Consider the following 72,089-nt stretch of genomic DNA (forward strand, 5'->3'; position numbering starts at 1 on the left):
ACTTCCCAAATAATTGATTTGGAGGCTTAACATTACCTATCAGTGGAAGGTTGATAGCTCAGGCTTGTTACTAGCTAACTCTTATATTTAAATTAACCCATACTTCTATCTCTACATTGCTATGCGACTTGTTAATTTTATTAGCATGGCATGATTATCTCCTGCTTCCTCTGGGTCCGATTGTAAATTATTGACTCCAGGCTTCTCTATCTCATCATTCTTAGTTTGGTCACCTAGACAAACTATTTCCTGCCTGGCTTCTGACCAACCAGCATTTTATTAAAATGAGTGACAAATCTATACAGTGTAAAAGATGATTATTTCAGAACAATACTTCTTGAGACTCAACATCAATATTGAAAAGTTTACAATCTCCAACTCCAGTGCCAGGGTGCCAGGCATCATCTACCTTCCTTTACATCTGCATGAGAGCAATCACACAAACACATGCAGAGACATACATGTAAATTTAATTAAAATAAACCTTCAATTGCAAATAGGAATTAATAAAAAATTATTCATTTACAAAATTAATAGTGTCAATGAAGAGGAAATTGAAGCTGTTTCACAATAAAATATCCCTTTAAACAGACAGAATTGCACGTTTGAAAATGAATCTCTTACATGTATCAATCACCACAGCTTATCAAAGGTTAGCTATATAGATCACCTACAAGCAGTGGCTCTATAATAACACCAGTATCTTGAAAATTGGTATGTAGCATGGCTCTGGATATAAAAATGGCTAAAATTCATTTTTAGAATTATAGCTTATATGGATTATATGTTACATTTACACACTGTAAATTAGAAATAAATTTAAATCCATCATAAATCATGGAGCATTTGTATTTTACACCTATGTAAAGAATGTTTTTCCTTCATCTGTATAGGAATCTCCAACATCATCATAATTAATATCAGTCAAATTATCAATTAAAATGCTAACATAAGAAAAGTGTCATTTAATCTTTGCAAAACATCTGAACTTGTTATGTTATAAAGTGATGATGTCAGCAAGACCATACTCCTTTACCATGTTCTGGAAATCTGTTTCCTTGTTAATTCTAGATTCTGAAAATCACTGTAGTTATAACAGAATCACTTTATCCATTGCCAAACCCAACAATATTATAGTAATTCAATATTTTGTCCCTTAGTCACATCTCTAGAAATTTATTCTCCTTGAGAACTCACATGAAATATATTCAAATGAATGTGAATATTCAAGATGAAATGGTTATATTCAAGAAATATTGAAAAGTCTTACCAATACAACTTTCTTTAATTTAATCACATCAAAAGACTTGACTTTCCATGAAAGGTATATAGCCACATAATTCAGAAAAGGAATAAAAGATTTTTGAAGTTGAGTAGTATTGAATATCTACTATTAAATAATGTGTTATTTTATGGGTAGGACATCATATGCTTTACACTGCATTTTTACAACAACTAATTAACCCTGATCTAGAAGTAGTTTCAGGAAAAGGACGTTGAGTTATTATGGAAAATATTTATGTACAAACACATTTATAAATTACTTTTAAAATGTCAGCCTCTGTATTCAGCATTGATTTTTGTTGGATAGTGTCAAAAGCAGAACTCTTTTTATGATAATTAGAGAGAGAGAGTGTGTGTGAAAAAAAATGTTTAATAGAAATCCCACACTAGCTCAGAACTGAGTATAATAGAGGGTTAGTTATTTAGGGGTAGACTCACAGATCACAATCTTCTGCTGGAATGGGGAGAAACACTTGAAGCCCACAGCCAGAAAAGAGGTTGGACTCATGCTTTATGTGGACATATATAGTATAAGAGGTCACGTCCAAGTGGGAGGGTAACTTAAAGGCTACTAGTGGAAGAAATTCATACAGCAGGGAAACTCTGTACTGTGTCTGAAAAAAAGAAGAGATTTGCTTTTTCAATTTATTGCCCACATTACATTTGAAACAATTATACATTATACATGCATAATGACTCCAAGATAATCTTAAAATATTTCTGTATATAGATGACCTTTGGGTACAGATAATAGTAGATATTCATGTATATTCCTTTGTATTATTTCTCCATTTTCTTTGTGTATTTATGGGTGCAGAGACTTGTCAATTAACACTAAAAGAAAGTCATCATCACTTTCCTTAGGCTTAAGAAATACATTATCCCACCAAGCTCTATAGCCTGACAATGCCTGGCAATCATATTTACAAAGTTACACAGTCCTATGAGAAAAGACCTTCCTAGAAAACCCCTGAAGTTTACAGGTTGTTTAGCACCATTATTCTAGGTTCCCAGAACATGAAGTGGAATGTTGTAAGATGAATGGGATACCAGATTCCTTCATTAACTTCTTTCTTCCAAAAAATCATTAGATGCTGAACCCTACCTCCATGACTATTAGATACTGCTACTGTCTTCGTAACAAAAAAGGGAGAAACTAACAAACCAGTGAGCATTATACAGATGTTACTTTAAAGGTATTGTAGAAAATTCTCATGTATTGAGTACTGTATACATAAGTATAAGCTAGGGCATGGGGGATTAGAATACAGTCAAAGTACATACAAAGCAAATTTTAGGTTTTTGAGCAATATCTCAGATCCTTGAATTTTTTCTTTATCTGAAAAGAATCATAGGATATAAATAGATGAGGAGTTGAGGTATTATTTCTCTTTTTTGTGAAGTACAGTATGCCTAGATACTATAGCAGTTACAATAAATAGTCAAATTCTACTTGTTGAATTAGCAGTGAAATTGAGTAATTTTATGGTATTTGTTTTTAAGCATGTGATAGTGTTTATTTGTATTTCAACTGAGTAAATTATAATTGGAGACTGCTTGTTCATTTCCCAGATTCCCAGATCCAAATAATTGCACAGAAATAATATTAATTAGAACACTGCGTGGATAATGGCTCAAACATATTCCTAGCTATCATGAATGTCATAAATTGGCTCATTTCTATGAATCTGCATATTGCCTAGAGACTGTGATTTACCGTAAAGTTTCCAGTGTTCTTTTTCAACAGCCACAAGGCTCACTTTGACTCTTCCTACTCTCCCTCCCCGCCCCCCGCTCTCTGTTCTGATTTTCTGATCGACTTTTCTCTGTTAAGCTATTGGCCAAAACAGCTTTATTCATCCACCAATAAAGCAACACATATACAGAAGGACATTCCATATCAGAAAATTTTAACACATATCTTAGAATATTATTGAGTGTATGTGCTTGAATATGTATGGGTGCAGTTGTTCATGCATGCATGGAGGAAGGACAAACGTTCTTATGGAAAGTGTATTCATTGAATGTCTCTCCATGCTTTTTTGGAGAGGGTATTTTATTGAATTTGATAGTCACTATTTGAGCTAGACTAGCTTCCAGTTCAGCACCCTGAAAACATTTGTCTCCATCCACATAAGCCAGGGTTACAGGCCCAAATCACAATGCCCCAATTTTAGTTTGGTACCAGCAACCAAAATAATCAGATTTTATTACTTGAATGCAGGTGCTTTGCCAATTAACCCATTTCTCCAGCCTATAGAAGATATTTATAGAGAGAATTTCCATTTATCTCTGAATAGGAATTTTAGTGTGATTTTTGACGCGTTCTGATGCTCCAGAGACTGGCAATAAAGTTTATTTTGAATCATAGATTGTATATAGCTAATAAAGCTGAACAAAATTAACCATAGAGGTTTTAGAGAACTGAGAACAGATAGAAATAGGAAAAAAAACCCAGCAGGGCTTAAAGAAGGTCTCAACTCCTTGGATGGAGGAACAAAAGAAAGAGGAGGTGACTGGTAATTATTCAGTTGCTTCTTTGATCCCTCAGGTTCTTACACTGATATATAATTTCTGAGATCTTATTGATAAAGAATAATTACATTAAGGCATCAGGGATTATTAACATTTGAGACAAATGCATTCCATTTAGAATCCCTGCTTGAATCACATAGAGTCACATATAGCTTCAAAGTCATATGACTACTAAGAACTCTAAGAATTTTCAGAAATAAAGTATGATTTTATATTAAAAACAACAAGAATATGCTTTCTCTATATTTTTATTAGATTTTTAAAAATATTACCTACCCAAATTCCCATTCCCTCCCCTCCTCCTATTACCTTCACATACCCTCCCACCCCATCCCCCTCTAATCCTAAAAGAGAATAAGGCACTTTGCTTTGTGGAAGGTCCAAAGCCCTCCCATCTACATCTAGGCAGAGCAAGATATACATTAAAAAAGAATAGAATCCCCAAAACAGCCAGAAAAGACAAATCCCAGTGCCACTATCAGTGTTCCCTCCATCTGCTCCAGCCATACAACTGTCAACCACATTCAGAGGGACTATTTTAATCCTATGCTTGTTCCTTCCCAGTCCAGTTGGAGTTGGTGAGGTCCCATTAGTTCAGGTAAACTGTTTCAGTGGATAAACCCTTCATGGTCTTTACCTCTTTGCTTATATTCTCATTCCTTCTACTCTTCAACTGGAGGTTGGGAACTCCGATGTGGGTCTCTGCCTCTGTTTCCATCTGTTATTGGACAAAGATTCTATGGTGATATTAAATAAAATCATCAGTCTGACTACAGGGCAAGGCCAGTTCAGGCACACTCTCCTCTATTGCTTAGGGTTTTAGCTGGGGTCATCCTTGTGGATTCTTGGGATATTTTCTAAAGTCAGGTTTCTTGCTAATCCTATAATGGCTTCTTCAATTAAGATATCTCTTTTCTTGTTCTCATATCTGTCCTTCCTTCATCTTGACTTTCCTAGTCCCTCAAGTTCTCCCGAAACCCCCCTTATTCCTTCTTCTTTCCCTTCTCCCTTTCCTGCTATCCCCCACCAACATGCTCCCAATTTTGTCAGGTGATATTGTCTGTTTCCAATTTCCAGGTATGTTCTTCTTTGGGTTCACCTTATTACTTAGCTTCTCTAGGATCTTGTACTATAGGTTCAATGTCCTTTGTTTATAGCTAATATTCACTTATGAATGAGTACATACCATATTCACTTATGGAGGTCTGGGTTACCTCACTCAGTTTTTTTCTAATTTTCTAATTCCATCTATTTGCATGCAAAATTCAAGATGCCATTGTTTTTTACTACTGAGTAGTACACTAACGTATAAATATGCCACACTTTTTTTATCCATTTTTTTAGTTGAGGGGCATCTAGTTTTTTTCCACATTCTGGCTATTACAAATAATGCTGCTGTGAACATAGTTGAACAAATGCTTTTGTAGCATGATTGAGCATCTTTTGGGTATATTCCCAAGAGTGGTATTGCTGGATCCTGAGCTAGGTTGATTCCCAATTTTCTGTGAAACCAACAAACTGATTTCCAAAGTGGTTGTACAAGTTTGCATTCCCACCAGCCATGGCTGAGTGTTTCCCTTAATCCACATCCTCTCCAGTATAAGCTATCATTGGTGCTTTTGATCTTAACTATTCTTGCTGGTGTAAGATAATTTCTCAGAGCTGTTTTGATTTGTATTTCCCTGATAGCTTAGGAAGTTGAAATTTCATGATGATAACTAATTAACCATTAGCAGTCAAATGAAATGTGAAATACCATTACTATTTAATATGACAAAATTTTATTTAATACTATCAATATTTGACTCTCAATTATCCATTGAAAAAAATTATCCATTGAAAAAAAAATTAGTGTTTTATGCTGGAAATGTCCTGAATCCTCTTATCTCATAGCTTTTCAGAATAAATTTCAAACCTTTTTTACTTATAAATTTCTTCAAGAACAGGCACAACTTATTTATTATTTTTATACTCTAGAATAAACCTACTTTTCATTTGCAATAGTAGCAACATTTTTACCATAAATATGTATCAAAAATATTTGTAAGGAAAATAAAGAAAATATTATCTGCATTATTTTTGGTAATTCTAGAGTTCCAATTGCAGAGAAAATAAAGAATTCCAGAAGCATGCTGTGAAAATTGTGAGAGACTGTTTATATTAAATAGAGTATATAATTCTCCTGCCAATTATAAGAAATCAATAAATAAAGGACTGAAATATGTTTTACAATGTTTATATTTAAGATAACTTCTGCTAAAAATATACAATCCACTATTATTTTATTGGCATATTGTGCTCTAAGATATGACTAAAATAATGTTAATATACGTTTATTCCCACAAATTTATATTTTTCTTAAGATTTTAGTGTGAACAACATAAGCCAACAAAACAATTTAAGAAATTTAAATTGCAAAATCCTACCAGAAATATTTCTAAATGAAATAATTTAAATACCTCCAAATACTTGTCTTATTTGTAGTAACATGTTCCATTACCTATTCACTAATTTTCTCTGAATCAAGGGTACTAGTTTTTAATCTTACATAATAAAATAGATGGTAATAATCAAATTAATAAATGAGAAAATTAACTACTATGAAACAAACCAAAGTAATATTTAAGTTGTGGTCATTTCTTTTTAGTGGATTGCCAACAAGTAATACTCACCCTCCTTATCTCAATATCACTTTCTCAGTGCTTCTAGATCATTCTTTCTTCATCTTTTCTGTGTTACTCTTTATTTTCAAGCAAAATTTTAAATAAAAATAAAAACAGAAACACAAACAAGAATCTTATTTTAAAGTTGCTGAGATTTTTATCTCTACAATATAAAACTGAATTACATATTAAAACACTTTAAATAAATATTTTAGATGCTATTGATACTAAATTATATTATAAAAAGGAAACAATTTGCTATAAAACTAATTTAGAATGAAAACAGATCTTTATATAAAATGCTTTAATAATTATTGTTGATGATAACTTGTTTCAAGTTTAAGAACAGAATTACCAAAACTTTCACTTTGCCATTGATCTAAACAATTATATTTAATGAAAAGTATTTACTAATACCAAACCTGATTTAACTTTGTTATAGTTACCGTATTCCCAATGGAATCATCCATTTTTGAATTCATTTATATAAAATGTAATTCATATATATATGAATTCATATATATAAAATTTTGAATTCATATATATCAAATTCATACACTTAAAAAAAGTGTATGAATGCTTTCCTTGAAGCATTGAGGACCTGGGTTTGATTCACTGAGTCCTTGAAAATACTGTCACTATCAACAACCAATTAAAATCAATTCTGGTTATACTCTTTAGTATCCACGTGCTGTTGAATTGAAGACTTGTGGCTACTTTAGGTCAGAGGTCATCCAGCCTAGACAAGTAGGAGATAGCAGTTGATTGTGAGACACTGTGTTAAAAAATAATATGACAGATGTGACCTGCATAATGTCAATAAAAGCTCTTTTCTTCCAAAGACACTTAGACACATGCACACATAAACATATGAACAACTGAAGAATGTGCAAAACACACTGGCATACATAATGATATATTGGTAGATAGATATTTTTGATAAATTCCATAACAATTCTTGAAAAAAATATAATCTTGAAAATGTTTTTGTTTAAAAGATTTTATTGTCAAGATAAGAAAGTGCTGAGTAATCATGTGGAATTTGTTAAGTATGCTGCTGCTGCTTCTAATCATGGCTCCAATGGTAGCAGATCCATCCTCTGATGAACAACAACAACAACAAAAATCAACTGACATTAATTCCAGTTTCCAAAACCCTTTAGCCATACATTATATTAAATACACTTAAGGATATCTCAATAGATATTTAAATGAACAACTATCACTTTGAGGAGATGAATATTGAGTATAAATGAACTGTGTAAATATACAAAACTTATAAGTGATAGGCAAAATTACAAAAATCTGAGGTTTACTACATTTATTTTATGTACAATGCACTGTGGGTGATTGAAACATTCAGTGTAACTACCACATAGATCAGTTCACACTGTTACTGTTTATATTTTATGTACTCTTTAGCCTAATAAGAAATATTTGCAATTCATCTTCTGTGATTTTAATGTATACACACAATGCTTCTAATATAACACTTAATAAACTCACAAATCCCAATTATCAAATAATAGGAATGGAATTTTTTAGTGTTTTTTTCTTAAACTTTTTTATTTGCTCTTTTTAAGTTTCTTGCATGCATACAGCATATCTTGATCACATCAACTCTTTTCTCCTCTCCTCCAATTTGATCCATTCCCTTTTATAAAAGGTCATTGGGAAAATTTGTGATATGAAATAACAGTAGAAAATACAGGGTATTCGTGTGTTAAATGGGAATAGAGCAAAGAAGTTAGTACAAAGAAACAAAGAAACGAGTATGGGGGGCTGGAGAGATGGCTCAGAGGTTAAGAACACTGATTGTTCTTCCAGAGGTCCTGAGTTCAATTCCCAGCAACCACATGGTGGCTCACAACCATCTGTAAAGAAATCTGGTGCCCTCTTCCGGCCTGCAGGCACACATGCAGACAGAACACTGTAAAGAAAGTAAATAAATAGTCTTTAAATAAAAAAAAAAAAAAAACGAGTATGGGTGAGTGAAACAAAACTAAAGATATCAAAAGAAAGCATGACGAAACAATGTTAGTTTGTATGGCAATTAGTATATTTGATTACAAAGGCAAGAAGTTTGTAGAGAGGTTCTCTGTGTGAGTAGACAGTGATGTCCCATGAAGACATGCTCATTAAATGGAATTATCTAATTCTTCTGCAATGTGAACCATGCAACATACTAAGTAGTAGTTTTAGTAGATTAAATACAGATACTTATTTACTTCCAAAAATGATCATAGTCTCTGGTAAATAGGTAAATTTATGGAAGTATTTCTCCATAGAATATCAATGTCCTCCCCAGGAGAATAATGCAATTGCCAGGTCCAGACAATAACAGAACATGTAAAAATTTAAGAAAGACCAGACATTGCTTTTGAGGCACTAAACTGTCTGTGGTATCTTCAACTTACTAGTTGATAGCTGTGTGGACAAGGGAAAGAATAGATAAACCATCAAAAAATACAGTTTTGGGAGATGTTTGAACTTATTTGTTACTAGCTATAATACTGAAAGCCATGGAAGACTTTTTTTTGAAACATTAAATTGAAGCAATATTTTTTCTTTATTGTCAACTTTAGTAAGTCTATTGAGAAACCTGATGGGAAATTCAGGAAGATGAAGTCAATGTATAGGCAAAAATTAAAATAAAAGATATTTAGAGGGAAAACGTTTAAGTTAGAAAGAAACTTAAAAGCCATGAGGTGGTGGCTAACATCTTTAATCCCAGCACTTGTGAGGTAAAGTCACGTGGATCTCTATGATTTCAAGGCCAGTCTGGTCTATGATTTACTAGCTCAGGAAAGGCTCCAAAACAACAGCAAAATGCTGTCCTGGAAAACAAAACAAACAAAAAACAAACAAACAAAAAATAGCAGAAAGTGAAAAAGATGTTTAAAATGATCTTGACCACCTTGGCTTCCTTGATCTCTAAGACTTGATCACTATTTCATTGATACTACTGTGCATTATGTCTATCACAGCTACTTAATACCAGAGAGTGAGAACTACTATACAATTTAAAAAGATATTATAAATTAATTCTCAGGCAACATTATGCAAAGAAAATAAGAAACAAGCAATAACTACTCTTTCTGAGTCAGTTTATTTTTCCTGATTTTTATTGTGCTCACTGCTCTGTAGGGTTCTGTAATGTTCATTTCCATACCAACCAAACTTTTATTGATTCAGTTGAGCTTCATGAGTTTGCACTGAAGTATTACTTACCCTAAAAGGATGTTAATCAAGTAATTCTATGACATCTATATAACCTTGCAGTAAAAGACACGACAGAGTAAAGGTGAGTGAATTACAGCCTATGTGATGCTTGATTTACTCTACAGCTGTCTCAAATAGTGAGATACAGCAGCCAGCAACTTAAGCATCAGTGATTTTCAGAGATGAAGAATTATTTCATGAATGACATAGGCCCATTGGGAAAATATAGGAAAGTAATTATTTAAAATAGACAATTTTTATTTAATCTGTGCAATAGTTTGTGTTTTCTTCTCACAAATGTAAGTTAGAAACTTACCTAATCACACTTATTTGATCTGTTTTTGCTAGTTCAGTTACTGTCTTAGCGAGAATTATTCAATCAACACTGCTATACCCAAATAAAAATAAAAATGTCTTTATATGAAATTCTGGAGTTTTAATAATAAAATTTATAAAATTTAAAGGAAACTACCGTACAAAAGTTTAAATGAACAAAACTATTGTAAAAGTTAGGAGGATAAAAATGGGGTAGGGAGGCTCTTTCTGGACCTGCTACTTCAAGTAAGCACACGCGCTTTGCCAAAACCTGTTTCAACTTTTACAGTTTTCTAAGAGCAGGAGGAGGACAATATTCTTCTGCAAGAATATAAATATCAGGTTATTGGAATTGTTTGGCCTAGAGAGATGTCTCAGTGCTTAAAAACACACAATCAGCTCTGGGTTTGAGTCCAAGTATTCACATTTGGTGGCTCATTACTACCATTAACACAAGCTTCCAGGGATGCAAGACCGCTGGCATTCACAGGTCTTATATTGAGTGCTGCTTGTTTGTTTCCCGGCCTCCTGGCTTCTCAGCCTCAAAATAACCACACAGAAACTATATTAATTAAGTCACTGCTTGACCCGTTAGCTCTAACTTCTTATTGGATAACTCTTACATCTTAATTTAACCCATTTCTATTAATCTGTGTATCATCACGTGGCTGTGGCCTACCAGCTTAAGTTCTGGAATCTGTCTCTGGCGACACTACATGGCTTTTCCCTAACTCTGCCTTCCTTCTCTCTGCATTCAGTTTAGTTTTCTCTGCCTACATAAGTTCATCCCTATCAACAGGCCAAGGCAGTTTCTATATTAGGTAACGGTATTCACGGCATACAGAAGGGAATCCCACATCACATTGGCACCTGCACATACATGTACACACACACACACACACATAAATGCATACACACATCACAATTTAAAATTAATTCTTAGAAAGAAGGATTATTACTTCTCAGCTTTCTTCATCTAAAGTGTAGAAACATAGATATTTCAGATGTAATTTAAGAAAAAAATGTTTCTATAACATGTCTAAAGTAAAATTCTGCTACATGAATAGTGTTATTGAAATAACCAACCTCCAAATTAAGATGTATGAGTATTTTAATTAATAACTTCAAGATACAATTTAATATTTTTGAGAGAAAATTTACCCTAACATTCATAAATATATGACTAATATAATAACACAGTAAGTATGTCTAAAGTATTCTTATTCAGCAAAGAATTATGGTGGGTCATATTCCTTAAATATTAAATGGAATGAAATAATAAAAAATATATATAGAACAATAAGGCAATGTAGTTGAAGTGATTTTATCATGCAAGAAAATAATTTCATGAATAACATAATCTCAAATCAGGAAAAAATCTGTTTCTCAGAATAATGAATTCATAATTGAAAACTCATTATTATGTAAACTCTAAATCCAAATTCTTTTTAAAATTATGATGATATGAAATCAATAAATATGTTATTCACTTTTCTACTATGTGATAAAGCCTTGTGATTAATGGGAACTTATAGAATAAGAATAAGTTGTCTGAATTTGCAGTACTAAAGGTTAAGAGCTGAGAAGCATCATGGGAAAGAAGCAGACTGTGAGCTAAAACAGGAAACTGGAAGCTCCCATCTTAAATATCAAGCAGGATGAAGAGAAAAACTTGGACTGACTGTTTGGTCAAAAGCATCACCTAAGCTCCCTGTCACCCCTTTATTTGGAGGCTTCACCCCAGCTCTTGGAATAAGCTTCCTCCCCAGGGAATTGCCTCATTTCAAACTCCACCTCTGAGAAAGCCCACCAAATGGTGACCACTCTCCAAGGAGGATTAAGAAAACCTGTCAAACGGTAACCCTTCTCCAGGGAAGATCTAGACCAGTCCCAAAGCCAATTTAACTGCCCCTCAGAGAATGAACGCATAATCTCCTGGTTCCTCCTGGTCTCCCCTTTTCCCTCTTTCCCTCTCCATGTATTGCCATCCATTACTATCCATTAAATCTGGGCATCTTTTAATTCGGTTTGACTTGATCGGATTGGAATTATTTGCATTGGAAGAGAGGTTCATTGGTCAGAAAATATTTAACACCTACGTGAGGCTTTAAACTCTGAAAATTTTCTTACAGTGATGTAACACTTCCAGCAAGACCACCCATTGTAAATCTGTTCAAACAACTTCACCAACTGGGAGCCAATATTCAATATACTAGTCTAAGGGACATTTTATTAAACCACTGGAGTAACACACAATATAAAATTTTTAATGTATATAGCACATGTAAAAGTTAGGCATGTTTAAAACTAAGTAAATAAATAATAAAAGGAAATATATAATTCATTATACAATTTAACATAACATATATTTCATGCTTGCTAAAACATGTTGTTTATTAAATATTTGAATAATTATACTATGTGTCTTTCTAACACTTATAATGTGGATCTGAACTCTTTCAATAATTTCACATTACCACTTCATTCACATCATAAAAAATTGAATTGATTAATTAATTGATGTATACAAGTATAGTGTGCCAAAGAAAACATTTATTCACAGTTTTCAAGAAAAAATTTCAAATGTCCTTTATTATTAAACATATTTTATTCTAACTTATAAAACATTTCTTCATGTAGGTAAATGAATTATAACCCTAAAAATTTCAAGCTTCTCTGGCTCTCTTCAGAATACCCAGATTAAAAAATCTCCAAAGTATCACTTGAGGAAAATGATGAGCTTACAAATGACACAGAGGTGGAAACTAATTGAGCTGTGGCATAGCAATACTGTCCAGGATCCAAAGACATTTATAGGAGTTCTGTTCATATGGATATTGGGGATGGGCAGGTTTTATTTACTTAAACGTGTCCTCATACAAACCGGAAAGAGGACTCTCTTACTGATTTCCTGATTTTGAGCATTCACACCGTTTATTAGTCAGCTTTATGTATTGCTATTTGGCAGTTATTTCTGATGTGATGATTGCATTACGTCACAAATGTCTCATGAAATAAATTACTTCGTTTCTTCTCTAGAATTTCACTCAGAGAGAGAGAGAGAGAGAGAGAGAGAGAGAGAGAAGCAAATCTTCAATGAAAACAAAACAAAAACCTTCAGAGGTGGCAACACAGACTTAGGAATTGAGTTCAATGCCTAGAACCTGGAGAAATGACACAGCAAAAACATGACTTTGTGTGAACTACAGTGCTGAAGAGATGAAGATAGCCGGGTGGAGGGCATTCAGCAAAAGTGAAAAAAAAAGATATCACAATAAAAGATCCTGTCACACACACACACACAAAAGAATGACATTCAGAGTTTACAGGATTAACTTCTGACTTCAATGGAGAGGTACACACACACACACACACACACACACACACACACACACACACACACACACACACACACATTATTTCTCTGCAGGGCAGGGAACCCTGACTGCTCTTAGGACTGGAGAGGGAGGGGGAAGGGAAGTGGGGGAAGTGGGAGGGAAATGGGAGGAGGGGAGAAGGTAGAAAATTTTAATAAATAAAATAAAATCACAAGTAATAAAAGATTTCTAAAATACTGAAAAAAAAATTTTAATGGGGAAACATATATAAATAAATGAATCAAATAAATAACATTTATTCAACATGAACTTAATTTTTAATTTAAAGATACAAATAAAACAGTCAAATGTATAAAGACATAATAATAATTTGTAGCATGAAAATGACTTATGTCCAATAGTAGAGTAATTCGAATATTAGTGTCTTTTACATGTTTTCAAAAACATTTATATGTTGCTTACTTAAAGAGAGCTGATTTTTCTATGCTTGTCTTGCATTAAAGCAACCAGTATTGAGCTCTCATGAAAATTTATCAACACAAAAGAATGAAAAAGAGAAAAATAATTAAATGCTATTCTAGCTTTTTAGTAAATGAAATTATGATCCATAAACTCCATGAATGGATGGAACAGAAAGAGGAAGAAAACCACACATTTAGAGCAACTTTTCAAATTCATTTACTTTGCTTTCTTATATTTGGGAAATAAATTAATAATAAAGTTAATGGATAATTATAAATTCATATTATTTCACATATTTCAAAAAATTTACCAATTATAAAAAAATTTATTAATGTATATTTTTCTTTGGGTCAATAATAAAAACTTATATTCTTATTTATTTTGTTTTTTGACATTAATAACTAATTTTATTTATATTAATGATGGGAAAACACATAGTTGCATTCTAGTCTCTTTATTTTGCAATTTACAATGAGATCTAAAAGAAAATTATCTTCTTCTCAAGCAGCAGAAGTGTCACAAGTTTGTTATAATTCGCTGTGACTTCAAAATGGATTCCATTTATATGGAAAGTTTTTACTGTGCTCTATGAGATGGTGACATGCTTTATTATATTTTAAATCATCATCATTGTTATTAGTGTTCTTACTATTTCATTTCATTGTCAGAAATAAAATGCTGCTGTACAGATTTCACGTCATTCTATACTTGTCTACTACTCTAATTTTTAATTATTGTTAACTTGATAAATCTTAGAACAAAAATATAAATGAAATCTGATTTTATATTTTAACCACAATAGACTATGCCTGTGCAGTACAAGAAATATGAACAAAATTAATTTTCTAGTTTTCTGTTCATGTATCACAATCTGCTTTTGTTATTCTTGTGATTGTTCCTCACAGTTCTGAAGCATTCTTCTTAAAAAGAAAGGTTACTTTATTAAACTTTTAAACCTTATTCTATAAATCTTGTACAGTGAAGATAAAAGTCTGTATTATAGTATCTTCAACATTTAAGAAATCAGAAGATTTTTGAAGATCACTATCAAATTTCATTCAGAACAGGGACTGCCCTTGTGTTACAAGCTTACAAATATTCTAAGTGTTAATAGATTTCCTATCACATATGATACGAATTTATTTTCTTTTATTATATCCACAATTTCCATTTTAAGGAAAATTATTAAATATATTATACATTTTTAAATAAAAATACTTAAATCCATTTCTTCATGTCTTCACAACTGATTTTTATACCCTATTTTAGTATGGAAAAAACTAAGTCATTCTTGTTCTGCAAAACCAAATAATAATCTAAATAAATTTCATACAGTAAAAATATAATACTTGGTACATAATTTTACTGATTGATAGAATCCCAACATATTACTAATATTAGAAAGAATTATATAAAATGCCTCCAAAAACTTATGAGAAAACTGAAGGGATCATTATATAAGCATCTATCTAAATAACATACATGATAAACTGGGCAGATATTGAAGAAATTTAGCAAATATTCACCCTGACTATTTTTTATTGAAACACTCAGAATTGCTTATATTCCTATTTAAAAGTTATTTGTTTAGGTTTGGTCAACAAGTTTCAAAATAATGAGGTAGTAAAATAAAATTATGAAAGTCAATTTAAGAAAATTTTTTAAAATTGTCTGAAACAAATTCACTAAAATTGTCTGATTTTTTGTTAAACTGCAAATATTCTGTTAAAAATTTGCATTTAAAGGAAAAATTTATTGTCAATTTTAAATATAACTTTAATTAGCATAGCATAGAATTTCTCCTAATTAAAAGTGAAGAAATTTATGCTCCATTTGTCACATTAGCAGAGACAATCTTGCTGCCTAAGCTTGATTATTTCTGACAATGTAGTTAGAGACATTCTAAATATGCTGAATTTTTTGCATATGTTGTTTCTCTGTCTTCATTTAGAAATGAGAAAATTTAATGATCACTGAAAAAACTATATTTAATTAATAACATATAATGGAAGACAAAATAACCAGATGGTTTATTATGCATATTTAGCAAGATCTTCAATTTACTGAGTACATTTCCTAACATTTTTATTTATACAATTAAAATTTGATGCTATTTCTATAAAACACACTAATCATGAAATGTGCTATTATTCCACAGATGTAATGTGGAGATATTATTTTTATATCTGTTTCCAATTACCTTTTCTTTAGTGTTTAGAATCTGAATACAATATATATTGCATTTCTGTATATAAGATATCACAATATATCTCCCCATATAACTATTTTATAATTTTATGCTGCATTATTTAATAAAGGCAGGAAATAAAAAATAAAGGAGATAATCATTATTGTAGTTTATGTGGCTAAATGTATTATCCCATGCTATATTGTTGAACATTTTGATGTGCTACTTTTGCCACATACTATTGGATATAGTTAAGAGAAAGAGTGGATGAAAGATTTACAGATTATGAGATCTAAGGAATATTGAGACATCTGGATAATGATACTTCCTACCTGTTGCTATATATTTAAATTCTATCTCCACTACCATAAGTAAATTGGTGACTCATGTGAACCCTGAGACTCACAGAGTTTTCACATTTGGCTCCAGTATAAGGGACAGGATGTAAGGCAGTCTGTTAAGCTTTTTTGGGGGTCTATTTCACATGCACACTAAGCAGAAGACATCATCCTTGTAGAAATCTATAAAGCCATCTATGAGTTATTGTCTTCTAAGTTTGCAACTCAGATATAAGATAAATTATACAGTTTTCATTAAGAACTGTATATCCCACAGGGTTCCATATCTTCTCTTCCAATAAAATATCCTTTGAAGATTCATCTATACCCATCTTCAATTACAAAACTTAGTAAATTTGTGTAGTTTAAAATCTGGTCTTTGTGTAGACAAACAAATTACCTATATTAAATATAGAGTTACTTTACTCTATATTTATTGTTATTGTTATTTAGTAACTTAGTAGACAGCATCCCTCAGTAGTTTCGAAGAAAAATAATGTAAATAAAGTGAACTGAAGAGGTCCTGACGACAGAAGCAAATAGGTTAACTCCAGATCTCCACGTTTACCACCTCTCACCCATATCCAATCTCCAAATTTCACCCCAATCTCTGTTGCAAGACATATGGCAGCCTGGCCCTCTTCTTTGTCCCTATTTCCCTCAGATCACTCAGATCTTCCTTTCCAACCCATCCTTCCCACTCATTGTGTTATTCTGGTCCCCTTTCCAATAGACATTCTCTGAGACCCTACCAGTCAAGGAAGATGGAAAAGCAAGGTCATAAGAAAAGCAGGTATTGAGTTAAGAATCTTCACTCTTCCTCTTCTTTTCTATATCCAATCCTGTACTTCCATCTGCAGCTCTGTAGTAGATTATTCTGGTCATTCCTACCTGTCTTGCCCTTTCCAGAAGTGATTAAGTATATCCCAACAGAGCATCCTTCTGTCTTAACTTGTGTGGACACCCTTATTCCCTCCATCTAGCTTACCTCTATTCCTGTCAGTTCCTAATACCTAGAAACATACTTTACTCAGAACCCCCAGTAACCATACCTAATTTTTGATTAAAAAAAAAGGAAAATAATTCAAATTAGAATAAAAGACAGAAACTTCAACAAATTGTCCAGGCTAAACTGAATGTTTGTATAGAAGAAGAATCCAATAAGTCATGCTTACAACCCTACATGGAACTCAGTGTGTAGACTCAAATGGGTCAAAACCTCAGCATGAAATCAGGGTCACTAAACTTGATAGAAGAGAAAGTGGAGAATAGCATTGGGCTCTTTGACACAGGAGCAGACTTCTTCAACAGAACACTGTTAGCACAGGCACTAAGAATGAAAATAAATGGAACTGCATGATACTGAACATTTTCTCTACATTAAAGAACATCATCCTTCAGGTAGAGTAACAACCTACCCACACCATGCAATTGTGGTGGGAGGAACACAATCAAATACACCAACTGAGACCCTACTTGGTGCCAGGTGATAGGGCACTGTACTATCTCTTTGTGACAAGGAAGCATGCTCCAGTCCACGTCACTAAAAACTGAGTTTAACAAGAAGACACACACGCATGTCTGGGACTGTCTGCCCTGAGATCCAAACCCGAAAACTAGAACCCAGCTGCTCCCTTGGAGCACCAGCCAGATGGGCACTATTAGAGTGAGGAGAAATGGCAAAGGAGCTGACCCCTTGACCAGCTGCAACACAAAGGAAAGTGAACTCTGTCTTTCTCTTGGGCAGCACATCAGTGCCTACCCTGCTGAAGCAAGCACAGGTAAGACAACCCCGAGCAAATGACTGTACAAGACCTAACCCATCCCTCATCTGTCATATGGTGGGATGGGATGGGGTCGGATGCCCTTGCAGTGTTGCTGAATATCAGCGCACTGAATATCAGCGCATAAGGCCGAAAGGAAAGATGGCCCAGAGGTAGCAAGCGTATGAGAATTGTTCCTGCCCTGCTAATAGCTGCAATCCTTTGGAAAAAAGGCCCTGCACCTCACCTGAGCAGTACAATGCAAGCAACCATGTTGGCATAGTTGTGGGGGGACCCAGTCATGAAGTGGTGAGCATGTAAGAGTTGTCTCTACTACTCATTTATCTTGTGTCAGCCTGGGCATGGGGAGAGTTGCCCTCCACCCACTGCCATAGTTTCCGAGGAAGGTGTAGATACTGGCCCTGAGGAAACAAGATTGTGAGAGCCATCCCTGCCCTCTACAAACTGCAACACTCAGGAGACCAGACCCTGTACCTCACCTGGGTCACATGATAGAGCCAGTCCTGTACATGGATGTGTGGATAAGTCAGCCCTGAATTAGTTAGTGTTGGAAACCTCGTACCTCTCATTTGCCATGTGGCAGCATGGACTATGGTGAGATTTCCTTTTCTTACCTCTCAAACATCAATTCCTTAGGCAGGTGGGAGAGCTGGACTTATATTCATAAGAGGGGGAGAGCTTTCACCCTCCAGGTGCAACACTCAGGAGATCAAGCACTGAACCTCATCTGGGCAGCCGCATAATAGAGCCAATCCTCTATTATGAGATGAAAGAGCTATCACCATTTCTCATCTTCCTATAGCAGCATGGGTAGGGAGAAATGTGCCCTCCTCCCCCTCCCATTACCACTTGAGACAGATGGCAAAGCTGGCCCTGTGGACATTAGAACAGGAAAGCTGTTTCTGACCCTCAGCATCAGCCACATTCAGGAGAGCAGGCCCTGGGATAACACAAATAGGGTCAGTCCTCTAGGCAAGGTGTGGGTGAGGACAGCTACCTCCACTATTCGTCCGTCAGGTAGCAGTGTGAGTAGGGGATAGATGGCCCCTTTACCTCTTGTCCCTTAGTACCTGCCACAGACGAGAAAGTTGACCCTTCCCCGTATCAGCTTCAGCACTCAGATATGAGGACCTGCTCCTCATAGAGAGAGTGCATTTTTTTCTGTCTGGATATTTGGAAGTAAAAGTGTCCCAGGCAAGAGCTTATGAGCCAAGGAAACGAGGAACAGCACCAACCCTGGAGACAGGTGGAGTTGATCATGGAGTCATAAGAGCGGGAAAGCTATCCCCGACCCTCAGACCCTCAACAGTTGCAGCTCAAGGGAAACTGACACTTGTAGTTCATCAGGACACTAGAGCAGCCCCTGATGGTGTATGTGTGGAAGAGGTGGAGAAAAGGCCCCACTCCTTGCTTAAAACTACAAAATGTGAATTATTCAGGGCAACGCTGAATAGCTCACCTTGGAGCTCACCGTGCAGTATCCAAGGACCAGAAGCAGGATTATGGTTTGGCCCACCCCATCTGTGAACTTTTGGACCTTGTGAAGTGACATGTCCTGCAGATCCAAAGATCTAGGATCTTCACAACACAGGTCAACAACAGATTATCCAAGAAGAATCCCAGTGAAGGCCCAGTGCCAATGATGCACTAGAAACTAGAGGCCTTAAACCAGACCAATGAGTCTTTGCAATGACCACTTTTAAATAAAGAAACACAAAGGGATTTACTCCACTACTGTGTCACACTACAGCTTTTAGGATGAGATTTTTCCATTATTTTCTTCCCTTTATTTTTTTATTTTTTTTATTGGTGTGTAGGTGGGATTTCATGGTCAGAAGGCAGATGCCAGGGGGCAGTGAAATGAACGGGATTGTGATACATAATGTGGTAAGACACATAGAATAAATAAAAAGAGAAAAATATATCAGTTGTATAAAGTAGTGTGTTTGAAACTCAGCACTTTTGAGGTTAGCTCGGGGGTGGTTATGGGTTTGAGGATAGGTTGAGTGTCCAAGTAAGACACACTAAAATTAAAACTGAACTTGGGAAAAGGTTCAAACAAAATACACTTCCCATTCAAGTATGAGAAACCAAATTCTGCTTAAGAAATTATAACTACTGCTGAGTTTCAGATTTATACTACTGTGTTCCGTGAGTTCGTGATTATTTTTGGTGAAACAATAGAGGCAAATAAAAATACCACATAAATTTACAAAGTGATACAGTTTATAGATTAGTTATAAGTACATAGTACCAATTCCTAAATATGAGTCCTCATTTTCAACTTAAAACATACATGATTTTGAAACACTGTTTTCCAAAAAAAAGAATTAAGTATACCTTCTATGTTACAAGGTACACACAATTACCTTGGCCAACACTGTTTAGGTAAAGAAGACAGAACAAACATAATTTTCAAGAATTATTTCAGGTCTATCAGAAACATTTTTCGAAAAAAACTAGCATACAGTGTAATGAATAGAAAAAAATGATATTATTTCTTTTCAAATTGTTAAATGGTATGCTCCATAACTTAGTTCATCATTAGGCTAGTTTTGCTTCACAATCTTTGGTATTTTGAAAGGAAATGATTAAAGAGGTTATTAGTACATCTAACAAGAAGAGGTCTCACAGTCTTTAAACAGTACCCTCTCATCTGTGCCAGAATGTTCAGCATCATTATGCTTCCACAATAGCAATTTACTACTGCATTGGAGAGGAAGTAATCAATATAGGCAAGGAGTGCTTGCGAGAGGCAGTAGAAGGGGTGCAGCATTTGCTGCAACGCCTTTGTGAAATCAATGAGGCCTCTGCCTGGTGCAGCGTCTTGTCTCAGTTTCTAAAGTCAGTAAATGTCATGATCTGCAATTATCAAGCTTAAAAATGTTCTCATATACACCTTACATGGTGCAAAATATTATTTAATTTAAACTAAAAAGCAACAAAAATAAATCCTTTGAAACAATGTTTGTCACCGCTGCAAAATATTAAACCCATATATGTTCTTAAATGGGTAACATCATATATAAATATCATAGGTATTCAAGCAAGAATGGAACGAGAAGGTTAGAATATTTTTCTCTAATTCAATTTCAGTTCAAAATATTAAATGTATAATCATTACTCACTTGAATCAGTACCTAACTGTGTACAAATAAATGACAGAACTAAAATTTATTTAATAATGCATATTAAATAATACATATTTCAAAATATAATACTGATAACAATGAGGGTGTCTCATGAATTTGGACGGGAAATAGAGATATGGAAGTAGTGGGAATGAAGAGAGGGAAGGGGAGTGGATTTAACTATATTTTAGCTAAATTAAAAAAAAACTAACACATTTTCAAGTCCTGAAAACCTAAACAACAGTGGCAAGCTTTGAAGAATCTTTGTTCAAAATGAGAGTTCAATCTCAAGACTTTCTGATTTCATTAATATTATCTGTTGGCTGGTAATGCCTCTCAAGTTATAACACAGATACTTTTATTCTTTTGATTTGGCTATTTTTAATGATAGACCTTAATATATATATTAAGATCTTTATATATATATATATATATATATATATATATATATATATATATATATATATGGGTTAATAGCTTTTATTTCTATCTTAAATTCTGAAAATTTCAAAGGGGCCATGTTTTACATGGTTTGGTTAGAGTTACTGTTAAGATGTGACAGTGTTGGGGAAAAAAATACAAAAAATGATTGCAATACAGAGAGTTTTGTGGTACAGAGCTCCAGTGTGAATTTTATTTATTATTATTCTGATTTAATTAACTTTAACTCTATCACTGTAGTCGAGTGTGGTTACTGTGGAGACACAAATGAATGCTAATAATTGGTGATATATTTGCCTGGTTTTGTATACAAGCTTGAGACTAGGGGAATTGTCAGAATAGTGACAGATGACAACCTCTCTTCACCAATTTATTTATGATCAGTGGGCAGTCAAAATTAGGTCGGACACAGAAGACATGTTAACTGAGCAGACGGGAACCCTGTTTAAGGAAATAGCCAATTTCAGAGATTTGCAGATTACAGGAGAGTTAGAGCTAAGAATTAATTAGTAACACTTGATTTTCATTTTCTTTTTCAGTCAACCTAGTCAAGAAACAAAATTTCCATTACAAAAATCAACATATCTTGCTTAAGAGAGAAGGTTTTTGTTTGTTTGTTTGTTTTTTGTTTTTTTTTAAGGGGTTAAAGTGAAGGGGAGAAGCCACAGCAAAATTCATTTTAGCTGCTCCTATAATTTATGAAGATAAAATCTGACTGGTAAACTGTGAGTTTCAATTTTGTTAAGTATTAATTAATTCATAGCCATCATTAAAACTTTTTCTACTTAACTAATAGTAAATTTAACTGAGTTTTTTCATTAGTTTTATACTTTAGACTAACCAGTATTTCCCATATTCGTTTAGAACACCTAGTTAGTGATAACCTAGTAAAAGCTGCAAAGGTTCTTCACAAATTCAGTGAAAAGTGAAGTTAAAATGTAAATAGAAAGATGTAACATCTGTTTTGTCTGATATTTTCTGAATTACTTTGTCAAATATTTTATAACATTTGGGATTTTGAAGGCAGAATAACATGACTCAATTAGTAAGATGCTAAACTCTAAATGCACTTTTATGCAAATTAAGGAAAATTTGGTGATGAATCCCTTTTTCAGAAGAAATATTACAATTTAGAAATGTCAGTTATTTTACTTCCAAACTTCAAATTAGCATGTTTCATGTTTTATTTTTTTGATTAATTTATTTGTCATCTAACAAGTACTTAATTAACTGGCTACACAGTAGCAGAAACAAGAAACTAAGGAATAGAACAATATATCTTAAAATAATAATGCCTTAAAGAATTATGTTATTATATATCCAATGTTCTCGTATTTCCAGATATAATTGATCTGAAAACAGTTTTTCTGAACTCTCATAGAGTTTTTAAGAATCATTTATTTTTTGTGATTATAATTAAATAATTTCCCCTTTCTTTCTGTCTACTGCATTGGAGAGGAAGTAATCAATATAGGCAACTCCTTTTTCAAATTTATGATCTCTTTTTCATTTAATGGATTTATTAACTGTGTGTGTTTGTGTGTGTGTGTGTGTGTGTGTGTGTTTGTATGAGGGTGTGTGTTCCAAAGTATATTCATATAACCTTCTCAGGCTGTATCAAGTTACTTGTAGGTATATTTTGCCTGGGTTGGCCTTTTTGTACTGACTAAACCATTAGCTATGCTTCTTTCTCAACTCTCCACATTCTCTAGGAGTCTGAAGTTTGCATGCTGTGAACATGTAGTCCCCTTCCTCCTCTTCTCCCAGACATATCCCCATTAGTACCCCTCCCCATCTCTGGGCATGTTTGTATTGCAGTTTTTTCTTCCTTTTTTTCTCTCTTTTTTTTTAATTGATTTTATTGAGCTCTACATTTTTCTCTGCTCTCCTCGCTGCCTCTGCCCTTCCATTCAACCCTCTCCCAAGGTCCCCATGCTCCCAGTTTACTCAGGAGATCTTGTCTTTTTCTACTTCCTGTAGATTTAGAGCAGTGTTTTTGTTTTTAACCTTTCAAGTTTGATTGGTGCTGCCCATATACATGAATTTATGTCCTGAATGGAATTATGAGTGATCTATAAAGGGCAATATTCTTTTTTGTTTTGTTTTTAATACATCCTGACTTCAGTTTCCTCTCCTTTCAGTCCCCCTGCCTCCTCCCAACCTCCTCTCTGCCCCAGATCTACTTATTCTCCTTTTCCTTCAGAAAAGAATAGGCCTCTCAGGAATGTCATGAGAACACAGCAAAACAAGATAAAATAAGACTTGACACAAGTCCTCATATCAAGGCTATGCAAGGCAACACAGTAGGAGGAAAAGCATCCCTCCCAGGAACAGAAAAAGAGTTGGAAACACCCCCATGACCACTGTTATGAGTCCTACAAAACACCAAGCTAAGAACCATAGCATATATGCAGAGAACCTAGCACAAATAAAGGAAACAGGAATGGGAACAGGAAGATTAGGTCTGGGAGAAGGAATGGCTGGAGAGAGTATGGAGCAAGACAGCTGGAACTGGAGGGCATTTGGGTGAGTGACAAGGCTAATATTCTTAAAGAGCTAACGTTCCCATTGGCTGCAATCAGTTTCAAATATCACTTTACTAGGTGGTTGAGAACAGAACTCGGGTATTCCACAGGAACACTATACCTTCTTAATCAGTAAGCTATCTTTACACCCGCTCCCCCTTCCCCCATATTTTAAATAGGCTCCAAATACCACTTCATGCAAGATCACTAGCAGACTTTTGAAGATTTAAACTGTTTTGATTGCTGCACAATATATCTGATGATGAGTTTCCCTCTTTCACTTAAGAATAAACAAATCAAACCAAGACATTCACTGACTGACTGGATATGGAATCACTTTAAATATACAACATCAATGCTTCTGCAATTCAGTTCTTCCTTCATGTCTCTGTTTTGGTTGCTCACAATTTAGTGTCTGAATTAAACTGAAGATTGACTTCCACTGACAATAACTACTTAGAATAATTTACCAGTCATTATGGCAAACACACTGAAATTTTAAAATAGTCGATCCACATAAATGATTTCTTGACTGATTACTGATACAGCTATGATACTAACTTACACATTTTGGGTGTACAAATAATTTCAAAGAGATTATAACTACCTATTTTATTCATTTACTTTTCATTCATACAAAATTTACTTCCATTTAATTTTGTGAACATTTTGCCTATGGAATTTGGAATTTATGTTTCATTTCGTTAGAAAACTAGTTGAACTGTAGTACATAAAATAAACATTGTGTGTAATGAGAAACTAATGTCTTAAGCTATAGACATTTAAGATAAGATTGTTTAATAGCAAAGTAATGGTTTGCATCCAAGTTTGCAATAGATGTTCTATGAGGTTTCAAGGAACTGTGGTGAGGAGAGTCTTAATAATCTTTTCTATTTCTCGAATATTGAGACAGCTATTTTCCATAATCTAATGATGCTGATCTTTATTTTTCATTATTATAAAAATGGTGTCAGGAATCAATTCTTGCGACTTCAACAATCTCAAGAAATATCTGCTGAACTAATTTTATTTTAGTAAATTATATTTGGGCAATGAGGAATAAAAGAGAGATGAGAAAGATTATGCCATTTATGTTAGGGATGAAGACTGAATCCATTTCATTAAAAACAGATGATTTAAATGCTAAAATAGAAAGCTATTTTTTAGGGTAGATTTTATTGTACTTTAAGAATGAGTAAGGGAGAGAAGTTTACTTAAGAAATGCAGGCATGTGCTGCTATGAACATAGTAGAACAAATGCTTTTGTAGTATGTTAGGGAATCTCTAGGGTATATTCCCAAGAGTGGAATTGCTGGGTCCTGAGGGAGGTTGACTCCGTTTCCTGAGAAACCGCCACACTGATTTCTACAGTGGCTGCACAAGTTTGCATTCCCACCAACAATGGATGAGTGTTCCCCTCACCCCACATCCTCTCCAGCATAGGCTATCATGGGTGTTTTTGACTTTAGCTATTCTGACAGGTGTAAGATGGTATCTCAAAGTGGTTTTGATTTGCATTTCCCTGATCGCTAAGGAGGTTGAGCATGACCTTAAGTGTCTTCTGGCCATTTGAAGTTCATCTGTTGTGAATTCTCTGTTCAGTTCAGTACCCCATTTTTTAATTGGGTTAATTCGAGTTTTAGTGTCTAGTTTCTTGAGTTCTTTGTATATTTTGGAGATCAGACCTTTCCAGAACCTGGAAACAGCCTAGGTGCCCCTCAATAGAAGAATGGTTAAAAAAGGTGTGGAACATATACACATTAGAGTTTTACTCAGCGGTAAAAAACAATGACATCTTGAATTTTGCATGCAAATGGATGGAAATAGAAAATGCTTTACTGAGTGAGGTAAGCCAGACTCAAAAAGAGGAACACGGTATGTATTCACTCATAAGTGGATTCTAACCATAATTAAAGGTCTTTGAGCCTATTATTCGTGATCCTAGAGAAGCTAAATAAGAAGATGAACTTGATGAAGATTATTTAGCTATCCACCAGGAGGTAGGAAATAGACAAGAGTCCCAGGTAACCTCGGGTGCATGGGGGGGGGGATTGGAGGGTTGTAGGAAGGGGAGAGGGTTAGAGAGAAGGGAGTAGGGGAGGAATGGGGAAAGCTCGGTAGACTGGGATGGGGGGGAGGGAGGAAGGATGAATATGGGATCAGGGAAGAATATATTTCAACTAAGGGAGTCATTTTAGGGTTTACAGGAGACTTGATTATATATGGGATCCCAGGTCCAAGGAGAGATCCCCAGATTGTTCTCTGGACAGAGGAGAGGGTGCCTGAAATGGCCTTGGCCCATAACCATACTGATGAATATTTTGCTTATCACCATAGATCCTTCATCTGGCGAAGGATGGCGATACAGACGGAGACCCACATTGGAGCACCGGACTGAGCCCCCCAAGGTCCAAATGAGGAGCAGAAGGACGAAGAAAATGAAAAAGGAAATAAGGACTGCGAGGGATGCTATCACCCACTGATACAAGGGGACGGATCTAATGAGAGTTTACCAAAGCCAGTTGGACTGGGACTGAACGAGGACGTGATCTAACCAGATTCTCGGAATTTGGCCAGATTCTCTGAATGTGGCTGGCCCAAAATCTTTCTGAAAAGCCATTGACTATGACACTGGGACTTGTTTCCTCTGCATATACTGGATTTTGGGGATCCAGTCTGTTAGGACACTCACCTTCCTGGACCTAGAGGGAGGGGGGAGGAACTTGAACTTCCCACAGGGCAGGAAACCCTGACTGCCTTAAGGGACAAAGAGGGAGGAGGAGAAGTAGTGGGGGGAGTGGGAGGGTGTTGGGAAGAGGGGCGGAAATGGAAACTTTTATAATTTAATAAAATTACTTTCAAAAAAAAAGAAATGCAGGCATGTATAAATTTCTTACATACTTATACAATGTGCCTTTTTTCATAAAATATGTTTGTATGTATATATATCAATTAAAAAGAGACCATAGGTTTGAAAGAGGACATGGGAAGCAATAAGTAAGAACAGGAAAAAAAAAGATATGCTATATAGATATAATAATGATATAATAATATTCCAATTATACATATATATGTTTGTATAAAATTTAGTCAGACATTTACAAAATGGAACAAAAGTGGAAGCAAGTAATGTAAATTTAAGAATTTTCTTTTTACTTTAAACCCAGAAACCCAATTTAAATCTGAGTTAGTGATCAGAATTTGACAAGAGTACAATATTTCCAGTTTTATTTCTAGTGAAGTCTTGTGCAATATTCCGTATTTATCTCTCCAATTGTGTGAAAATTATTATTCTCAATCACTGGAATTAATTACTGTTTTATTACCTCTCTTATACCCACATGTAAACATTAACTAAAATGACTTGCAACAATATGGAGTAGTTTTTGAATTTATGCAAAGTAAAATTTTACTAATTTCAATGGTTTTGAAGTACATATTAAATCATATTCAATTCTAAATAGTAAATATATTCAATTACTCTTTATATTAATAATATATGCTATTTATAATTAATGAAATTAAATTATTTCACAGTGTAATATATTTGTTCTATGACTTTTTTTTAAAACTAAACACAGAAATCTTGCCATAAGCATTTGAGTAAATGTATACCTAAAAACTTTCTTTATTTCTATTTATCTGGTATACTTTTTCTTTTGATTCCCCACCTATTTGGTCATAATGAGTTTAAGATGCACATTTAACTGTGATATCTTAGCACCTGCTCACTAGATTTCTGTCTTTCATGGATATTATGATTTTATATGGATTCTTCATGACCTGTCACTACTGATATTGTCAAATTTTATTTTTATTTAGAAAGTATCTTAGCAAGCATCATGTTTAATTGAAGACAGAATAATAAGTGAATTTAAGTTTTCTGAGAAAATACATAAAGTAACACATTTTTATATAAAATATGTATTGCAGTTGTACTAAAATTCACATTCTTTAATAAACATAAGTAGCTTTAAATTGTTTTAAATTATATAATATTGCAATTGTTCTTTAAATGTGTAATTATGTATTTGACATAGAATTCAAAATACCAACTAACAGTAAATGTAAAGCAAATTAAGATAGTGGATTTAAAACTATACTCCTTATTATTTATCTGTCATTTGGTGACAATGGGTGGGTTAGAGATTCCCTCCTTTCTCCAGTCCATCAATTCCTGAGAAAGGTAGGAGAACAAGCCTTGCCATTATAAACTTTTTAATCTTAAACAAATTTTGTTTCATTGAGGTGTTTCATTAATCAACAGGCCTCTCTTCAAATTTAACTAACTATTGAAAATATATGAAATAGTCAATGAAGTAAAAGTAAATTTATGACAAAACATAAATTAATGAAAGTAACAATTTAGACACAAAAGAACACATCTTGTGGAGCAGGGATACCAACATCATATGTAGCTACTGAAATTCTCAATAAAATATTTTGGTGTACTCATAAATAAAAATAAGCAATACTAGTTTACCACGCGATATTGTATCACCAGCTATATAGTGTTGTCTTTAGGCAAGACAATTCTCCCTCTCTTTGAAATTTTGATTTTCTTGGGGCTCTTTATCTAGGAGTAGGGCCTTTCCCTAGTTAATTTTTTATTGTTGTGAAATGACATCATGACCCAGTCAACATATAGAAGAAAGAGTTTATTGGGGATTACATTTCATATATGTTGAACATCCCTATATGTTGAAGGTTATGTATGAAGGCAGTTATGGTGCTGGAGGAGAAGCTGAGAGCCTGTTTCTCATCCACAAGATTAAGGCAAAGTGCTAAATCTAAATGGGAATAACATGGAATTTTGTAACCTGAAAATCCAATCCTCAGTGACATATTTGCTTTAACAAGGCTATACCTCCGACACTTTACATAGTTTCAACATCTGGGGACCATTCAAACATATGGTTCTATGTGGGCCTTCTCATCAAACCACCATATGCTTTTTGACACTTCTCTGTCAATGTTGCTTTGTTAACTGCTATTGTTGTTCGAGTCTTGATTTGTCAATCATACTGGTGAGCGTTCATGGGCACAAACCCTACCATAAATAGAAACTGCAAAAGCACAGTAGATATTCTGGTTGTACGCTATTATGTGTCTATGTTCTCTTTCACTTTGGTTCTAGAGTCACTGGTGAAAAAGCTCTATTGTAGATGTTTCAGTTTGTACTGGGAACTCCGTAGTTCATCCTATGGGTTTCAATGAACTACAGTTTTCTATAATGGTCTTGACTGCAACCAAAAAGAAAGATTCTTTGATATAGAAAGAGAGATAGGAGTATCTGTGAGTGTTAGAATAAAGCATTACAAAGATACCTTGAGATTATACTGATGTGGAAATTTGAAGATTCATCTTCTCTGCTATGTTTTATGGTCTCACTACCTATGGGTAGTTGAGAAAGTTTAAAGTACTAGGTATGAATTTCCACCTGTTGATGCAGTTTCTTATCACTAGATAGAGAGCTTTGGTTATCACTTATGTGTAAGTGTCACTATGGCACCTTTAATTATCCTTCTATGCTACTTGTTGATATGGTTCATGTGTCACAGCTGGTTATGACTATTCATGAATAATTTTGATCCAACATAATAGCTTTAAAAATGGTATTGAGAGTATTTAATGTACTTAAATATGTTGACTTCTCTCTGAATATTGGGCTAGACAAACTTACTGAAGTACTTTTATTTACAATCATATAGTTAATGCTGATTGCTTTAAAACAATGATGACACACTTGGTATCTTGGGAAACAAACTTCTTTATTGTGGTTAAAAATGATTTTCCTATCTATTTTCACTGCAGTTAGAATAACTTGATAGTCATGACAGAAATGGATTTTTAAACAAACTTGAAAGAGGATATTATCAGTTACTATAAAAATGAAAATTAATATTAAAAGAGACTTTTTGCCAATGAAATATATCTTCTTTCTAATACCTGTGTTTACCCAAAACATATAACAAATTCACATATATTGTAAATATCAATCTGGAAATGGAAGTTTTATGTGTTTTAGAGTATTTAAATGTGATTAAACATGAAAAGACAAAATAAATAGTATTTATTTGGAACTTTGACGTTATCAAATAAATTACCTAGCTAATAGAGCATAAATTAAAAATTTACAAAGATTTAATAACAAAATTTTGTTAAGTATAAATATATATGTGTTTTTTGTGCATCATTATATAAAACCTATTTTCTTATATCCCTTTTAAAATTATGCTAAGAAAACAACTTAGTATATCTATATATCCCTTTTTAATAAACTATCATTAGCCGCAAACAATTGTCTGAAATCTGAAATTATTTTTGAACCATCTGTAACAGAATTTATTAGCATACACACATATATGCATAATTGTGTACATATCCAGATTATAAAATATTCTCTACAAAAATTCATTTATTTCATATTCTTTTCCTTTTACATGTGAAATTTTAATGTATTTATCTCCTTGAATTATATATAATCAACCTTAGTAACTTTACAATTATCATTTTGGTTTTTTTTTCATAATGTGTCTCCTATAATCTGGTATTTTCACAACTGTTTATTAAGATTAGATCTATCTGATGATGACATTGAGAATTAAAGAAATGTTCCTTCAGTTGTCTCCTAAACAGTATAACTTGCTATAGGGATATCCATTCCATTTTGTTCCTATCCAAAATAAAATGTCCAGAATCTGTCTGATAATATCAGAAGATACATAAGGGTGGAGATGTAATGATAGTTGGCTTTTCTAGTATGCAGGAAGTTCTGGGATTGAATCTGAGAAATGGATAGAAGAAAGATTGAGTCGGAGGAGAGAGATAGATAGTAGAAGGGGAAAGAGAGATAGAGATAGATAGATAGAGAGAGAAAATCATGTTCTTCCATTTTATTATTCCATTCCAAGTACTATCCATGTTGAATATTTTCTCATATTATACTTTATGATTCCTCTTATTCTAGTGTCAAATTTTTCCCTCTTTCCTCATCTGTGACATCGTCAGTCATGTTGAGCATTTTGTTCTCTCAGTTGGCTGCAGTCATTTCCATCATAAACAAATGATTTTAAACATCTTATCCTCTTTAAAGATTTGAATATTATTACTCTGCTTAAACACTTTTCTTAATTCACATGTTCTGATTTCAGGACAATTGCATTTTACTTTTGTTAATGTATAGAACTTGTCTGAGGATCAAAAGTTAAAATAACCATACTCTCCAGCCTTATAGACAAGGCAGCAATAACACATATGTTTAATCCCAGTAACCATGCTAATTTACCACAGAAACCAGACAGTGGTGGTGCACACTTCTAATCCCAGAATTAGAGAGGATTGTAAAATGGAGAACATAGCTGTTAGGCTCAGTCTCATTCTGAGATTCCTGGAGGTAGAATCACATTTTTGAACTGAGGTTGAGGTAAGAGTCAGTGACTGACTGCTCTGCTTTTCAGATTTTCAGGTTAAAACCCAATATCTCTCCCTGAGATTTTATTAACCATGCTACAGACTTTGTTTAATTAGTCCTTAGCATTGATCATATCAAAACAATTCAAGTACATGCTGTTGAACTGATTTCATCACATCCTTATTCACTGTGACCTGAAGGTTGTGCATGTTTTTCCCCCAGGTACTCACAATGTCTATTGTAGAACAAGGTTCATAAGCAGTTATTCTTTAACAAAAAAAAATTGTTCCATAATGTAATACACTATTCATAGTGAAGTAAATGTGACTTGAGTGAAATGAAGGTCTTGAGTAAAAATGATTAGGGAAGAAGGGTTAATTTTTTACTTTTATAGTACACCATTTTGGAAACACTAGGTACTCTATTCTCCTCATTAAGAGTGTACAGGACCATTAGAATGTCATTACCTGGGAGTTTTTGTCAGTTTTGATTGTTCTCAATATGGCAGAGGAAAAAGCCCTCACTCTTTTATGATAATAAAACATTTTAAAGTGACATTTTTTCTTATTATTAAGTATATAAACACAATTTTCTTTTTTCTTTATTTATTAAAAATTTCCACCTCCTCCCAAAACTCTCCCTCTACATATGATGTCCTTACATTGTATGTTGCTAACCACAAAGAGAAGAAAAAAGGTGGAACAATAAATTATGAATAATCTCTCCTTTTTAAACTCAAGCATTTCAGTATTCTATTGCTTATCTTTTAAAGTACTCTTAATTCTCCTCTTGTCTAACACCAAGACACAAATGACATGAATTTACTTTCATCACATGACTGCCTCCTTTGTAATTAAAATTAATGTCATCATAATCATGTTCAAAGTAATTTATTGTTACTATCAAGACATACTTCATTACACAAAATGACAATCAGAGTTTTTCTCTTGTGTGGGCCAATTAGTTATTATTCAACTCCCTTTAAGAAAATATTGCAATTATTTTAAGCCAGAAGAGGTGGAGAATTACTGTGATATCACCACTTAGCAGACAAGAGGACTGAAAGCCACAGGTCAGCCCGAGTTACATAAGTAGACTCTATCTCCCAGGCACAACGACCAGGTGAATAACTCACAGACCCAGCACTTGTCTAAAATACATGAAACCCCACTTCACAAAAATGAATTACATTTTATCGTCAAAGGTAAGGGTAAATACGAACATGCCTAATCTTAAGAAAATAAACACTAAATATTCAATATTTTAATTTGTCTAATCTTTCTCAAAGATTTAATATAGGGTGAATAGACAAAGGACAGACTTCAGACTGAGTTTATTTTAATACATGTCCTAATTATAATACTGATGCCAATCAACCCTCATTTGAATGGAATTTACTTAATCCAGATTGCTGTGGTAATTAAGTCCCTTGTTAATACTTACTAAGCATACAGAAGTGTCACTTTGGAGGCTCAACAGTGTATAATTGGGGTCACTAAAAATCACCATTAAAACTAAAATATGAGGGGATGAACACGCCCAGAACTTAGTAATAATTTCAACTGAATACAAATAGATTACATTGCATACTTAATGTGATTATTATATAATTTCAAAAAATTTATGAATGAATTTGATAAGCATTGTGTCATTCACTTATAGACTAAAGATGATTATCCTAGTCTTCCACAGTGAAACTCATTGAAGGTGTAATATCTTGCAAAATGGGCATCATATGCCCCTCAGCTGAAGAATGGATAAAGAAAATGTGTCACATTTACACATTAGAACACTACTCAGCAGTAAAAAAAACAATGACATCGGGCTGGAGAGTTGGCTCAGAGGTTAAGAACACCTACTGCTCTTCTGAGTTCAATTCCCAGCAACCACATGGTGGGTTACAACCATCTATAATAAGATCTGGAACTCTCTTTGGGCCTGCAAACATACAGACAGACAGAACACTATATACATAATAAATAAATAAATCTAAAAAAAACCTGTAAAAATGACATCTTGAATTTTGCATGCAAATAAATGGAATTAGAAAACACTATTTTGAGGGAGGTAACCCAGAACCAAAAAAATGAATATGGTGTGTACTCACTCATAAGTGGATACTAGCTATAAACAAAGGACATTGAGCCTATGGTTCATGGCCATCGAGAAGCTAAGTAATAAAGTGAACCCAAAGAAAACCATACATAGACCCACCTGGAAATTGGAAACTGACATGATTTCCTGACAAAATTGGGAGCATGGGGGCAGGGAGCAGAAGGAAGGGGAGAAGGAGAAAAGGAGTGGAGAAGGGGAAGCTTAAGGAGAACTCGAGGGAATGGGATAGTTGAGATGGAGGAAGGACAGATATGAAAGCAATGAAAGAGACATTTTGATTTAGGGAGCCATTATGGCGTTAGCAAGAAACCTGGCTCTAGAAAAATTCCCAGGAATCCACAAGGATGACCCCAGCTAAGACCCTAAGCAATAGAGGAGAGGGTGCCCGAACTGGCCTTGCTATTTAATCAGACTAATGATTATCTTAAACATCATTATAGAACCTCAGTCCCACAACAGATGGAAACAGAGGAAAAGGCCCACATCGCAGCACTGAACTGAGCTCCCAAGGTCCAGTTGAAAAGTAGAAGGAATGAGAATATGAGCAAGAGGTCAAGACCATGAAGGGTTCATCCACTGAAACAGTTTACCTGAGCTAATGGGAGCTCACCAACTCCAGCTGGACTGGGAAGGAACAGGCATAGGACCAAACTAATCCTTCTGAATGTGGCTGACAGTTGTATGGCTGGGGCAAACTGAGGGACCATAGGCAGCACTGGGATTTATCTCTACTACATCTACTGGGTTTTGGGGGTCCTATTTTCTTTGATTGTATACCTGGCTCAGCCTTGATGTGGTAGGGAGGGCCTTGGACCTCCACAAAGCAAAGTGCCTTACTCTCTCTTAGGATGAGAGGGGAGTGGGGTGGGAGGATGTGTGGAGGGAATGGGAGGAGGAGAGGTAGTTCGAACGTATAATGGTATTTTTTAAAAAAATAAAAAAATGCAGGTAAAAAACAAAATATAAAAATAGGCATCATAGATTGAGAATACATGATTACAGTTTCAAAATGGTTTTCATCAAAATACCAACTGTCTTCTAAACTATGAAATGGCTTCTAAGTAATTTTTCTAATTCTTTATCATGGACTTAGGCTAAATCATTGTTGCTAAGTTGTTGAGAGTATGTCTGTATTTTAAAATAATTCATTATTAATCTAAATTAATGTCAAAATATATTCATTTTTTCTACATGTTTTATATTAAATATTGGACAACTAGATATAAATGATAATATTTGTTACCAAAACCAAGTAGATTATGTTCTTGAGATGAAATTATTTTTTAATTCTTTGTTTATATGAATACACTTACTTAAATACGTATCTGACATTCACAAAACTGTTCTGGATTAATCTTCCCTCTTATTTTTGAAATATGTTATTATTTTAACTCAATTGCTTGTTATAATATTTTAAAATTATTAATATGATTCTGTTTAAGCCTTATGGTTGCCAATTATGCATATATAAATATTCATGTATATTTACACTTTTAAAATGTTTATGTGCATTGTTTGTTAGTGTGTAAAGTTGTGTTTCTGGGAATACTTATCACTGTAGGAATTTATGGGTCTCTGAGATCAATGTCGAGTATCTTTATTGCTATTGGTTTTATTAACTGTAATTCATTGTTTCTTCAGGAGCCTAAAACTTTCATTGTTTTAGCTCAATGAACAGATGAGCAAGTCCTCAATATCTATTAGTCTCTTTCCTTGTCCATGCTCAAAACAAAATTGCAGTCTTCCTTCAGATTAGCACACAGATATTCTTCATGCCTAGTAAAAAACATTTTGTTATATAGGTTTCACATTAAGATGGTCGTTGTTACCAGGTTTTATACCAACAGGGTTTTATTTCTGCACAATTTTAACAATATATTCTAATTTTATATAGTTATGGGTCTTCCAAACACAACTTTGCACAATTTTATCATGTACTTATGTTGTCTCCATAATTAAGGAATAAAAAGTGATAATGAGAATAATTTGATTGGGGAAGGATTTCTTGTTGTTGGTTAGTAGTTAGGAAAGTGAAAATCACAAATCAGTGTCTTGACTAGTTGACAATAAGTGATTCTAGTCATATGGAAAAATATGATGGGTAGAATAAATTCATAAAAACAGAATCTTAATGTACTTTCTCTGTGTATGCTTATTTGATCTTGGTCACTATCATAGCAATTGTTATTTGACATGGCCCTGAACTAAAATCATGCCACATATCATGCAGATACGATTATAATGCCATCAGAAGTATCCAGCCTGTCAGCCTGACAGCCACCTTAGATGGCTAGATCACTGAAGTAAGACTTCTGACTTTGTGGTATCCTGTCTCTTAAATAAGAAATATGAAAGCACTGTACATGAAATTTTTGTATCCTTGGTTATTCTTTCTTAGAAATTTCATAATATACTCAGTACAAGTGTGTCTCTGAGTTGTTTTCAATCCCTTCAAGTTGCTAATCAAGATCAGCATAAACAGTAGCTGAAGGATTAATTCAATAAGAGATAATGTCTATTGTTTGGTGAATAAAGTAACAGCCATTATTTCCACCATAAATAAAAGACACTTCTGACGTAGATAATCAATCTAAGCAGTAAAAATTCTATTATGTGACCATAGTCATTTTAATGAGTAATATTAGTGTGGTACAGTCACTATTACTCAGCATGGCTTCTTTCAAGTTCCTAATATAACATCTTACTTTTACACTTTACTTTAAACCACTTTGCTAATAAAAACAGAAGTTGTCTTTTCTGTAACAATGTCCTTATAATTTCTCCATGCTATTAAGATAAAGAATTGTCAGAGAGAGACCTGTATTGTAAAATGAGATGCAAATAAAATAGGAAAACAAAGTAATGAGCAAAGTGCTTTTTCACACTTTGATGATTTATACAAATACACATAGAATAAGATGAAGAAACCCTGACAATTAGATAATGTTGTCAGGTTAAAAAATATATCTTTATATTACATATTTGCACTATAAATAACAATCATCAAATCTTTATAAATGTCAATGCAATGATGCCTAGCAATATTCTGCTGTACACATAAATCACTGCCTGTTCCAATTGTCATCAGAGAAGCTTTATCCAGAAACAGATGGAAACAGATCCAGAAACACAGCCATAGATTAAGTAGAGCTCAGGTTTTCCTTATGAAGATGGAACAGAAAGGACTGTAAGAGCCATCGGTGTCAAGAACACACAAGAAAACTTACAGAATCAAATAAACTAGACTCATACTAAACCAACAACCATGGAACAAGCATGGGACTGAGTTAGGCAGTTTTGTAGGTTGGCCCTCTTCCTCTTGTGGTACTCCTAACAATAGTATGAGGGGCTGTCACCTACTCTTTTACTGACTCTTGCGACCCTATGCCTCAGACTGGATTTCTCTGCCACGCTGTAATACGGTGGGGGGAGGAGCGTGCTTAATCTTACTGCAACTTGATATGCAATGTTTTGTTGATACAATGGGAGATCTGCTTCTCCTAAAAGAAATGGAGGAGGAGTGGATTGTAGGATGGGAACAGAGGGAACTGATAGGGTACTTGGAGGAGAGGAGGGAGGGGAATCTGTGTCCAAGATGTAAAATAAGTAAATAAATAACTTAAAGATGAAAATATTTATAGACTAAGTAACAAGTATTTTCCAAAAAAATTTGAACTCATATTTAAGCATTAATAACAATCATGTCATGCTATATCACTTGCTTAAATGAATAAAAAATCTGAAACTTGGTTGCTATTAAATTAATTTGGCTTTTATTAGTTTGTCTAAATTTTAATGGATTCTCTAGAGCAGTGGTTCTTAACCTGTGGGTGGCAACCCTTAGAGTTGTCAAAGACCCTTTCACAGGTGTCACATATCAGATATCCTGCATAATAGATACTTAAGTAACAATATATAACAATGACAAAATTAGAGTTATGAAGTTTCAGTAAAATATTGTATCACTGGTGGTTACCATAACCTAAGAAACTATATTAAAGAGGTGAAGTATTAGAAATGTTGAGAACTAATACCCTAGAGTTTAGTATTATACATTTGTTTCCTCGTATAATAATATGAAAATTGAAGGAAATTTTAATTGGTTATGATAAAAAGTCCTTGAGTTATACTAGGAATGATTGATGATATGGAACACTATTTTCCTGAGAAGATTATTTGGATAGAAATTGTAAAATTGAAATAAACCTCTGAATTGCTCTCTGGCATTTTGTTCTTGTTCTGTGATCTTTTCATGAAACCAGAACTTCTTCCATGATATGACTAAAACAAGTATTTTCATATCATCCCTAATTTCGGGAAAATTCCAATACCATATTCTTACAAATTCAATGACTTGTTTAATTAAACACCATTGCCATTTATTTCATACATAGTTATTTATGTCATTATATTTTACCACTGGAACTTAGTAATTTCCAATGATGTTTGGAACATTAATAAGAATATTGATGGTGTAGTTTCAAATTTCAATACATAGATGTATTATAGTATATAAAACACAAATGATCTAATGATACTGGAAGTAAATGTAAAGAATAAAAAGCAAAATATGCATGTTTAATAATTGAATTGAAAAACAACACTTAAAATATTTAATATATTATAATAATTTGTTATTTCCTGAGTTTTTCAATATTTTCTGAAGAAACAAGATAAAGAAAGTGGTCACAGATGAGAAATATTTTGAGTACATTCCATTAGTATCATTATTTTCATTGTAACAATAATAGCCCCAATAATAACACAATGTCTAATTCCTAGTGGGTTGTTTTATTTTACTTGTGTTGCAGTAACAGAAGGTCTGAGATTATGTACTTCATACTAAATAGAAATTAATTTCTCCCAATTCTTGGTCCAAGATACTACTAGCCTTTTTGCGTTCAAGACCATCAGTGGAAAGTCTATAGTTGACTCTATATATTTGTGTAATTGAATAAAACTGATAATCAAAACACTTCCATGAAATCAACGTTATTTTTTCCAAAACTTAACACAGCAAAATTTCAACAATGTTAGATATAATTGTTCCATACTATGACATTTATAAACATTTCTTTTGCCTTCATACAGAAAATAACTTTATGAAAATTTCCAAGCTTGTTGACCAATTTTGTGCTATCTTCACATAAAGAATATAATTCATCATATGAATATAGGAAGCAAGTAAAATTGTACTATTGATAAGAAAATATTAATTGTTGTAGAAATCAGGTAACCACAGATTGATGTACTAGAAATATTGAATTTATAATTAATATATGCTATTTTTACTTTCAACATAGAATTGAAAATTACAAATATGTGTGTGTGTGTGTGAATAATATGGTTCTTAGAAAAATACCAAGAAAATATGAATCCATATTTCAAATTAAATGGCTTCTTCATGTTTAAAAAATTACATCAAATGGACATAGAAAAATATCTACATATCTGGTAAAGGATTAATCTGTTTTTTAAACTGAATACAAAAGTCATTTTTGTGGTAGATAGTGACTAACATAGAGCTCCACAACTATCCATGGTGCAGAGAACAAGAGGGTGCAGAATACTCAGTCTTACTTGAACTAGAAGGTAGTTGTACATTGAACCCCAATTCACTGTGATACTTGGCATGTAACCTGCCAAGCCCAATCCAGACTATACCCTAAACCTCATAATATCCCAACATGGAAATTGGGCACTTAATTATTACCATGGAGTTATTGGCAAGTGTTATCTACTGGGATACAGAAAGACAACATTCTCTAAGCACATACTCCCTAATAACTCTACTATGCCCTAGTGGAAGACCATGTATCCAGAAATATCTTGGCAACATGAATTAGACTTAATGAGAAAATAAAAAGACATAAAGTTGGTTGGAAATAGACTAGGGAAAAGATGGGAGAGAGATGCTGGATATGATCAAGTTGCATGAAACTTCCAAAGAACTAATACACATTTTAAAGAGAAATGTCTAGCATATTTTATTCCTTGCAATAATTGTCAAAGTTATGATATTAATATCCATGTGTACATAAATATGAACAATAATGAAGTTTAAACATTAAAAACTATAATCAAAGGGAGGGGGGAGGAACTTGAACTACCCACAGGGCAGGAAACCCTGACTGCTCTTAGGGATGGAGAGGGAGGAGGAGAGAGAGTGGGGGGAGTGGGAGGGTGTTGGGAGGGGGGCGGAAATGGAAACTTTTATAATTTAATAAACTTTGAAAAAAAATAAAAAAATAAAAAAACTATAATCAAGAAATGATTTAGAATAAATGAGTTTATACAAACATGTGCAGAGCATCTGTATTATTGTTCAATACCCATTGAATAGAGGTTTATTAACTTGCAATTTTATAGAAAAGACAATATTATTCCATTCCTGTTTCTTCTCGACTCTTCTGAAATAAGAAGGAAGACTAAATCTAAAGCTACTTTCAAAGTGAACACTTTTGTTTGATTCATGGTACTTTGTCACAGGTAATGTTATAATCATCTTTTCAATGATTTGCAAATCTAACAGGAATAAAAGAATAAAAATACACTGAAGTAGGCCTCTAACTATCCAACCTCACAAAATCACCTGTACCTAACAAAGGCAGCTCTTTGCTTCTCTTGTCTCTCTTCTTTGAACTATTCTCACTTTGGAAATATTTTTATATAAAAGTACCACCAAGTATTTGAAAATATGAGGCTACTTAACAGAGCGTGAAGAAAACTTGGCTACTTGAGTGAAGATAGCAGCAGGAATAGAGCATCAACAATGAATTATCAGGATAAGAGTAGAAACAAGTAAATGGTTTTCAAAGATGTCCCACTTTCTCAGAGTTTAAGTCACATATGAATTTCACAGTTCACTCTTGGGACGTTAATCAACAGTGATGAGGTACACACCAATTATTATCCTTTAAACTTACTATTATGTGAATTTATTCATGATAAACATAAAGACTGTAGTAAAGTTAAAAACTGCAGGCAATGTTACTATGTGAATAACAAGTAGTTAAGTGTTGCACTATTTCCTTATCATTAGTTTCTAAATTTTAGCACTTACATGAAAATTCAGAAAAGGTCTATAAAGGCCAATTTAATCAATAATCATTGAGTAGAAAAAACTTTTAAAAAAATTCTAGAAAATTTTATGAATTTTGCATTGTAAAACAGCAAGTAATACTTTATAGGAAAGCACATGAATGGTGCTTAAGCTTTTTCCTGATTGCTATTAATTTTCTTTTATTTAAACCACAATTAGAAATTACTGTGGTTCTTTTCTTATATATGGGATATATGAAAGATAAAAGGAAATCATGCAGGTTTTGGGACCTGTACCACTGAGTTTGTAAAATTATTCTGGTGCATTAGAGCAGCTTAAAGTACACCACATTTGCATAATCATATAAAAATATATTCGAACCTGTAACCTGGATCTTGATAAAAGGGTCAAAGGTTATTTTTTGTTAAAGTCCAATAAGTATTTACTGATAAAAATTGCTATGACAGCATTATTCATACATCTATGAAACTGCAATATAAACTTAAAATTTGGAACAGTTCTTAGAGAAATAAAAAAGAAGGTATTTGGTGTGGGCGGGCCTTCGTTTGTGTGTTGCTTTCATTGGTTAATGAATAAAGGCACTGCCTTGGCCTACTTGATAGGGCAGAACGTAGGTAGGTGGGGAGACAAAAATGAATGCTGGGAGGAAGAAAGCTGGAGTAGAAAAATACTATGAATCCACCAGAGACAGATGTGCCCAATCTTCCCTGTATGCCACTGCCATGTGGCAATACAGAGATTAATATAAATGGGTTAAACTGAGATGTTAGTAAGCCAATAAGAAGTTAGAGCTAATGGATCAAGAAGTGTTTTAATAAATACAGTTTCTGTGTGATTATTTCAGGGTTATGATAGCCAGGAACCAAGGACAAACAATCAGCCCGCTGTTTACAACAGAAATTATTTTCTTTTTATCCAAGTTTTTATTTATTTGAAAGCCCGTGATCTATAAATTTTACATACAGAAATGTGTTGCACACCAAACTATAACCTTTAAGAAGTCCCGACAAATTTCATCACAACTGTAGTAATAAGAAATATGATAGTCGGGATGACGTGGCTCTGGAGGGTGTAGGCCACTTCTTCTGTGAATTGGCCAAGGAGAAGCTCGAGGGCGCTGAGTGTCTCCTCAAGTTGCAGAACGATCGCGGAGGCCACGCGCTCTTTCAGGATGTGCAGAAGCCATCTCAAGATGAGTGGGGTAAAACCCAGGAGGCCATGGAAGCTGCCCTGGCCTTGGAGAAGAACTTGAACCAGGCCCTCTTGGATCTTCATTCCCTGGGCTCTGCTCGCACAGATCCTCATCTCTGTGACTTCCTTGAAAACCATTTCCTGGATGAGGAGGTCAAAGTCATCAAGAAGATGGGCAGCCACCTGACCAACCTCCGCAGGTTGACTTCTGGACCCCAGGCATCACTGGGCGAGTATCTCTTTGAGCGGCTCACTCTGAAGCATGACTAGGGGGCCTCTCCTTCCGAGGGTCTCCCACCTCTGCTCTGCACCAGCCAGCCTCAGGACCTTCACCCGAGCCTCTCAAGAAGCCACTAGGCAGCTTTTTAACTCCCTGGAGCCCCTCTCAAGTCTTGGACCAAGTAAAAATAAAGCCTTTTGAAACAGAAAAAAAAAGAAATATGATAGTTTAGAAATCATGGTACTAAATAACAGGATATTAAGTATTTCAGCATGAGTTTTCACATCTTTTATACATTCTTAATGTCAAATTATAATTTGTTTTTGCATCACAATGTAGCCAATAAAATCATTGAAATTTTATTTTCATTTTTTTTGCTGTTTGCTATCATAACATATGTTACAAGATCATTGGATCTCATTTATTTTTGATAAGGAATGATGTATGGATACTGATCTGACATATACTTATATTTGTATTAATGTTCAGTCTCTCCTTAACTCCAGTAATAACTTTGCTATTGATTTTTTAGGAAAATTGAGTCACACTGAAATGACTTGTTTACTATAAAATGTTTCTTCTCTTTGTGGATAATGCTTTTGGCTGACTCTTACTCCCTGAATTCTTTCCTTTTGGAGTTTAAGTAAAGATCATGCAACAATCCTATTCTCTTGTTAAGGAGGAACATATTTCTTTATCTGCATTAATAAATCCAAGTCTTGTGTAGGACAATTCTATATTCTGTCAATTATATTTTAAATAAATGCTGATTGGCCGATAGCCAGGCAGCAACTATAGGTGGGAAAACCCAACAGGAAGTAAAGGTAAGGCAGAGAGAACAGGAGTATTCTGGGAAGAAGGAAGCTCTTTCCTCAGTCCTGCCCAGATCAAGGAAGAAGCATGATCTGACCTGCTCCACTGAGAAAAAGTACCAAGCCATGTGGCTAACATAGATAAGAATAATGGGTTAATATAAGTGATAAGGGCTAATAAGAAGCCTGAGCTAATGGACCAATCAGTTTTATAACTTATATAGACCTCTGTGTGAGGATTTTGGGGTTAAATGACTGTGGGAATTGGGCAGGACAGAAACCCCAACAAGCAGACCCTAATGTTACACAGGTTGAATTGTTCTGATTATATTCAGTGAAATATTTGGGTAAGTATGATGAGACTAAGACAGAGAAATTGCCTAAGTAAAAAAAAAGGCACAAACATCAAAGGATATAAGCCTCTATAGATCTGTTCTCTGTTTACTGTAGAGTAGATTAACCCATGGGAAAGTATTTATTATTATTATTTTTTTTTATTAATTTATAAAAGTTTCCACTTCCGCCCCTCCTCCCAATATCCTCCCACTCCCCCCACTCCCTCTCCTCCTCCCTCTCCAGCCCTAAGAGCAGTCAGGGTTTCCTGCCCTGTGGGAAGTTCAAGTTCCTCCCCACTCCCTCCAGGTCTAGGAAGGTGAGCATCCAAACAGACTAGGATTCCAAAGATCCAGTACGTGCAGAGGAAACAAGTCATGGGAAAGTATTTTGTCCTGTATTGAGTTTGCTACTTTAGAGAGTAATGCTATGTTATGAATGTGCAACAAATCCTAAGAAACTGAAGTCATTCTGTCCATGATCCCCTGAAATTGTCATTCTGATTCATACCTAGATATTTCCATACCATATAAATATATTCTTTAACCATGAAAATTACTGAGATGGTATTTATTATACATAGCATATGTAACTGCTTATAATTATCATTCTGTGTGTTTTGAGAATATCCTAAACTACACACTTAGATACAAGGACTGTCTGAGATTAAATTGAAATGGAAGACAGTTTATTTCAAGCAGACACTTCAGAGCCAAGAAAATATAGAAGCTATATTTCAATTATATTCTATTTATAAATCATGTGATCTCATATTCTCATTATAGAAGCATTTTTTTCAGTACTAGAAACTTGAGTTTTAGCACTAAATAGTAAACTCTTGATTTGTTAAGTAATATAGTGTATTTTATTGTATCACTTTTAAAATATAAGTATTTTTAAAATCATAAAAATCAAGTAGTGAAATAAAGGGAAACAGCTTAGTATGTATGGTTGCTTTTTGCTATGCCTGATTACCTTAGTTTGATAACTGGGATTCACATTTTATGGAGAGAGGGTTAATACCTACAGTCCACAATCCACCTGCTTACCTCTTCGTGAATGCATGTAAGTACAGACATACTCATTAAAAATTAAGAAAATATGAAAGTAAGGTATTTTAAGTTATTTCACTTTTAATCAATAAGTTATTTCAAAATGATTTATAAAATATTATCAAAATTTTCATTTTATGATTTAAAGTATACTTGAAAGTTTCACATGTAAATAAATACATTATTCAAAATTACTAAATGTTCACCAAAGTGAGCTAAAAATTTTCAAATGAAATATTGAAAACCTAACGTTTTGTTATCAAAATTTTTAATATAATCACAAACACAAATAATATCTTCTCTTAATAAATATTATGAAATTTTTAAATTTAAACTTCTAGGTGTTCTGTATGTCTTTATGTGTTTCAATCTCAATATTATATGTGGAAACCTAGAAATGTGAGGCTGTTTCTGCCTTGTCTGAAGGTCAGGGATTTTCAGCTTGCTCAAAGTTGTTAACAACAAATGTGCCTACACATCCCGACCTAGGATGTGGTTTTTTGGTGTTTTGGACAAGAAGATGACTCATACAGGTTGATCTCTTTCATCCTGACCAAAGATCAGAAAATTTATGCTTGCTTCTGCTCCATCTTTTGAATTAAGAGATTTGATCTAGGGAGTAGAGCAAGTAGTATACTTGTTGTAGGATGGGAATCACTGCCTAAACAACAGAATGCTTTTCTCAAGAAGTGATGGCTTGATGTCTCAAAATACTGAAGCAAGTAACTGTTCTAGTTGTCCTTTGTATCATGTTAAAGTATCTTCTTCCCCTCTTTGTATTAGAGTATAAAAAGTGTATGAAAATATTAAATCATCTACAAGAAACTCTTATCAAGAACAATTTTATATTTTTAATTAATTGTATATCTCTACAGTAGGTAAGATGATCAAATTTATAATTTATTAGTTTGTGTCAATTTTTTCTTTTATTTGCACATGTATGCTATATGTTTCAATGTAGTACTTTGTCTGTTAAGTTTAAGCTATATTCTTTCCTAAGATATTTGATAAAACAGGGACAAGGCAATCAGAGATAATATGATTTACATCAAATTGAAAGTTTTAGTTATCATTACACTCCTGTCTTGCTCATGCAAATGTTGAGAACATTGAATTTACAAATGGGAACTACTTGAATCAAGCCTATTTGAAATGTCATTTTTAATTTCTCTCTCTTTCAAGTTTTCATCAAAGTTGATCCTCTTGATTGCTGTTACAGCCTGAAAGAAACTTACTACAAAGATTGACCTGCTACTGTTGAATTTCAGTCATCATGTAACATGATCCATTTAGTGATTTAGAAATTTCCAAAGACAAATATTAGTCATCTATAATAATAACCAAAATATCCTTCTTCATAACTGTTTTTAAAACAAGATGAATAACACATGCCTTATATTTCATGTAAATGTGAATGAGGTATATTAGGCTTCATTTAATCTCTAAATTAAAACACACTGGTATTTTTTTTTCATGTAGGTGAAAATTACAGCATCTTTCCAAATCTAAAGATGGATATTCCTGTGAAGGTAGAAGAAGCTTACGGGACACCAATTAGACTGGATAAAAAAGTCCCCTCACCACATAATAATTAAAACACAAAACATACAGTATAAAAAAGAATATTATGAGATGCAAAAGAAAAAGTCAAGTAACATCTAAAGTTATACCTATCAGAATTACATATGACTTCTCAGTGGAAATCATGAAAGCCAGAAGGTCCTGGGCAGATGTGTTGCAGACACTAAGAGATCACAGATGTAAACCCAGACTACTATACTCAGCAAAACCTTCAATCACCATCAATAGAGCAAACAAGATATTCCATAACATAACCAGATTTAAACAATACCTACCAACAAATTCAGCCATACAGAAAATACTAGAAGGAAAACCCCTACCAAAGGAATCCAATTGTACCCACAAAAATAAAGTGAGCAGGAAATCTCACAACAACAAAACCCAAATACGGGTAACATACTCACTACCGCCAAAAAACTAACAGGCATTAACAATGACTGGTCATTAATTTTTCTTAGTATTAAGGAATTCTATTTACCTAAAAAAGGACACAGGCTAAAATTGTGGATTTTAATACAGTATCCAGCCTTCTGCCATATACAAGAAACACACCTCAAGTTCAAAGATAGACATTACCTCAGAGTAAAGGGGTGGGAAAAGATTTTCAAATCAAATGAACCTAAAAAACAAGCAGGTGTAGCCCTCCAAATCTTTAACAAAGTAGACTTCAAGATAAAATCAATAAAAGAGAAGGACACTTTTTACTCATAACAGAAACAATCCATTAAGATGATGTCTCAATTCTGAGAATCTATGCCCCAAATACAAAAGCACCCACATATGTAAAAGAAACATCACTAAAGCTTAACTCTCACACATAAAAACCCACATATTAACAGTAGGAGACTTCAACTCCCTGCTCTTCTCAATGGACAGGTCAATAGGACAGAAACTTTAAAGAGAAATAAGGGAACTGATAGATATCATGACTCAAATGGAATTAACAGACGTACAGAACATTCCATCCAAACACAAAAGAATATACCTTCTTCTCAAGACCAATTAAATCTCTAAAATCGACCACATGCTCAGTAAAAAAGCAATCCTTACCAGATTAAAAATAAATGGAGTAATCCCTTGTATCTTACTAGATCACCATGGTTTAATGTTAGAATTTAACAACAACACTGCTCTCAGAAAGCCTACAAACTCATGGGAATTGAACAGTGAACTATTGAACCACCTCTGGGTCAGAGAAGAAAGAAATTAAAGACTTCTTAGAATTAAAAAAAAATGAAGGCACAATGTACTCAAACCTATGGGACACAGTGAAAGCAATGTTAAGAGAAAAGTTCACAGCATAAAGTGCTTACATAAAGAAAGTGGAGAAATCTCACACTAGTGACTTAAAAGCACAGCTGAAAGCTCTAGAACAAAAAGAAGCAGACTCATCCAGGAGGAACAGAAGGCAGGAAATAATCAAATTGAGGTATAAAATCAATGAAATAGAAACAAACAAAAAACAATAGAAAGGATCAATGAAATAAAGAGCTGGTTCTTTTAGACAAACCCTTATTCAAACTAACCTAAAGGCAGATTGAGAACAACCAAATTAACAAAATCAGAAAAGAAAGGGGTCCATAACAACAGACACTGAGGAAATCCAGAGAATCATTAGGTCATACTACAAAACGCTGTACTCCACGAAATTGAAAGATGTAAAAGAAATGGACAATATTCTGGATAAGTACCACATACCAAAATTAAACCAAGACCAGGTGGATAATTTAATTAGAACTATAACCTGCAAGCTATCATCAAAATCCTCACAAACAAACAAACAAAAAGCCCAGGGCTGGATGGTTTCAGTGCAGAATTCTACCAGAACTTAAAAGAAGAGGTAATTCCTATAATCCTCAAAGGGTTCCAGAAGGAACATTGCCAAACTCTTTTTATGAGACAGCAGTTATTCTGATAACAAAACCACGCAAAGAACCACAAAAGAAAATTACAGACCAATCTTCCTCATGAACATACATGCGAAAATACTCAATAAAATACTGGGCAACCTCATTCAAGAACACATCAAAACAAAATCATCCAGCAGGAGGAAGTCATCTTCATTACGGAGATGCAGGGATGGTACAACATACAAAAATCTATTAATGTAATCCAGTAAATTCAGGAACAAGTGTTGCAGGGAGGGCTGCTTGTTGGTTCCTGGCTGCTGGGCTAGCTTAGACCGGAAATAATGACACAGAATCTGTGTTAATTAAATAACTGCTTGGCCCATTAGCTCTAGCTTCTTATTGGCTAACCCCTTAAATATTAATTTAACCCATTTTTATTAATCTGTATATCACCACCAGATATACAGATTGGTCTACAAGCAAAGTTTCTGCACATTTATCCCTGGTGTTGGCTCCATGGCATCTCTCTTTGACTCTTCCTTCCTCCTCTCACCATTTAGCCTAGCTTTTCCTGACTACTCAAGTTCAGCCATACTATCAAAGCAGTTTCTTTATTCATTAATTGTAATCATAGCACACAGAGGGGACTCCCACATCAAACAAGACAAGGCTATACACTATTTCCAAATCTATTTGCTTTAGTACTTGAAGTTTTACCCAGAACCATAAAATGGAGTTCAAGAGAATGCAAAATGGAAAAGTAGTAAAAATATTAATATTTGCATATTAAATGATAGTATAATAAATAGCCTTAAGAACTCTACCTGGCAACCCATATACTTGATATACACTTTCAGCGTAGTGACCAGATACTAGTTTTCTCAAAAAGTAAGAGTCCTCTTCTGTAAAAATGAAAGATAAATTTAGAAAAGAATCAGGAATCAGAGAAAACCTTTTACTGTGTCCTCAGAATACATAAAATAACTTGGGTTATTCTAAAGCAATCAAAAAAAGATTTATGCTTTAAAGACTTCAAGTTTTGAAGAAAGTAATTTAAGATGTGAAGATTTACTGTAGTCATGGATCAGTTGGTTACACATACTACAAAAAGTTGTCTTACTAAAATCGCAATTCCCATAAATATTTTTATAAAATTATTTATAGATTTTTAATATGTCAATTCTCGGTTTCATATGTGCCTTAGTTAGGGTTTTTGGTACTATGAAAAGACACTGTGAGCAGGATAAGTCTTTCAAAAAAACATCTTATTGAAGTAGCAGTGTATTGTTCAGAGGTTCAGTTTATTATCATCATGGTGGGGAGACTTGTGGAGGGTATGGCAATGCACAGGAAGGCATAGAGACATAGATCTGTTCCAGAAGGCAACAGGAAGTGTTCTCAGACACTAGGTAGTATCTTTGTGGTATACTTTGGTTTTCTACTGCCAGGATATCTTCCCTACAACACTTGTAGTGGGGAAACCTTTCCTCTCATGGCTTCCATTGGAGAAATTTTTCCCCTAAGATATGTATAAATTCCACTATGTACCTTATATAGGTTGTCAGGAGAAGGTATGGCCCAGATTAAAGGTGGATCTTCTCACCTAAAAGATCTGGAATAAAGTGTATTTCCCCACTGCAAATTATTTAATTAAGAAAACAAACCTTCACAGGTGAAACTCTTCTTTGAATTTTACTTAATTCCAGTTGTAGTCAAGTAGACGACTAAAAATTGCTGCCACATAAATGTTAATCAATAAATATCTCTACTTTTTCTTTCGGTCAAATTACTTATGTTTTTAAAAAATTGTTTATGTGAATGACAAAGAATTTCAATTTTTGCTTCTAATTTGAAAGAACCCTCTTAATTTTCTAACCAGGATGCTGATTCCTAGCATATATATATATATATGTGTGTGTGTGTGTGTGTGTGTGTGTGTGTGTGTGTGTATGTATGTATGTATGTATGTAAGTATGTATATATATGTGACGAGAGGATGATTTTTAACATTGTACTAAGTTTATGTTTTGTGCGAAGTCGGAAGTCGGAACCATAAGTGTTTGAAATTTTTGCCAGCAAAATCACACACACACACACACACACACACACACACACACACACACACACACACACACAGTGTAGTGTTGTATGTTGTTTCTACATCTTACTGAATTCATGTTTTATTTCTTTCTCTCTGTCTCTGTCTCTGTCTCTCTCTCTCTCTCTGTCTCTGTCGCTCTCTCTCTCTCTGTGGGGGGGGTTGTGTGGGGCATGCAGAATCTGTAAAATCCACTCTGTAAATCACAAAATCATATCACTTTCTGTGCAGAATTTTTCTCTAAATTGAATAGTCCTTTCTGAGGAGAGAAGGAAGACTTAGCAAGTCAACAAATGACACATGTTTAGGAAATCTAAAACTTACAAGATTTTTAAAGCTCTATCTCTAATCTAGAATTTGTAGACCACAATTATGGTATAACACTTTCTGATGAGCTGAGGGGGCTAGAGAAGTGACTCTCAGATCTCTGTAGCTGTTTGTGCATCCTGAAATGAGTGGCAGTAATATAGTTTTGTAAGTGTCTACACAGAATGCGGTAGGAGTCCCATGAATGTACCTGCCTTTCAATAATCTAAAGTCCTTTAAATTACTTTTATCTATTCTCTTGAAAGTAACCTAAAAAAAAAAAAGCTCATTGTTTCCCAAGTTGGACTTTGATAGTACTGATTCTGAATTTGTCACTGATTTCCAATCTGGGATGAACAAATTTGTTTAACCCTCCCCAGGAAAACATCTCACAAAATAATTATTGATAGATGTAATTTTATATTTTTCCTTTGCTTGTGGCTTAGTGATATTATATTGACTATATTTTTACTTGTTTTACATTTTATTGGAAAAAAATCTACCTTTATAGTGGTATACAATTTCTTTAGAATCATACTATAGTTTTTGTTGTTACTTTTTTTCCTTTCTGTCTGATATCTGATTTCACATCTCTCTTTGATTGGAAAGAGGGTCTCATTTTGAAGCTGTGTAGCCTAATTGGCCTGGATTTACGCAAATCAGACTAGCTACAAAGTTGTAAAGATCAGCTTTCCTCAACCTCTTATCTTCTGGAAGTGCATTTGTATCTCAACTACATTTAAATCTATAAAAGTTAATACAAGCAACATAGTCATGTAAAAATGACTTCAAAGAGGGGAAAGCTGCATTTAAAAACAGAGAGACTAGAATACAGCTCTAATAATTACTTTCTACAAAGGATAGTTTTAGAACAATTATATATCTACACTGCTAGAAATATACATAGATTTGAACTATTTTTTAACTCTTTTCACCCAAGAAACATTACTTTATTACATAAGTAAATAGCCATATTAATTACAGACCTATTCTTTATAATTCTTGATTTCTACATCCATCATTTTTTATCATGAGCTGTCCAATTGTCTTTTGCTGCCATATTCCGTGGTAGAGGGTAAGCCAAGTTGTGCTACTTAAGTGTATGTCTTGTTGGCTAGTTGATAATAAGAGAAATGGTTCCCATTTTAATCTCCATGTTTAACTTAAGATCTATTAAATACAACAGATTATAATTGACAATTGAAAATACTTCAGATTATGTGAAATATAAGTATTAATTCTTTAGATTTTCTTAAAATTCTATGTACTACTTAGGTCTAAATAGCTAGTTTTCTAGCAGTATGTTTTTATATCCTAGAGTCAAATAAAATGAAATGTCCAAAATATTTAATTAACCACTCAAAGACTAAATATAGTAATTATTGAAATTCTTGTGGAAAATCTATTTGCATTTACAAAGAAAAAATGATATGCAAAATTCTGGCAGACAACTTTTATATAATTAATATCTTTTATTAATTTGATTAGAACAGAGAAAGTAAAAGTGTTTTTTACACTGTTCAATATATTAAGAAAGATTTCATTATATTTTATTTGCTTATTATCTCTGTTCTTATACAAGTGTCAATGCATGCAAATGAAAGAGTATGCCAGACAATCTGCAGGACCCAGAAGAAAGTGACTGACAAACTGCCAATAGAAACAAAATAGTCTTAAATTTTCTGCTTCATGGAAAATTCTGCCAGATACCCTGAGCCTGTAGTCTGAAGATGAATGCCCCAAAGGTACAGAACTTTGGGTGACTGTCCAAGCAGCAAGAAGTCTCTGCCAATTCTAGAGTGTTGGAAGTTGCTTATGATGCACTTCCTGTAAACTTAGGAAATATTATATCCTTCTGGAGTCTTTGATGGAGTTGAAGAATCGATATAGTTTTCATTAGTCATGATAAAAGATAAACTAGATGTAAATATTGTAAATGGAATTCTTGCTTGGTACCTGTTTTGTCATATGTAATTTTCTTATGTTAACAATAAAACCTTCTTTTTTATTTAAACAGAAAAGTGGAGGTGTTGTGGGATTCCCCTCTGTATGCTGTGAATACCATTGGTGAATAAAGAAAATGCCTTGGCCTGTAATAGGGCAGAACTTATGAAGGTGGGGAAATCTAAACTGAATGCTGGGAGAAAAGAGGCAGAGTCAAAAGCACCTATGTAGCCCAGACAGAGACAAACCCCAAAACTTTAGCCCATAAGCCACAGTCATGTTATGATACACAGATTAATAATGGAAATGGGTTAAAGTAATATGCAAGAGATTGCTAAAAAGAAGCTAGAGTTAATAGGCCAAGCAGTTGAAGAAGGACGCTTAAAGAATTTTCACACTAGCTGAGAACTGGGTATAATAGAGGGTTATTTATTTAGAGATAAACTCACAGATCATAATCCTATGCTGGAATGGGGAAAAAAATCCAGCAGCCGAAAAAGGGAGGCCAGATGCACACTTTACATGGACAAAAATAGTACAAATAACCACGCCCAAGTGGGCAGGTAACTTAAAGGTTATTGGTAGTAGTAATTCCTACAGCAAGCAGTGATTTAATTAATACAGTTTCTTTGTGATTATTTCAGTTTCTGAGCAGCTAGTAAACAAACAAGTGTCCTCTCTCAACATTACCGAAAATGTTTTTTTGAGGATGTCATACACAAGTATTATGTTTACAATGTCACCCCTTTCCCCAAATTCTCCTGTGATTCCCATACTTCATCTCAAATTCATTAATTTCTCTGAAAATGTTGCTTGTTTGTGTTTGAATTAGGGACCAACAACTTGGGATTGGACAACACACAAGATAATATATTCTTGAAAAAGAACAAATGGATTGACATTCTTCCTCACAGCTTCCATTTACTGCTAATAGTTAGCACTTCATCTAGTGTTGATAACATCTGGAATTTCATCAGTCCATACCGGCATGTCCAGTTATGGTATAAACCTGATGACATTTTCTAGGCAACTATTTTGTTGTGAACTCACAGGAGTGGTATCCCCAGAAATTCTAGATAACTCAGTCTAGAACAGGTAATCTGGTCCTATTTCTGTAACAATCATTTTCCCTCCTGTTACATTATTTAACCTTATCTATAGGCACATGGTGTGAGTTATAGATGTGTCAATTGGAACTGGTCAAGCATAGTCATATATTCTCTATTTTTTGACTGGCTATAAGTCTCACAAGTTAATATAAGATGTTTTAAAAGGGGGGGGTATGTTTTTCCATAACAATTTTTTTTAAAATAGAAGATACTCTAAAACAAATAAATGAAAAACAATTAGTTCACTATTTTTCTAAAGAAATTTGCTTAGTAAATTACAATTACAGTGAAAAACAACTACATTTTACATAAGGGAGAAAATTAGCTTTTTAGCAAAATTATATTTTCTTAACATTTCTTATTTTCTTATTATTTATTTAGGAAATGATATAAATGAAACAGCACTCTGTTAAAACAGCAGCAAACGTAAATCATTTAAATTAAAGTACAAATAAAAATGAGAATTATATCAAAGCTACATATCATTTTACTGAATATGTATAACCCTTTTAAATTAGTCATTAATAAAATTATACATCATAAACAAAAATTGCCTTGATCAATTTTTGCAGCTTGCTACAAAGCTCTGAAATACTTAAAAAATACTAAAGTGTTTATTTATAATGATCAGGTTGCATGGTACCAAGTTGTGCCTCTGAAATTCATCAACTGTCCTCATGGAAGCACACTCCTGATTCATGAAAGAACATCAGTTACAAGTACTGTTACTTCATCTGTCAAACTGATACCTCAGCTACATAAAAACATCCATCTACATCAGAAATCAATCTTCTGGTGAACCTAAATAACAGAGCTAACAGAATCAATGGCTTAGGTTTTTCTGCATTAGAGTGTTCCTAAAAAGATTGTGTGGCACATATACACATTAGAGTTCTACTAAGCAGTAAAAACAATGACATCTTGAATTTTGCATGCAAATTTATGGAAACAGAAAACACTATATTGAGTGAGATAACCCAGAACCAAAAAGATGAATATGGTATATATTCACTCATTAGTGGATTCTAGCCATAAACAAAGGACATTGAGCCTATAGTCCGTGATCCCAGAGAAGCTAAATAATAAGGTGAACCCAAGGAAAAACATATTTATCCTCATGAAAATTGGAAGTAGACAAGATTGCTGTGCAAAAGTTGGTAGAATGGGTGTGGGAGTGGGGTGGGGGGAAGGGAAAATGGGGAGAGAGAAGGGAGAAGGGGGTATTGGGGAAAACTTGGGGGAGTGGGATGGTTGAGATGGAGGAAGGGTAGATATGGGAGCAGGGAAGAAGATATCTTGATTAAGGGAGCCATTTTAGGGTTGGCAAGATCCTTGGCTCTAGCAGGGATCCCAGGTAAATGTCCCTGGGATGTCCCCAGCAAAGTCCTTGGGCAGCAGAGGAGTGGGTGCCTGAACTGACCTTATCGCATAGCCACACTGATGAATATCTTGCATATTATCATAGAATCTTCATCCGGTGATGGATGGAGATCGAGACAGAGACCCACATTGAAGCACTGGACTGAGCTTCCAAGCTGCAGAAGGAGGGAGGAGATGAGCTAGGAAGTCAGGACCAAAAGGGGTGTGTCCACAAACTGTGACGGTGGGACTGATTTAGTGGGATCTCACCAAAGCCAGCTAGACTGGGACTGATGGAGCATGTGATCAAACCAGACTCTCTGAATGTGGCTGACAATGGGGGCTGACTGAGAAGTCAATGATAATGGCACTGGGATTTGATTCTACTGCATGTATTGGCTTTTGGGAACCTAGCCTGTTTGGATGCACACCTTCCTAGACCTGGATGGAGGAGGGGAGAGCCTTGTACTTCCCACAGGGCAGGGTACCTTGACTTCTCTTAGGACTGGAGAGACGGAGGGGGGGGTGTGTGGGGAGTGGGAGTGAAATGGGAGAACATGGAAATTTTTGATAAATAAATAAAATTACACAATCAAAAAAAGAAAAAAATGGTTGACTGTGCAGGTCTAGCAAACTGAATCAAACCAAGAGGAAAGACAAACTTTACCACTAGATAAAATAGACAAACATGGAGTAAAATTGTACTGTACTGACTGACATGCTATAATGTGGATAAGTCATGTTAGAAAGTGTGGAGTCAGAGGAGTGGCCAGACAGAATAAGAGCAGGAGAGAGATGGTCCATGCAAATAAATGTACCACAATGTGACAGAGCATAAACAAAGCTTACAGGTTAACATAAAATGCAAGAGCTAGCAAGTAACAAGCATGAGCTACCGACCAATAATTTAAAATTTCCATTAAGTCTCTATGTCAGTTATTTGGGAAGTAGCTACCAGGTATTTGGGAATGGGTGGGTGGGAAAAATGTGTGGTTTACATGTGTTTTTATGTGTGTGTTGTGTGATATCTCTGTCATGTTTGCAAATGTGATAATAGCAAAACTCTTCTTCATTTTGTAGACTTCCCAGTCCTCTTTGACAAAGGAATAACTCAATTGGGATTGTTATATAACCTTTACGACAATTCTCAACTACTATCCACTCCACGTCTTTGGATGGATAGTAATTTTCTCTCAATGCAGAGTGGATAGTAATTTTCTCTCAGTGCAGAGTAATCATATTCTAACTTTTAATTTATATTTAGAAATTAGCATATTGACTAGGTGGGTTCTCTAAGCTATTTTATAGATCATAGTTTATATATATATATATATATATATATATATGACCAATGCCCCTACCCCCTTCCCTGAGACTCATTCCCACTTGATCCTCCAAAGCTCATAATTACCACCTACAAACACATATATGTTTCTTATTTAACTCATGTTCTATTATATTTCCACTTGTGCATTTTCAAGATGAGTTTTGAATATAGTAAGAATTCATATCAATTATTATTCCTATGTGTTGGGACCAATTGGGTTCCTGGCCTTCAGCTGCTCTTCTCTACTAGAGCCTTCTAATTGCAGTTACTAAATGCTGTGCTTTGCCTAGAGGATCAGAGGATAGAATTTTCATCTTTTGGCCATTGACTGCTGGGTATTTAAGCCTCCATGGTGCTGTTAAAAGGAGGCCTCTGTACCAGCGATTGGAGCTCCGTGTGTTGGTCTGTCTCTGCGTGTGTTTCTTCAACCTCCAGCCCCTTGCCTGAAGCTTGTTTGGATCCTCTTGGAATGGCTGCTTTCTGGGTTGCGCAGTTAAATGAATGGCCCCAAATCAGAATAAATATAGAGGGAAAGGGCTTTGATGGTATATTAGGTTCTGGGGCAGATGTATCAGTTTTGTCCTTAAAATATTGGCCAAAGGCATGGCCCTTGGAAGAAGGTACTGTACGGCTGCAGGGAATAGCTCAAACAACTTCTCAAAAAAGTTCAAAAAAATTGAAATGGCATGATGAAGGACATGAGGGTTTATTCCAGCCATATGTTCTTCCTGGTATGCCTGTCAATCTATGGGGGCGTGATCTCTTAGCAGAGATGAGGGCAGACTTAACAGCACAACCTACAAAGGTGTCCCCTCGGAAAGCCACCTAGGTGATGAAAGCTATGGATGGCTAGCCTGTTGGCTAGGGTGAGAGGAGCTGTTTGTGTTTTTCCTCCAGGAACGGACAAGCCCATTTGGGTACCAGAGCGATATGTTTGGGCTGTGGAAAATGATGAGAAAGGACCCTGTGATGAGCCTGAGAATGACACCTGTCATTCTCTTGATGAGCCTCCTGGTGAGTCCCAATCAAGCAGAAAGCACTGTGTGAAGCCTGGTAAGGAACCCCCTTGTATTGATCAGTGAGCCAGGCTAGTTCTATGTATTCATCTTTTTATTCCTCAAACTATACTGTTGGAACTCCTTTAAGCAATAAGGCGATAGAACAGGCTTCTATTAATCAAACCTTTTCCTTTGTAAATGATTTGTGCTCTGTTACATTTTTTGGACTATGAATATTACTTTAAAGGAATCCTATACAAGTGAGTGTAGTTCCTATGTTTCTTTTTTGGTATATTTCTCTGACAGTCGATGTACTTTAAATCCCGTGTTTGTTTTAGTTTTCTTTCTTTTTTCTTTTTCCTTTTTGTAGTATGGAATAGCACTTTTGGGGGAAAAGATATTCTTCGTTGTTCTTTTAGAAACTGTTGCCTGAGCGACTGCTGGGATGACCACTCCAGTGCTACCTTCTTGGTTCGGGGAACAGCCATCATACCACTGCCAATTACCAAAAAGACTATGCAGATTGAGATGACCCTGTATCAAGAGAAACGAGATTCTGGAGAGACAGCTACAGTGGCTGCTGTCATCGCGGTGCCTGCTGCTGCAGCCATGGTTGCAGGACTGACAATGGCATAAACACCATTGGTTTCAGACACCGTGGATAAACTGATGAGACATGTCAACGATGCTCCCCAGACTCAGAATGCCCTGAATGTCCACATTAAATTTAGACTTTCGAATTTAAATCAAGAGACTACCCTATTGTGGGAGCAGGTGGACTTGTGGCTGATGCAACAGATGTCTTGTTCACACCTTTATCATTCCATTTGTATGACATCTGTTAGTGTTGCTGATGCCTCTTGTGCGGTGAAGCAACTCAATGGTTGCTTGAATGGCCCTTGGGGTGTTTCAGTTAGCACACCAGATTGTAACTGTTTTGGTCAAAAGGTTGGTGGAGTGCCATGGCCCAGGTGGGAGGCTGGGTCCAGTGGTAACTGGGGACCCTATTGCTGGCAAACTTAATACCTGTTGCCATGGGAATTCATCTCTGAATCCTGTGTAAGATCTGACAACCCATGAGAATGCAGCATATGGTCAATTAGCAAGTCGTTCTGAGCCTGTTCCAGGTTTGGTTGCAAATACTGTACCAACAATGAAGACTCCTCCGTAGATGGGCAACTTCTACAGAAGTGGGCCCGCCTAAGACAGGGAAGGGGTCTCCCAAAGACAGGTAAGGATTTACTCTTCTGAGATGAACTAAGACAGGAGGGTCTTCTGTTTTATAAAAAAATTAGGGGGGAGATATTTGGACCAATTGGGTTCCTGGCTGTCAGCGGCTCTTCCCTACTAGAGGCTTCTAATTGAAGTTACTCAAAGCTGTGCTTTGCCTAGAGGATCAGAGGATGGGATTTTCACCTGTTGGCCATGGACTACAGGGTATTTAATCCTCCATGGTGCTATTAAAGAAGGGCCTTTGAACTAGTGATTAGAGGTCCGTGTGTTATCCTGTCTCGCGTGTTTCCCCTCAACCTCCAGCCCCTTGCCTGAAGTTCGTGAACTGGATTCTAGCGCATAGAGCACAGACGGGGGCTGTGCAGTGCATGCGGCACCTATGTACTTTTAATTGACTCCCCCATGTTCTGATTTCCCACTTATCCTCATATCCCTCCATCGTTCAACCTTTCAGCTCCTTTTTACTCTCCTACCCCATTAACATACTCCCCTGAAAAAGCATTTCTTGATTTACACTGGGTTCTAAGTTGAATGTGTAGAACACCAGTTTTGAAGTTGGGATGCACACTGAGAAAAAGCACAGGGTTCTCACATTTTGGGGATTGACTTTTCTCATTCCATATAATATGTCCAGTGATTCTTGTACTATCAATTTGGTAACAACTTTTATCATTTAAGTGTTTCAAAAGTTGAATAATAACCTGTTGTACACACATATGCACTGCATTTTTCTTACTCATCTGTCCAGGCAAATCTGAGCTGATTCAATTTCCTAACTCTCAGGTGTAGAGGAGTACTGAAAATGGATGTGCAGGTGTCTCTGTATTCATATGGTAGCTCTGCAGTTTTACATATAATCTTTTATTTTCATTCTTTATGACCCTTCTGATAGATTCCCAAAATGACCACTATGATTGGTTTGGGTTGCAATCTAAAAGTAACTCTTGTTGCATTTCCCTGATATCTAAATATATTACGCATCTTTTTAGAAGGCCCAAACCAGTATTGGTGGTACTGTACTTGAAAAGAACCCATGAGACTATATAATAAAAAGCAAGCCTTAGAACAAGGCAATAAATGGTGTTCTATCATGGTTTTTCCTTAGATCCCTGCCTTAATTCTCCCCCGAAGGTAATTCTTTCAATGATACGTGATAATTGGGGATTGCAAGATAAAAAAATACTTTCCTCCCCTGAGGTGTATTTTGGACCAAATTTTGTATCACTGCAATACAAAAGCAAAATCGAATATCCCCCTGAGACAAATTAGTGAATATATATGTATCCAGAGTCTCTTCTCTAGTGTATACCTGCCAGAGGATAGAGTCAAAAAGGAAAGATCTCAGGATTATTCTGGAAGGTCCTGTGCAGGGAAACACAACTGCTGTGGGTTTATGTGTGCAACAGCCATGGCATATTCAGATGACCGCTTTCCACAGCTATCCTCTTGATTACGATAAGTTGGAAGTTATTTTATTTTTCATAAAAATGGTTTTATTTTTTAAAAATATTTATTTATTTATTATGTATACAACATTCTGTCTGTGTGTATGTCTGCAGGCCAGAAGAGGGCACCAGACCTCGTTACAGATGGTTGTGAGCCACCATGTGGTTGCCGGAAATTGAACTCAGAACCTTTGGAAGAGCAGGCAATGCTCTTAACCACTGAGCCATCTCTCCATCCCCCATAAAAATGGTTTCAAAATTGCTTAATTTAAAATAAAAAACCCTGAGATCATTTTTATTTATTAATTCACTCAATTTAAGATTTTTTTTGCTCTACCACATTAAATGAGGAATTATAGTAGAGAATAGGTCATGACTGAAGTAATCAATATTATTGCCACTTGACTCCTACATTGTATAGAGGTGAAAATTTCTAAAATAAATAACTAGAAATTAAAGTATACATATTGAGATCAAGTAATAGCATGAACATTATTCAAAATTGCAATAGATAGCCTATATGATACAAAAGTTATTATTAGTCACAAAAAGAGTGTAAGAATTTTTTTGACCATTTAAAAGTGAGAAACAAATTATTATTTGGTAAAATACATTTTTTTTTTCATTTTCAAAACAGGGTTTGTTTGTACCTTTGGAGCCCATCCTGGAACTAATACTTGTAGACCAAGCTGGTCTCTGCTTCCAGAGTGCTTTCAACTAAAGGCACACATCACCACTGCCTGGCTTGGTAAAATATAATCTTTCAACAATTTGACACACAGAGTGTACTTGTATAAGCCAGGGAACTAAGAATTAAATATTTTTCAATTGCTATCTTTTCTTTTAAAAGTTAAAGTGCCATTTTATCCAAAAATAATAGCACAGTTTCTAAGTAAGATATCCATGATAATTAAAATATTTTAAATAAATAATTTAATTGTTTTCCATCAAAAAGTGAATTTACAAATGTCATGCAGAAATAGTCAGATAACTGAACAAAAAATGTCAAGGAAGGTCCCATGAATGCTTAAATACCTCATTTGCTTCAAAGTAAAAAAATATATTATGCAAAACAAAAGTAAGTTTTTGACCTACAGCATAGAAAGAATTTTATTAATAATCTGTAGAGTTACCACATGGACCAAGATGTCTCACACCTATTTGATGCTTCATTCTTAGATTCTCATATCCTTTATTGATTCTCTTTCTAAACTTTACTTTTTTTATTGAATTTATTGAGCTATACATTTTCATCTGTTCCCCTCCCTGCTCCTCCCATCAATTTCAACCCATTACCATGGTCCCAGTGCTCCCAATTTACTCAGAACAACTTGTCTTTACTACTTCCCATGTAGATTAGATCCATGCATGCCTCTCTTAAGGTCCTCATTGTTTTGTATGTTTTATGGGGTTGTGATTTATAGGCTGGTTTTCTTTGCTATATATTTAAAAAGCACTTATGAATGAGTACATATGATAATTTTATTTCTGGGTCTGGGTTACACCACTCAATATGATGTTTTATAGCTCCATCAATTTTCCTTCAAATTTCAAGATGTCATTATTTTTCTCTGCTGTGTAGTGTTCCACTGTGTAAATGTACCACATTTTCCTTATCCATTCTTTGTCAAAGAGCAGTTAGAGTGTTTCCAGCTTCTGACTATGACAAATAATGCTACTATTAACATAGTTGAGCACATGACCTTGTGGTATAATTGAGCATACTTTGGATATATACCCAAAAGTGGTATTGCTGAGTCTTGAGGAAAGTTTGTTTCCTAATTTTCTGAGAAATCGCCATACTGATATCCAAAGGAGCTGTATCAACCTGTACTCCCACCTGCAATGCAGGAGTGTTCCTTTACCTCACAACCCCTCCAGCATAAATTGTTATCAGTGTTTTTGGTCTTAGCCATTCTTACTGTTGTAAGGTGGAACTTAGAGTTGTTTTGATTGCATTTCTCTGATGAATAAGGATGTTGATCATTTCTTTAACTGTCTTTCAGCCATTTTAGATTCCTCTGTTGAGAGTTCTCTGTTTAAGTCTGTATTCCATTTTATAGTTGGATTATTTTTCCTTTTGATGATGAATTTCTTGATTTCTTGGTATATTTTGGAGATCAGATCTCTGTCCAATGTGGGGTTAGTGAAGATATTTACTCATGTTGTAGACTGTTGTTTTTGTCTTGTTCACTGTGTCCTTTGTTTTATAGAAGCTTTTCAGTTTCAGGAGGTCTCATTTTTTAATTTGTTCTCTGAGTGTCTGTGGTATTGGGGTTATGCTTAGGAAGTAGTCCCCTGTGTCAATGCATTCAAGTTTACTTCCCACTTTCTGTTTTATGAGGTTCAGTGGGACTGGGTTTATGCTGAAGTCTTTCATCTATTTGTACTTGAGTTTTGTGCATGGTGATATATATGGATTTATTTTCATTCTTCTACATGTTGATATCCAGTTGTGCCAGCACCAATTGGTAAATATTCTTTTTTTTCCATTTCATATTTTTGATTATGTCAAAAATCAGGTGTTGTAGGTGTGTGGATTAATATCTGGGTCTTTGATTCGGTGCCACTTATCCTCCTGTCTGTTTTTATGACAATAATAGGCTGTTTTCAGGACTGTGGCTCTGTAGTAGAGTTGAGAGTCTAGGATTGTGTTGCCTCCAGAAGTTCTTTTATTGTGCAGGATACTTTTGGCTACCCTGGATTTTTGCTTTTCTTTTTTTTTTCATTTTTCCTTTTTCTATTCAAAAATTTATACTTCCTCCCCTCCTCCCATTTCCCTCCCAATCTCCCACTACACCACCTCCCTCCTCCTCCCTACTTAAGAGAGGGCAGGTTACCCTTTTCATTTCTGATCTTGTTCATTTGTGTGTTCTCTCTCTGCCTTTTGATTAGTTTGGATAGGGGTTTGTTGTCATAAGAGCTAATAAGTAGCCTGACCTAATAAGCCAATCAGTTTATAATCTTATGGTGTCCCGTCTGTGATTTTCTTTGGGGTTTGCCAGTTGGGGGGTACCGGGCGGGATGGAAACCCCAACAAGCCGGCCCCCTCATGTTACATATGGCGCCCAACGTGGGGCACTGAATTCACAAAAAGCTTGAGAAAGTTTGGGAAAGAATAGAGTAAAGCATGGCTTCTTGGTAGCAGCAATTTCTCGGGTCTGCTCTGCTTGCTAGAGGCAAGCAAGTGCTCTCATCTAAGAGAGGCTTCCTGACTCAGCTTCAGCTGCAAAACTTAAGCTCTTTTTAAAGGTCCTGTTACAAAACACTTAAATGGTGTTGACGAAAAGCTGAACGCATGCTTTTTGGTCTTTAGCCATAGCAGGAAAAAAGCTGCACCGTTTGAAAATGCTGGCTTTCTGGGCCGTCCTGCCAGGGCAAACTCTGACTCTTTCAGGCAGGCAGTCTGATTGAGTGTGGTCTGTGAGCAGAATGCTGCAAGCTTGCTTGCTGGCAAGGACCTTGAAACGCCATAGAGTTGTGACAGTGAACACAGCTCTGGCTGGTACCTCAGCCATGAGGCTGGAAAGCTAAGGAATGGGCTAATTCCAGCCATAAAAGTCACGGTTTTAGTCCTCTCCTTAAAGACTCATGTGGTCAGAAAAAGAGAAATATACAGTAAAGAGAGATTCAAAGATGAAGAAAACCTCAAAATGGTTTACAGTGTGTTAAAAATATATGCAGGCTAAAAGGTTAAAGTCATTAAAAATAGAAAAGAAAGGGAGAAATAGGGTGTGGTGGTACACACCTTTAATCCCAATGCCTGGGAGGCAGAGGCATATTGACCCCTGTGACTTTAAGGGACAGAGGTAGAGCTTGACCTCTGTGACTTCAAGGTGTGGTGACACACGCCTTTAATCTCAATGCCTGGGAGGCAGAGACAGACAGATCTCTGTCAGTTCAAGGTGTAGTAGCAAACACCTTTAATCCCAGCACTGGGGAGGCAGAGACAGAAGGATCTCTGTGAGTTCAAGGACAGCCTGGTCTACAGTGTTATTCCAGGACAAAGATATACCGAGAACCTGTCTCAAAAAGTAAAAGTAAAAATAAAAAAATAGAGGTTAAAAATAAAGATGGAAAATACACAGAGAATCTTGATACTGTATGTTATTATGCTCTCTTTGAATTGTTTAAATGCTGAGGAAGGAGCAACAGCTGCTAAAGGACTGTTGTTTATAAATACTGCTGAACTAACCCGAGATAGGTATTTTGAAAATACCTTGGCTTCAAAACTGAAGTCAAAAGGTTTGTTACTTTGGAGAAGAGATTTTGCTTGTGTTTCCACAGAAAATGAGAGGCTCTGGATTTATTCAGAGTTAAGAAAATTCATCTTTGGCCATGGGAGACCACCTGAGCAATCTCCGGTAGGAACAGATGGCCCAGATGTCTGAGTTCTACATACAGAACGGATTCAAGGCGCTGCCTGAGATGATCAGGTCTCACAGGATACTCTAGTCAGGACTTGATTATAACTCTAAATTTTCTTTAGGTCCCCATAAGATCATCAGCGCCCCCAACCAGCAGGAAGTAGCCTGAAATACTACGCCCACATTCCCAACAAATGGACTATGGGTATTTTCTTTTGTTTAAAAAAAAAAGAGGGAAATGGTGTGGGAGAATTGTCTGTATTCTGTCAATCATATTTTAAGAAAACACTGATTGGCCAGGCAGACAGTATAGGCGGGAAAGCCAGATAGGAAGTAGGGGTGGAGCAAAGAGACTGGGAGTTTTCTGGGACACAGGAAGCTCTCTTGCCACTCCTGCGCAGATCACTGAAGAGGCAGCATGTAACTTGCCCAGCTGAGAAAGGTACGGAGCCATGTGCTAAAGTAGATAAGGATAATGGGGTAATATGTGTCAAAGAGCTAATAAGTAGCCTGACCTAATGAGCCAATCAGTTTATAATCTTATGGTGTCCCGTCTGTGATTTTCTTTGGGGTTTGCCAGCTGGGGGGTACCGGACAGGACAGAAACCCCAACAAGCCGGCCCCCTCATGTTACAGTTTGTCAATCTTGTTGATTTTCTCCAGGAACCAGCTTTTTCTTTTATTGATACTTTGGATTGTTTTCTGTGTTTCAATTTCATTGATTTCAGCCCTCAGTTTGATTATTTCCAGTCTTTTACTCCTCCTGGGTGAGTCTGCTTCTTTTTTTTTCTAGAGCTTTCAAGTGTGTTGTTAAGTCTCCAAGGTGTGCTTTCTCCGTTATCTTTAATTGGGCACTAGTGCTATGAACTTTCCTCTTGGCACTGCTTTCATAGTGTCCCATAGGTTTGGGTATGTTGTGTCTTTATTTTTGTTGAGTTCAAGGAAGACTTTAATTTCTTTCTTTATTTCTTCCCTAACCCAGGGGTGATTCAGTAGTTGACTTTCAGTTTCCATGAGTTTATAGTCTTTCTGGGGGCAGAATTGTTGTTAAATTCTGATCCAATAAGACACAGGTGGTTACTAAATTTTTTTGTATTTGTGGAAGTTTGCTTTATTACCGAGTATGTGGTCAATTTTTGAGAAGGTTCCATTAGATGCTGAGAAAAAAGTATATTCTTTCCTATTTGGGTGGAATGTTCTATTCATGTCTGTTAAGTTCATTTGATTCATTACCTCCATTACTTCTCTTATTTCCTTGTTATATTCCTGTCTGGTTGACCTGTCCTTTGGTGAGAGAGGAGTGTTGAAGTCTTCTACTATTAGTGTGTGGTGTTTGATGTGTGCTTTGAGTTCAAGTAATGTTTCTTTTACATATGTGGGTGCTTTCATTTTAGGGGCATAGATATTCAGGATTGAGACTTCATCCTGATGAATTGATCCTGATATGAGTATAATGCTTTCATCTCCATCTCTTCTGATTGATTGTAGTTTGAAGTCAATTTTGTTAGATATTAGTATATCCATACCCACTTGTTTCTTAGGTCCATTTAATTGAAAAAACTTTTCCCAACCTTTTATTCTGAGGAATGTCTATCTTTGTGGTTGAGGTGTGTTTCTTGTAAAGAGCAGAATGTTGGATCCTGTTTTCGTATCCATTCTCTTAGCCTGTGCCTTTTTATAGGTGAATTGAGTCCATTGATATTAAGCGATATTAATGACAAGTGGTTGTGAACTCCAGTTATTTTTTTTTTTTGATGGTAGAGTTTGTGTGTTTCCTTTCTTTCAGTTGTGCTGTTTGGGGGCTGTTAGATGTCTGAGTTATTGTGGGTGTTGTTGGCTTTCTTGGGTTGTGATTTTCCTTCTTTTACTTTCTGTAAGGCTGGGTTTGTGACTACATATTGTTTAAATTTGTTTTATCCTGGAATATCTTGTTTTCTCCATTGATGGTGAAAGAAAACTGGCTGGATAAAGTAGTCTGGACTTGCATCCATGATCTCTTAGTTTCTGCAGCACATCTATCCAAGACCTTCTGACTTTTTCGGTTTCCATAGAGAAGTCAGGTGTAAGTCTGATAGGTTTACCTTATATGTTACTTGAGCTTTTTCCTTTGTAGCTCTTAATATTCTTTCTTTAATTTCAATGTTTTGTGTTTTGATTATTATTTGGTGAGGCATTTGTTTTTGTTGTTGTTTTTGTTTGTTTGTTTGTTTTTTGTTTTGTTTTTTTAATCTAGTCTATTTAATGTTCAGTATGCTTCTTGTACCTTCATAGGAATATCCTTCTTTAGGTTGGGAAAATTTTCTTCTATAATTTTGTTGAATATATTTTCTGGACCTTTGAACTGTAATTCTCCTTTCTCTACCCCTATTATTCTTAGGTTTTGTCTTTTCATGGTGTCCCAGATTTCCTGGATGTTTTGTGTTAAGAATTTGTTAGATTTGCTGTTTTCTGTGATCAGTGTGTTTATTTCCTCTATAATATCTTCAGCGTCTGAGATTCTTTCTTCTATCTTTTGTATTCTGTTTGTTATACTTGTCTTTGTAGTTTCTGTTCATTTACCCATATTTCCATATCCTGCCATCTCTTGGGTTTTTTTTTTTTTTGCTTCTAGTTCAGTTTTCAAGTCTTAAACTGTTTTCATTAGTTATTTGATTGCTTTTCCTTGGTTTTCTTCAGGATCTTTGAGGGATTTATTCATTTCTTCTAACTTTTTGTTAGTCTTCTTGTCCATTTCTTTAAAGGAATTTTTCACATCCTGTTTAAGGAACTCTATCACTTTCATAATGTTACATTCACAGTCTATTTCTTTTACTTTTTCTGGATTAGGATTTTCAGTCTTCCTGATGTATGTTCGCTGCATTCTGGTGTTCTCTTGTTGCTTTTCAGATTGTTGAAGGAATTCTTTCTTTGGCTCCTGCCCATCTGTTCCTTCAAATGCTGTTAGAAGAGATTTGTCCGATCTTTGCTGTGACCAACTGTGTACTTGGGTGTTTTTCTTGCTCTGCCCTCTCTTAGGTCCCCTCAGCACTGGAGTTGGATCTCTGATACTCTCCACCCTGAAATAGGCTGTTGTAGTGGATCCTTCCAGATGGATCTTCTGGTTCTGGATCAGGATCACTTGCTGACAAAGTACCTCTCAGACAGAAGGGCTGGCTTGGTAGATGTAGACTCGGTGGAAGAAAGAAACGTCTGCAGCCTTGTACTCACCACTGTGTCCCCAGACCCTCTGTCCAGACGCAGACAGAGTTGGGGGATCCTAGGACCCCACAGATGGAAAAGGGTGCTTGGGGGCAAGCTGGGGTGGGATAAATAGAGAAAGCAAGTAGCCGGGGAAAAGCCCCACTGAATGTTCAGAAACTTTAGGGGATTGGAGGTTGCCTGTGCTCCCTGCCAGGGGCATATGACCAGTCAGGCGGGGACACATTTACCCCTCTGGATGGCTCCACTGGTGCTGTGGTATTTTGCTTTTCCATATGAATTTGAGCACCATTCTTTCGCAGTCTGTGAAGAATTTTTGCTGGAATGTTCATGGGAATTGCATTGAATATGTAGATTGTTTTTGGTAATATTGCCATTTTTAATATGTTAGTCCTTCCTACCCAAGAGCATGGGAGATCTTTCCCTTTTCTGGTGTCTTTTTCATTTTCTATCTTCAAAGATTTACAGTTTTATCATACAAATCTTCCACTTGTTTGGTTTGGGTTTCTTCAATATAGTTGAAGCTATTTGTTGCTATTATGAAAGGTAATATTCTCTAATTTCTTTCTCAAGCCATTATCATCTGTGTAAAGGATGGCTACAGAATTCAGACTTTTTTTTAGTTAATCTTCTATGCTGCCACATTATTGAAAGTGTTTATGAGTTGTAGAAGTTCCTTGATAGTATTTTTGGGGTTGCTTATGTAAACTATTATATCATCAACAAATAGTGAGAGTTTGACTTCTTTTTTTTCTGACTTATATTTCCTTAATCTGTTTTTGGTGTCTTATTGCTCTAGCTAGTACATCAAGAACTATATTGAATAGATATGGAGAGAGTGGACAACCTTATCTTGTTCCTGGTTTTAGTAGAATTTCTGGGAGTTTTTCTCCATTTAGTTTGATGATGGATGTTGGCTTGCTGTAAATTGCCTTTAATATGTTTAGGGATGTTCCTTGTATTCCTGCTATCTCCAAGACCTTTATCATGAGGGATGTTGTATATTGTTAAAAACTTTTTTGGCATCTAATGAGATGATCATGTGGTTTTTATTTTTCAGTTTGTTTATATGGTGATTACATTGACAGATTTTTGTATGTTGAACCATCCCTGCATCTCTCAGATGAAGCTGCCTTGATCATGGTGGATGATGATTCTGATGTTTTCTTGGATTCAATTTGCCACTGTTTTATTTAGTATTTTTGCATCAATATTCATGAGTGAAATTGGTCTGTATTTGTCTTTCTTAGTAATATCTTAATGTGGTTTGGGTATCAGGGTAAGTTAAGCCTCATAAAAAGAGTTTCATGATGTTCCTTCTGTTTCTCATGTGTGGAACAATGAGAGGAACATTGATATTAGTTCTTGTTTGAAAATCTTACAGAATTCAAGCTGAAACCATCTGGTCCTGGACTTAGTTTGGTTGTGAGACTTTTGATTACTGTTTCTATTATTTAGCAGTTATAGATCTATCTAATTTTTATATCTAGTCTTGATTTATTTTTGGTAACATATAGTTATCCAGAAAGTTTTCCATTTCATTTAAGTTTCCCATTTTGTGTAGTACAGGTTTTTGAAGTATGACCAGATGATTCTCTGTAGTTCCTCCTTGTCTATTGTTCTGTCCCCCTTTTCATTTCTGATTTTGTTAATTTGAATGTTCTGTCTTTGCCTTTTGGTTAGTTTGAATAAAGGTTTGTCTATTTTCTTGATTTTCTCGAAGAACCAACTTTTTGTCTCATTGATTCTTTGTATTGTTTTCTTTTTTTCTATTCTGTTGATTTCAGCTCTCAATTTGATAATTTTATGCCATCTAGTTCTCTTGTGTGACTTTGCTTCTTCTTGTTCTAAATGTTTCAAATGTTCTGTTAATTCACTAGTGTGGGATTTTTCTCTCTTCTTTATGTAGGCATTTAATGATTTGAACTTTCCTCCCAACACTGCTTTCTTTGTGTTCCATAAAATTGGGTATGTTATGTCATCATTTTAACTAAATTTTAGGAAGACTTTAATTTCTCCCTTTATTTCTTACTTGACCCACTGGCGATGCAAGTGAGCAGTGTTTTATTTCCATGTGATTGTAGGCATTCTGGAATTAATGTTGCTGTTGAATTCTAGTTTTAAGCCATGGTGATCTGATAAGATACCTGGGATTATCCAATTTTTTTTTGGTATTTCTTGAAGTTGGTTTTGTTGCCGAGTATGTGGTCAGTTTTTGAGAAGGTTCCATGAAGTACTGAGAAGAATATATATTCTTTTAGGTTTAGATAGTATGTTCTGTATATGTCTGTTAAGCCTATTTGAGTCATAACATCTGTTAATTCCCTTAGTTTTCTGTTAATTTTTTCTCAGACTGGCATGTTCAGGGGTGAGAGTGCAGTGTTGAAGTCTCCCACTATTAGTACATGGTGTTTAATGTATGATTTAAGCTGTAGAAGTGTTTATTTTACATTTGAGAGTACCCTTGTATTTGGGGCATAGACGTTCAGTATTGACATTTCCTCTTGATAGATTTTTCTGCAACTAATATGAAATATCCTTCTTTTCCTCTTTTGATTGATTTTAGTTTGAAGTCTATTTCATAAGATATTAGGAAAACTATACCAGCTTGTTTCTGAGGTCCATTTGATTGGAAAATTTTTCTCAACTCTTTACTCTGAGGCAATGACTGTCCTTGGGGTTGAGGTGTGTTTCTTTTATGCATCTGAAGTATGGATTCTGTTTTCACATCCAGTCTGTTAGCCTGTGTCTTTTTATAGGTGAGTTAAGTCCATTTATAATAAGGGATATTAATGACCAGTGATTTCTTTCTCTTGTTAATTTATGTTTTGTTGTTGGTAATGTTATTTTTTCCCTTTCTTTGGAATTTGCTAATGTGAGATCATCAATTGTCTGTTTTTTGTTGATGAATCCAACTTCCTTGGGTTGGAGTTTTCTTATAATTACTTTGTGTAGGGATGGGTGTGTTGGTAGTTATTAGTTAAATCTGGTTTTGTCATGAAATACCTTGTTTGTCCTTTTATGGTGATTGAAACTTTTGCTGGGTATAGTAGTCTGAGTTGGCATCCATCACCTCTCAATGTCTGCATAATGCTTTACCAGGACCTTCTGGCTTTCATTGTCTCCATTGAGAAATCAGGTATAATTCTGATAGGTCTGCCTCTATATGTAACTTGCCCATATTTCTTTGCAATTCCAAACGTTTATTCTTTATTCTGCATCTTTATTGTTTTGATTATTACGTGGCAAGGGTCATTTTTTTTTGATCCAGTATATTTAATAGTCTGTAAGCTTCTTGTATCTTTATAGGAATACCTTTCTTTAAGTTGGGAAAGCTTTATTCTATTATTTGTTAAACATACTTTCTTTGCTTTTGAGTTGAACTTCTCCTTCTTCTATACATGTTATTCTTAGGTTTGGTCTTTTCATGATGTTCACCATCCCAGGCCCACTCCACCTAAGGTTGCTGGCTCAAATATGCTCCTGTAGAGTTCACTGTCTCAGCTCTGGCCTAGGTTTCTGGCTTAGTCCTCTTTCCATACCTTTCTCTGGTCTGGATCCACTCCCACTCACAAAAAGTTTACTGTCTCAGGCCTATTCCCATGTGTTATATCTACACAGTGGAATATTTATCAGGTGAAAAAAACAATGACATCATGAAATTTACAGGACAATGGATAGAAGTAGAAAAACCATCCTGAGAGAGGTAATCCAGACTCAGAAAAACAAATATAGTATGTATTCACTGGTAAGTGGTTATTAGATGTTAGGCAAAGAAAACCAATTACAATACACAGCTCCATAGACGCTTGAACCTTCATCCAATAGCTGTTCAAAACAAATGGAGATCTGCAACCAATCATCAGGCTGAGCTATGGGAATAAGTAAATATTAATAACAGAGTCAAAATGAAGAATTAGTAGTTGTGAGCGTTATACCAACTGTTTGAAACAGTGCCTTTGATCAGGAGATATTGTTTTTGCACATCAAACATAGGTTGCTTATCTTTCTAGAGTGGCTGGTGCTGGGAATTGAGCTGCCTGATAGAGAAAGAATGGATCGTGACTAGGGTAGAAGGAGAACCCAACAATAATCAGGAAATTGATAATAAAACAAAATAGCAGAATGTATGAAATATTTTAAAATTACCTAGGAATGTAGAATTCCAAAGACAGCAGCCACAATAAAAGAATCCTTTTAATAAATACTGTGGTAAGGGTCAAGGTTCTATACTACATAATATGCTGTACTTCAGTTAAATAGGTGGTGTTTTGTATTATGTATAAAGTAAATCCCCAAATCAATAGGAGGGATCAAAACAAACAAATGACTTTCCAACAACTACAATCCCAAGCTGGGGTAGCAATTGGGCATAGCAGTGAAGAGAGGTGATGAAATGGTATTCAGCTCAACTCAGAAGACAGGTTATGTTTTAAAATAAAAAAATGTAACTCCTGTGAAAGATGGGAGGATATTCCTGTGTCACTTTTCAAAAATTATCTCTGAATAGAGTTCCCTTATAGGTTATTCAATCATGTCTTCTTGAATATTGCTTAATTTCAATTTAATTATTTAATTATTTAACAATTGTACACAGTTATGATAGCAATATAATATTTAATACATATATTATTACTGATTTAATCAAGACAAATGATACTACTCTTAATATCTCTGTCTTTGGAGCCTTTGAGAGTGTGCATTTTATGTATTAGTAAAATACAAAGTATTGTATATTTTTTATATTGATATTGTGAACTCTATCTCCTCTTTATATTTTGGTAAGAGGTTGAAATATTTCTAACAAACTGCGTTTTGGTTCTTGCTATTCAAACTTCGACTCTTATT

General features: G+C 34.9%; 1 protein-coding gene across 1 annotated transcript; it reads left to right on the forward strand.

The window, feature by feature from the left end:
- Nucleotides 1-17,996: 17,996 nt before the first annotated feature.
- On the forward strand, nt 17,997-42,340 carry LOC148122915 (ferritin light chain-like). The gene is made up of 3 exons (XM_087896736.1): nt 17,997-18,126; nt 20,826-20,973; nt 41,817-42,340. Exons 1-3 carry the CDS (start codon nt 17,997-17,999, stop codon nt 42,277-42,279), a joined length of 741 nt encoding a protein of 246 aa, XP_087752862.1. The 3' UTR covers nt 42,280-42,340.
- The last annotated feature ends 29,749 nt before the right edge of the window (nt 42,341-72,089 follow it).

This window comes from Myodes glareolus, chromosome 2 (genome assembly GCF_982192425.1).
Source record: "Myodes glareolus chromosome 2, mMyoGla1.1, whole genome shotgun sequence".
Lineage (NCBI taxonomy): Eukaryota > Metazoa > Chordata > Mammalia > Rodentia > Cricetidae > Myodes > Myodes glareolus.

Excerpts from the sequence above, each read along its gene's own strand:
- LOC148122915 (XM_087896736.1), top strand. The coding sequence starts at position 17,997 with ATGGGCACTATTAGAGTGAGGAGAAATGGCAAAGGAGCTGACCCCTTG. Across the intron at positions 18,127-20,825 it reads CCCTGCTGAAGCAAGCACAG|CAATTTACTACTGCATTGGA; the intron begins GTAAGACAACCC and ends CTTCCACAATAG. Across the intron at positions 20,974-41,816 it reads GTCTTGTCTCAGTTTCTAAA|AAGTCCCGACAAATTTCATC; the intron begins GTCAGTAAATGT and ends ATAACCTTTAAG.